At 29.1% G+C, this 66,048-nt stretch overlaps 3 protein-coding genes across 3 annotated transcripts; 2 read left to right on the top strand and 1 right to left on the bottom strand.

The window, feature by feature from the left end:
- Positions 1-2,288: 2,288 nt before the first annotated feature.
- LOC140919793 (uncharacterized) lies at positions 2,289-3,668 on the top strand. The gene is made up of 3 exons (XM_073366435.1): positions 2,289-2,376; positions 2,844-2,894; positions 2,983-3,668. Exons 1-3 carry the CDS (start codon positions 2,289-2,291, stop codon positions 3,666-3,668), a joined length of 825 nt encoding a protein of 274 aa, XP_073222536.1.
- Positions 3,669-5,596: 1,928 nt separating this feature from the next.
- Positions 5,597-31,400, top strand: LOC140919792 (uncharacterized). The gene is made up of 7 exons (XM_073366433.1): positions 5,597-5,890; positions 14,650-14,808; positions 14,889-15,098; positions 15,192-15,284; positions 15,374-15,490; positions 15,578-15,884; positions 31,345-31,400. Exons 1-7 carry the CDS (start codon positions 5,597-5,599, stop codon positions 31,398-31,400), a joined length of 1,236 nt encoding a protein of 411 aa, XP_073222534.1.
- A 13,526-nt stretch (positions 31,401-44,926) lies between these two features.
- LOC101510221 (cytochrome b561 and DOMON domain-containing protein At3g25290) lies at positions 44,927-47,562 on the bottom strand. The gene is made up of 3 exons (XM_004492155.4): positions 46,649-47,562; positions 45,944-46,198; positions 44,927-45,467 (listed from the first exon to the last, which is right to left on the bottom strand). Exons 1-3 carry the CDS (start codon positions 47,276-47,278, stop codon positions 45,156-45,158), a joined length of 1,197 nt encoding a protein of 398 aa, XP_004492212.1. The 5' UTR covers positions 47,279-47,562; the 3' UTR covers positions 44,927-45,155.
- Positions 47,563-66,048: the final 18,486 nt, after the last annotated feature.

Below are 66,048 nucleotides of genomic sequence, written 5' to 3'. Positions count from 1 at the left end.
TGTAAAAATGGAATTTGCTATCATACTTCATTTTTATTAGTAAAAGATATTAGAGAAAGTGTAATTATAGGAAACCCTTTTTTAGTATTAATATACCCATTCACAGTATCACATGAAGGTCTTACTACAAACGCATTAGGAAAGACAATAAAATTTGAATTTGTTCAAAAACCCAAAATTAAAGAATTAAAGTAAAATATAGTATTAATATTATTATTATTATTATTATTATTATTATTGTTGTTATTATTATTATTATTATTATTATTATTATTATTATTATTATTATTATTATTATTATTATTATTATTATTATTATTATTATTATACCCACACCCTAATTTTTACTACCCACACCCCATAATTTTTTATAAAAATAAAATACCCTTGTCTCTTTATAATATTCTTTAAACTACATTTATCCTTCACCACCATTCTTAACCTCATAAGTAATATATCACAAAATCATCCATAACTCACAAATCATAACTCATAATCATTCAAAACTCACATCACTCACTCGTAACTTACACCATATTAGTCTCCTCTTCGCATTGTGGTTAAAGTGACCCAACAAGATATGTTTATTGATATGTTTTTAAGTTCGTTTTTTTTTTCTTTCAAATTATGAGAATTTTACGTGAACTCAATTCACGTATGTTGTAACCTTACGTGAACTGAATTCACGTACGTCATTAAATTTAAGAAATCTCAAGCAATACGTGAATTTAGTTCACGTAAAGTTACATGATTTAAGATTGCGTAATCAATAGAGTTTAAGAATTCACAAGCGGTACGTTAACTGAATTCATGAACTACTACATGAATTCAATTCATGTACACTTACGTGAACTCAATTCAAGTAAATCAGTGGAAATTCAATTCACGTATAAATCATCTTAGTGAAACATGTGAGACTTACATGGATTGAGTCCACGTACGTTTACATGAATTGAGTTCACATAAGTGTACGTGAATAGAGTTCACGTAGGAGTTCATGAATTTAGTTCACGTAAACAGTCATGGTCTCAGATTAATTAGCATATTTTTGCATTTTTGATATGTTCTTTTTTAGTTGTAGATAAATGGATCGATGGGAAAACAACAGTGACAAAATGTATGAAGATTTGGAACTTGATTCTACGAAAATGCATGATGGTTTCGAACGTAATTTTGATGAAATGTATGATGGTTTGGAACCTGATGTTGATGCAATGAATGATGGTGTTGAACCTGAAATTAAAGACGCTATGAATGACGACGTTGAACATGTTATGGTTGATTTAACTGATGTGTTTACCATCGACATGATGTTTTGATATGCGAGATGATTTATTGAAATGAGCTAGAAATGTTGGAAGGGAAAATGAAATTGTCGTTGTCTTTTTTAGATTTGAAACTGCGACAACAAGATCAAGAACAAAGACAAAATTAATTCTTGGTTGTGAAAGAAGCGGTAAATATAATCCTTAGAAGAATCTTAAACCTATGAGGAGTAGTTGGTCTAGAAAATGTGAATGTCCATTTAAATTGAGAGGAACACTATCAAGTGTTGGTGATGGATGATATCTACATGTAATATGTGGTCTCCATAACCACAAATTGGCCAAAAAACTGACTGGTCATTTTTTCTTAGGGAGATTGTCTCATGAAGAGAAAAATGTACTTGGTGAAATGAGGAAGAACGTGGTAAAATCAAGAAACATATTGATAACACTAAATGATCATAAAGATGAAAGTTTGACGACAATAAAACAAGTTTTCAATGCACGTCAAGTATATCGTTCATCACTTAGAGGTAATAGAACATAAATGCAACGTCTTTTGACATTGATCGAACGCTACAAATACGTCTATCGATATAGAAAAGTAGAGGGTTCAGATGAGTTGAAGGACATATTATGGATCCATATAGACGATATCACTCTTGTAAATAATTTTCACATATCATTGATTATGGATAGCCCATACAAGACATGTAGGTATCAAATGTCATTACTTGAGATTATTGGTGTTACTTCTACTGAAATGACATTTTGCACATAATTTGCATATATATACAGTCTGAGCGTGTTGATAATTTTGTGTGGACACTACAAATGTTGAAATAACATATTACAAGTGGTGAAGTTCAAGTAATTGTTACTGATAGACACATTGCTTTGATGAACGCAGTTCAATATGTTTTTCCAAAAGCAGTCCATTTATTATGTCTATTTCATGTATGCAAAAATGTTAAAGTCAAGTGCAAGATGATTGTGTTTCCAAAAAAGAAGCAAGTGCAAATAATGGAGGCATGTGAGACCTTTGTTTACAGTTATGATGAGGCTCAGTACTACATGAAGTTGGCTATCTTTGAAGGAATTTGTAGTAGCTGTTCTATTTTTTGTGATTATGTACATGAGCAATGGTGAATTCCTCACAAGGAATGATTTTTTGAGGCTTGGACAAATAGAGTTATGCACTTTTGGAACACCACAACACAAATGGTTGAGTCGGCACATTGGAGTTTGAAAATTATATTACAAGACAGTATTGGTGATATATGCAATGTTTGAGAAACCATAAATAACATGATTGTATTACAACACAGTGAGATAATAAAATCATTTGAAAAAAGCATCATTCAAAAAGTGCATCGACATAATAACAGATTATATGCGTATTTGTATGGTGTTGTGTGCGAAAATACAATAGATCACATTGCGGTAGAGTATGATCGCAGGAAGTATGTAGGTATTGATAAGCCTGAATGTCGTTGCATGATTAGGACAACACATGGTTTACCTTGTGCATGTGAAATAACTAGGTATATAGTATGATCCCAAGTTTCATTTCTTTAGACACTATTTATGTTTGGTGGACTAAATTAACTTTTCATGATGATGGATCAGGTAAATCTTCAAAGTTATCTGTGAAATATGAAATATATGTGATAGTGAAAAATTGCATTTGATGTACTTGATAAAATTGCACTTAAAGGTAAATTACGAGAGATTGCGTATTCATCAACTATGTCAATGTGTTCACCTGTTGACAAGAATAAAACAAAGGGTGCACCAAAAAAAGGAAAAAGTAAGGTATCAAAAAAAGATAAATCAACCAAGCATGATCCATCTTGGTGGGAGTATGTGGATGCAAGTGTTCGATGCAGTGACACAAATGCATGTAGCACTATAACACCTAGTAAAGTACAACAACCTCAATCATCGATAAAAAATCTCACACCTCGACAATCAATCAGCAAGGTTCAACAACCAAGAGTTCTTCTTTTCAACGATTGGTTGCCGGTTGAAATTCATAAATTCATAAATGAAATTATTGACATTGGCAATGATGGTAATTGTGAACATCGTGCAATTGCAGGTTTACTTGGAATAGGTGAGAACTCTTGGACATTCGTTCATCAACAGTGTGTGGTAGATCTTCAAGAGTTCATGTCTCATTACGAGATAATATATGGTGGAGAAATTTTTGTTCAAAAACTTTTACATAGTATATATGTTGAACAAGTTGCATCTATGGATAATTGGATGACACTTTCAGAAATAGGATATGTGATTGCTTTGAAATTTAACTTGGCGTTTGTCGCATTATCACTTAACCAATCGCAAACATTTTTCCACTTAAAAGTCAACCACCAATATCTATGTCAGATCATCGTATGATTATTATTATATTTGTTAAGAACTGTCATTTCGTGCATGTATTAGTTGTGATATTTAAATTTAATTTTATCAACTTTTTTTTTAATTTTATATTTTAATAAATTATTGATTTTAACAGGTTTACTTAAAGTGAGATTCTCCTATACTACCAGCAAGTAATTTGTGGAAAAAAATTGCACTGAAGAAGTACGACAATGGGAGTTTATTTACAATTGTCACACGCAACATTGGTTGCAGATATTTCCACGCACTATAAATGAATATATTGTAAATTGAATAGTTGATATTTAAAATTGTTATGAATTCAAATATAATGGTTGTTATAAATTGTCAAAATCAGTATTACACAAATTCAAAATATTTTACATAACTGAAATATTCTCAAAATAGTACATATCCAAAATATTCGCAAAATAATGCCTAAGTCCCTCTATGTCTCCTACGTATGATACTACGTCTGTGCAATCTCTTCCACCACCCATTTGAGTTCGTTACATCACCATTAACTCATTGAAGAGTTCAATGCCATCAGGTAATACCAATTGACGATCAATAAGCTCTTCTGTAATTTGTATTGTTCGACGATGCATTAAAAAATACATTAAATAATTTAGTTAAAACAATAGATGACTAACTAACTTAGTTATGTCATAAATTTGAATAAATTTACTGTTAGTTCAACTGAACCATCGTCGACAGGTTTGACAATCGAATGACCTACATGGACTGATTTTCTACAAATGACGTATAAATGAAAAATCTTGTGAAACCACTCCATGTAATTGTTCGCGCAGTCTGCAAGTCCATGTACAACCGCGCCAACATTAACTACATGCACAACATATTGCATAAACATTATGTCCATTTCCTCTAGTGTGGTCGTTTGACGTACTATCTCTAAAGGTGAACCATGAATGGTTTGGACATGACCGTATTTACCCTATATCTTATCTAGAAGAGGAGCATACATCTTTGGACCCCAACGTATCCACCCTCTAAATAAAGAAACATCCTCAAACGGTCTCCTCATTCGGTTCTCTTCCTATGTTATCCAACATATCTGATAAACATCAATCTCGTCAAGAGCTTTCCTAAACGGAACAACCAAATTCTTATTCCTTTTTGGCTTCCATCAAAGTGCTTTAGGGTTGTCCTCCATATATCTAGGAGAGGGTCTAAATCAATCTACACATAATGTCGGGAAATGCTCATAGACTCAAATTCTTGAACATATAAAATAACATATCATTAATTTAGAATAATATAGATTATCAACACAATAAAATAACATAGAGTTTATCTGTAAGAGTGTCAGATACCTAGAAACTGTTATGGTATGATGCATACTCGCTTCTCGGAGATTTTCATATAGGTAAGAAGAGCAGCAACACCCATGTGTATCTCCACATGCGTTTAGGTCTTAGAAGCACTTTAGATAGACAAACGTTAACTGCGAAGGCACTCTTATCGTTGAATAGGGTGCAACCAACTGAAAATAATAGAAATGTCACCGCAGCCATCTGCCAATGTTGATCACGACAACGCTTATGGTATACTTCAAATAACCAAGTAAATCAAATTGTAGTTGTCCGCGTGACATTAAACTCAACATAAGCAGCAACCTCAGTAACTCTGAGAAGTTTAGCTAATAAATTTGCATTGTCATCCTTGTTAAATACATTAACACTAAAGAATGCATCGGTGATGAGTATATGCAACAAAGAGGAGACATCATCCAGAGTAAACGTCATCTCCCTAATTGGAAGATGGAAGCAGTTGGTGTCTCGACACCATCTCTCTACGAAAGCAGAAATGATCACTTTGTTGATCATTTTGTAACTGCATTTTAGCAATGAATATAATCATGAGCTTTTAACCAATTGTTCAACCTTTTCATGTTCAATCACAACTTCTTTTAAAAATTTAATATGATCGAGAAGATTACCACGTCACCCCAAAGTCGAGTGGCCACACAATCACCAAATGTCCTAAGGACAAACTTGTCAACCGAATCACCAGGATATCTATCAACCTATGGAGGTTCATCTATGTGCTCTTGTTGGGCCTCATGTTGTGGTTGCTTTCTTGTTGGGTCTCCTCTTCCTGTTGGGCATCATGTTGTGATTGTTGCTGCTGTAATCGTCGTTGTTCCAGTCGTGCTCGCCTCTCCTGTTGCACTTCTTGCTGCTCTTCAATACACTGAGCCTTTGCAGAAGCATTTGGTCTAACACGATGACCCTCATCATTAACAGTATCATTAATTATAAATCGATATGTTCTGTCAGTAAACATAGTGCACACGATATATGCATAACCATATCATAATCATAATCAAAACATAGAAATCTACGTAAAATGGTTTTTTATGCAAGCTTAGGTACCTACGTGACCTCAATTTGCGTACGGAAACTCAATAAGCCCAAATACCTACGTGAATTGAGTTCACGTTTGCAAACTCAGAAACCCCAGAAACCTACGTGAACTGAGTTTGCAGAAGCCTGCGTCAACTGAGCTCACGTGTGAACTTAGTTCGCGTAGGTTTTTGGGCTTCATGAGTTTGTGTGAGCAAACTGAGTTCACGTATGTTTTTGGGTTTGCCTAAAAAAATAGTTTCAACAAAACAAGACTACGTGAATTCAACAAGAACAAAACTACATATTATAAATAAATAAATAAATAAATAAATAAAGAAAGAAAAAGAACAACAACATCATCAAGATGGATGCATACCAAATGTAAATGAGAAGCAATAAGGATGCTTGAAGTTGTTAAAAATGGAGGAAGAAGGAGAAGGGAGTGTGAGATAAAATGATGAATATGAGTGTGTGGTAGAAGATGAAGATAGAAAGAAATGTTAGGGTTGAACATGAAGATATAATGAATGAGAGGTTAAGGTTAAAAATATTATAAACAGACAAGGACATTTTAGGTATTTCCTTTTTTTAAAAAAAATTTAGGGGTGCGGGTAGTAAAAATAGAGGTGTGAGTAACAAAATTATTATTATTATTATTATTATTATAAAAACACTCTTATTTATTTTTTTAATAAAAATAAATATCGTAATGATGAAGATAAACTTTATATCTTTTGAGAATTGAAAACTGAATAAAAAAAAACTTTTACTCTCTTGTAAGGATAAATTTGAAATAATATTATAACTTATTAATAAATGTAATACTACTAAGTAAATCTTACAAATTTTCTTAATTTATATGAATTAACCATTAGTCTTATGTAGAAACGAAGGTAATGGCTGAAAAAACAATTAAAAAAAATGAAGGTAGTATTTTTTGTCATCCATATTTTAAAAATATATTCTCTTCTCACCATTATTCCTAAATAGGTTAAACAGTACCTGCAGTTCCTTAACTTAATTTCAATTAACGTTTTAGTCGTTTATATTTTTTTTCCTCTTCTCGATTTGATCCTTTATTTTAATTTTAAGTGACAATTTGATCTTTTATGTTTTAAAATATCATCAATGTTATCTTTTTTTTTTTTTACAAAAATTCAAAAAATTCATCAAAATTTTCAAACAAAATTCATAAAATTAATTATCATCTTCAATATAATGCAAATTTTATCAAATGCATAACTCAAATATTCAAATAAACTCATATTTTCATCTCCAACAACATCACATTCATCCAATAAAGTATGAAAAAATGTGTTTATTTAATGATTTAAATTATGAATTTGATGAAATTTGCATTATTTTGAAGATGATAATTAATTTTATGGGTTTTGTTTGAAAATTTTGATGAATTTTTGCTAAAAAAAAGAAGATAAATGACTAAAACGTTAACTGAAATTAAAATAAATGACCATAAATGCTATTTAGCCTTCCTAAATATGCGGTGGATGGTGATGGGCTCCATAGTGGGGATGTTTTAGCTTCAAACACTTCGATAAATTTTTGAGTGACGTGGGTGATAGGTTTTGTTACTATTGAATATGTGTCTATTTCACTCGAGACAATTGTCATTTTACCAGAGATTATTGTCCTTTAGTGTAATGAGGTGATTTACATGTTGTGATCATTGAGTGATTCACACTGTATTTAGTTGATCACCACATGATCTTGATCAAATTGTATCTGATAAAGAGGGGTTGAATGGTCCCATACTGCTAGTGAGACATAGATAGTGTGGATAGTCTTATGAGAATCCACAACGGGAATGAGCCTTCAGCCGATCTAGAACAGTTTCCACCAAGTGTTTAGTCTCGTGAAGACGAGGTGATGACTTGTATTAGGTGGTGAATTATTAGAAGTTTTACTAAATTACTCTTTTGGTTAGATTTTGTTTTGGTCCCTTAATTAATTTATTTGTTCCGTTTTGATCCTTTAACTATTGTTATGTCAACCACTTTAGTCTTTTTCCGTTAATTTTCTTCAAAAAGCCACTAAATGTATCATATGTGTCACATTTCCCCTTCTTTTTCTTCTTCTCTTCCTCCCCCTCCCTCATCCTCACTGTTGACCCTCTCTTCACTTTTGTCTCTCTTTACAGTGAAACCAAATACATTCAATTTGCAGTATGTATATTTTTGTTAGAATCTAAAGCTTGCATACCTTGATTTATTTGATAATGGTGTTCAATGTTGATTATGTTTCACTCTATATGTTTACTCTTTATTTACTTTATCACTAACATTTTGATGTTGTATCATTCATGGTTTAGTTTGTTTGTTGTTTTTGGTTTCAAGCATCTAGCCTTAAGACTTGCAATTTGTCTCTTTGGTAAGAAGAAATAGAAGATAAAAGAAGAGAAAAAGAAAAAATGTGTCTTGAAATCCTAATTTTGCCTTTTATATAAATGACTCAGATAACCGAACCAATAAACAAAAGTGATATGTAGTTCACACTTAACTTTTTTTTTTAAAAATAAATCTAACGGAAAATATCAAACCAAAAGAATAATTTAGCTTAAAACACTACGCCAAAAATGACATTTAACAGCGCCCATTTTACAGCGCTTGCTAAACACAAGCGCTGTTGTAATTATATTTTAAAAATAACGGAACCTTTTACAGCGCTTTTGATGACAAGCGCTATAAAACAAGCGCTGTAATAGGTCATATAACGTTTGCGCATAACGTTATAAGGCTTTTACAACGCTTGTCAAAAAAGCACTGTAAAATGAAGCGCTTTCGCGTATCAGTTACAACGCTTTTTTCACAAGCTGCTGTAAAATACATGTGCTTCCAAATATTTGAACTACCTATTACAGCGCTTTTTTCACAAGCGCTGTAAAATACATGCGCTTTCATTGAATTTAACTACCTATTACAGCGCTTTTTTCACAAGCGTTGTAAACTGCATCTTTCAAATAATTATATACGTTGGAAACCCTCATATCCTCTACATCTTTCAAATAATTATATACGTTGGAAACCCTCATATCCTCTACATCTTTCAAATAATTATATACGTTGGAAACCCTCATATCCTCTACATCTTTCAAATAATTATATACGTTGGAAACCCTCATATCCTCTACATCTTTCAAATAATTATATACGTTGGGAACCCTAATATCCTCTACGTACTGTGCGGCCATCTTATATATATTAAATCTCTTTTACACATGATCTGTTATGTTTTGAAATTGTCAAAAATTGTCAAAAACTCATACCACATGATCTGTTCTGTTTTGAAATTGTTAGTTGATATTGGTTTCTTTTTGAAACTTGTTGATATGTTTTGAAAGCTTATTATTTTTGTTACTGCATTTATATAGGTGGTATAATATGGATAGGAAATGGATTTCAGCCAATCGATTGTCAAAAGAGTATGAAATTGGAGTGAAGGAGTTTGTTGAGTTTGCAGTGAAGAATGCAAAAGATCCAAATAGAGTAGTTTGTCCTTGTTTAAAATGTTGTTTTGGAAAATGTGTTAGAGAAGATGAATTAGAAGGACATCTAGTATGTAATGGAATTGATCAAAGCTACACATGTTGGATAAGACATGGTGAGAAAAAAAAAGGAAACATTAATTTTGAGAATAGTTCGACATATGCTTCAACTGACTTCGATACAGATACATATGAGCCGGACCGAGTTGATGAGATTGCAAAAGCAGTTGAAGAAGATCTTCGAGATTGTCCTAAAATGTTTGAAAGTTTGTTGAGTGATGCAGAGAAAGAATTATATAATGGTTGTACTAAATTCACAAGACTGTCAGCGATATTAAAGTTGTACAACTTAAAAGCGAGTAATGGATGGTCTGATAAAAGCTTTACAGAATTATTAACACTCATAAAAGATATGTTGCCAGATGATAATGAACTTCCCAGTCGAACCTACGAGGCTAAACGGATTTTGTGTTCTATTGGAATGAGTTACGAAAGGATTCATGCGTGTCCTAACGATTGCATTTTATTTCGAAACGAATATGAACTACTTAAGGCGTGTCCGAAATGCAATGTCTCTCGATATAAGAAGAAAGAATCTACTCCAGCAAAAGTCGTGTGGTATTTTCCTATAATACCAAGATTTAGGCGCATGTATCGCAGTGAAGAAGATTCAAAACACTTGACATGGCATGCAGATGAAAGAATTAGAGATGGAATGTTTCGACACCCTGCAGATTCCCCACAATGGGCAAAAATTGATCACGAGTATCCTGAATTCGGGATAGAGTCAAGAAATCTAAGACTTGCACTTTCTACTGATGGAATGAATCCACATGGTCTTCAAAGCATCTCACATAGCACGTGGCCTGTGATTTTGGTAATATATAACCTACCTCCATGGTTATGTATGAAGCGTAAGTTTATGATGTTGTCTCTGTTAATTTCTGGACCCAAACAACCGGGGAATGATATCGACGTATACTTGACTCCTCTAATCGAAAATTTAAAAAGTATGTGGGAGACAGGTGTGGAAGTTTATGATGGGTATAGGAAAAAGTGTTTCAATTTGAGGGCTATGTTGTTCGGCACAATTAATGATTTTCCAGCATATGGTAATTTATCAGGATATAGCATTAAAGGTCAGTGTGCATGTCCTATATGTGAAGAGAGTACAAATTGGATGCGGTTGAAACATTGTAAGAAGAATGTGTTTCTTGGACATCGTAGATTTTTACCTTATAGTCATCAGTATCGTGGGTGGAGAAATGCATTCAATGGAAAATCAGAGGAAGGTAAAGCTCCTTTAGCACCGACTGGATATCAAATACTTGAAAAAGTACAAGGTTTGACCAATAAATTTGGCAAACCTTTTGCGGGAGAGCTGGTGAAAACTGGGTGGAAGAAAAAGTCAATTTTCTTTGAATTGCCATATTGGAAGTCATTGTATGTAAGACATTTCCTCGATGTGATGCATATTGAGAAAAATGTATTTGAAAGTGTTATTGGTACGTTACTCAATGTTCCAGGAAAGTCTAAAGATGGCGTCAATGCAAGATTGGACTTGGTCGATATGGGAATAAGAAATGAACTGGCTCCAGTAAAGAAAGGAAATCGCACATATCTACCTCCAGCCGCTCATACTCTATCTAGAAAGGAAAAAATTGTTTTATGTAAATTTCTACACGAAGTTAAAGTTCCAGAAGGATACTCTTCGAACATTAAAAATTTGGTTTGTATGAAAGACCTCAAGTTAAAAGGTTTGAAGACCCATGATTGTCATATTATAATGGAGCATTTGCTACCAATAGGTATACGTTCCATTTTACCTGAAAAAGTTCGACTAGCCTTAACTAGATTATGTTTCTTCTTCAGGGAAATTTGTAGTAAAGTGATCGACCCTCAGAAATTACCGACATTGCAGAGGGAAATTGTTGTTACTTTGTGTGAGCTTGAAATGTATTTCCCACCATCGTTTTTTGATATAATGGTTCACCTTACTGTTCATCTGGTTAAGGAGACACAACTTTGTGGGCCAGCTTATATGAGATGGATGTATCCGATAGAACGATATATGAAAATATTAAAAGGGTACGTAAAAAGTAGAAGTCGACCAGAAGGTTGTATTGCTGAACGATACATTGTTGAAGAGGCTGCTGAATTTTGTACTGAATATCTGTCCAATGTTGAATCCATAGGGCTTCCCATGTCTCGTCATTCGGGAAGACTATCAGGAGAAGGGATAACTGGAAGGAGACTACTGACTATATCAAGGACAGAATGGGAGCAGGCACAATTGTATGTTCTGCACAATGATGATGAGGTTCAACCGTATGTTACAATACACATTGATCAGTTATCTCGTTTGAACATGAATAGGAATCAAAATTGGATAACTCGAGAGCACAATCGAAGTTTTGTAACATGGTTAAAAAATCACATAATGTCAAAATTTGATATAGACCCCGGATCAATTTCAAATAGATTGAGGTGGCTAGCAAATGGTCCGAGCTTACATGTCTTTTCTTACACTGGTTATGTTATTAACGGCTACACATTTTATACCAAAGAACAAGATGATCAGACCACTATGCAAAATAGTGGAGTCACTCTCGTAGCTGAAGCGATGCATGTCTCAAGTGCAAAAGACAAAAACCCAATATATGCAAATCTATCATATTTTGGGGTTATCGAGCGCATATGGGAGTTAGACTACACAATGTTTCGTGTTCCCATATTTGGTTGCAAGTGGGTCGATAATAATAATGGCGTTCGGATTGATGAGTCAGGATTCTTGCTTGTCGATTTTAATAGGGTGGGATACAAAGACGAGCCTTTTATTTTAGCGTCGCAAGCTCAACAAGTGTTTTATGTCACTGATCCTTCTAATGATAAATGGTTTGTTGTCCTATCGACCAATAAAATAAGTGATGATAACAATAATGATGAAGATGTTGGTAATGATCTTTTATTTGCAACATCACAACAACCACATGAAATTGATTCAACTGATGATGGTTTATATCTTAGAGATGATCATGATGAGGGAATTTGGATTAATCCATCGTTTCGTATTGTAAATGGACAAACAAATGTGAATGTCACCAGGAAAAGAAGAAGGGCATCTTAATGTATATGTTTAATTGTTTTATATAAGCTATGCATGTAATCTGAACTGTGTTATTGTAAATATGCATGTAATCTGAATTGAGTGTTTTATACTAAGTTCTGATTAATTTATTTTCTGATTAATTTATTTTCTGCTTATATTTAGCTTGATTTGAGTGTTTTATACCAAGTTCATGTAACAATGAGTGTTTTATATTTAGCTTGATTTACATGAACTGAACTGAATATAAATTAGTAATTTACATGAACTGAACTGAACTGAATAGAGAGATTCTCTTTTGCTCAGTGCATATATATATAGATTCTTCAGAAGTTCTCATTTCTAATAATTCATCATCTCCTAAAGTATTGTGATAAAGACAATAATAACAATATTTTTAATCCAATAAACAATGATAAAAATGTTTTTATTGTCATCCCAACCCAAATAAACCAAACACAAAAATAAAATAAAGACATTTTACAGCGCTTATTTGACAAAGCGCTGTAAAAAAGCTTTAAAAATAATATTCGTCAGACACCTAATTTCTTCAAACACCTTGTACGCATCATGGGAATCCAAAAAACATCAGACACAAACCCATTTCTTCAAACACCTTGTACGCATCATGGGAATCCCCAAAAACACATTGTTAACAAAAACATCAGACACAAACCCATTTTTCGCAACATGTTGTACGCATCATGGGAATCCAAAAAACATCAGACACAAACCCATTTCTTCAAACACCTTGTACGCATCATGGGAATCCCCAAAAACACATTGTTAACAAAAACATCAGACACAAACCCATTTCTTCAAACACCTTGTACGCATCATGGGAATCCCCAAAAACACAAAAATAACATAACATAACAAAACACAAAAACATTCATATAACATAATAACACACGGAGGTCTTTTACAGCGCTTATTTGGGAAAAACGCTGTAAAAGAGCCTTTTAAAATTAACATAAAGAGACATTTTAGAGCGCTTATGTGTAAAAGCGCTGTAAAAGGCTTTAAAAAACATTCATATAACATAATAACACACGGAGGTCTTTTACAGCGCTTATTTGGGAAAAGCGCTGTAAAAGAGCCTTTTAAAATTAACATAAAGAGACATTTTAGAGCGCTTATGTGTAAAAGCGCTGTAAAAGGCATTCATATATATCATAATAACACACGGAGGTCTTTTACAGCGCTTTTTGGGAAAAGCGCTGTAAAAAGAGCCTTTTAAAAATTTAACTAAAGAAGCCTTTTAGAGCGCTTTGCAAAAGAAGCGCTGTAAAAGGCTTATAAAAAGCGCTGTAAAAGGGTTACGTATATATAACAGTTACCTCTTCAGTTTCCTCTTCATTACGTAAACTTCACTATCATCTCAACCTTCATCGTTCTTCTCTTCTTTTGCAAACCCTATCATCCCGTCCATTACGAACCTTATTTCCACGATCATCTCCTTCATTTCGAACCTTATTTCCATCCAAGATCATCTCTCCCATTTCACACAATATATTTTCATTGAAATACGTAACCCTCATTACGTATTTCTTCAAACCGTATTTCTGTGAACCATATTTCTGTGAACTTTCTGCAAACCCTCTTTTCTTTGCATTTCGTCTTTCTTCGAACCATCATTATTCAGGTATTGATGTTATTAAATTTTTGTAATCATTAGAATGCATGTTGAGCTTTTTTAAGATATACTGATACATGTTGAGTTTGTTTATAATAATGCATGATCCATGTTGAGCTTGTTGATGTTATACTAAAGTGCATGTTGAACTTGTTGTAGTTAAATGGATACAAACAAAGATTTAGAAGTTCAAAATGAAGAAGTTGGCACCTCTAAGACTTACGAAAAAGAAGTCAAACGTGGTGCAACTATCATGCAAAGGGTGATTAAAGCACGGAGCAGTGGCATTAAATTTGAGGTATACTATATATACTCTGTTTGCTGTGTGTTTTTTTATCTTTTTTTAGGGTTTAGGGCATGTACTTACTATATGAGTTTATTAGGTTGGCTGGAACGAGAGTGGTCAGCCAGTTGACCCCAACAGCTCCATGTTTGTAAGCTACATTGGGGCTGTTGTTCGTCAAAATGTCCCAATAACAATAGACAACTGGAGAGATAAGGCGTTGAAGGATGCCAAAGATATCATCTGGAATGACATTCAAGTAAATATTTTGATCTACTCTTTTGTCATTTATAATTTTTTTTCTGTAAAATACATTACTTATAATTGTTTTCATTGCAGACCACTTTTGTTCTTGATGAGGAACGAAAGTCATATGTTTTGAGAGTTGCTGGGAAAATCCATCGTGGATTTAGATCCCATCTCTCAAATTTCTATCTAAAAGATAGAGAAGGAAACACAAATGCTGAACCTCCAAAGATATATCAACATTATATATCAAAGGATGAATGGAGTGCATTTGTTTCCAAACGTTCTGACCCGGCGTTTGTCGTAAGTTATTAATTTATTAGCATTTGTGTTTTATTATTCATATTCGTAGCGTATTTTAAATTTTTACACAATTGCAATTTTTTTTTTATATAGAATATTAGTACGGCAAATCGCGAACGGGCAAGCAACCCAAAACACCCATACAAGAAATCACGTATGGGATATGCACGCCTTGAACAAAAAATTGTAAGTAATTAAACATCACTTGTAATTTGTATTATAAACTATAGTGTGTAACTAATTTGTATTATTTTGTTTATGATTTTAACGAATAGAGAAAAGACACCCAAGCCGATCAACCCTTGGGTCGTCATATCTTATGGAAGGAAGCGCGTGTTAACAAAGAAGGAGTGGTTGATAATGAAAATGTCAAGAAAGTTGTAGAACTTTGTGTAAGTATATTATCACTTTAATATTTTTTAATATTGTATTTTAAAAATGCTATTGAACTTATCTTTTTAATGTTACATGTATTTTAGGAAACTATTGAACAAAGTTCTGAAACTCAAGAGGGCAACAAGGATACGTGCAGGGACATTCTTGGGAAAGTGTTTAATGTCCCTGAGTATTCCGGTCGAGTGAGGGGGAAAGGATTTGGCGTAACTCCCAAAAGCTTTTTTCCTCAAGAGAAGCGCCAAAAACCTTCCAACGAGGAAGTATTAGAGAAGCTCAGAATCTTATCGGAGCAAGTGGCACTCTTGGTGAATACGAATAAAGACAAGCAACTTCCGGTTCAGCTCCAACCTGAAATACAAATGGAGAGTGAAACCGGGAGTTGCAACGTCGGTTTGAAGAGTATTCCCGAGGTAATTAATTACTTACTACTTACTTGCTTATGTAATTACTTATGTATTAAACAAACTTATATATTAACTGTACTTATGTTTTAACTATTGATGTAGGGTGTCACTACATGTGTCCTATACTTGTCCTCGCCGACTCAACGGAAGGTGGGAAAAGGAATATTGCACAATACTTCGGGAGAAGTATTGCACAATATTCCGATCCCCGCGGGCCATGTCAAAGTATCGCCTACGGTTGCTTTCGAACCAACTGCACCGTTGCCCATACCGGACAACGATGGAGATATGAAGTTCTTAAGCGACGCTATTGGCAGTTACGTGGCATGGCCCACACACCTTGTTGCCCTCGAAAAAAAGATTCCCAAGGACAAATCAGTTACATCTCCCGAAAAGGTTTGTCACATTTATTGCCTAAGGTTTTTTATTTTTTCAGATTCAATAAACTAACATTTTACCTCATTTTTGTAGGTCCAAATAAATAAACCACCCCTACAGCCAAAAAAAGGCAGCAGACCTCAAAAATTGGAGGTTAATAGGGCTGCCAAACTACAAAGGCTGGAGGGTAATAAAGCTGCAAAACTTGCAGCAACAAAAAATCTGGATCGGGGAAAATCGGTCGCTGCTGCTGCTGCTCCTAATAAAAGTCAGCCACGCCTTGGTAAATACGGGGCGTGTCTTGACATCCAAATAAAAAGGAACATGGGCAGCAGCAACGATTCGCCCATTGTACAAATGAATCAAGACATCTTTGGAGATGAGTATATTGAATACCTCGAAAAGGAGCAAATGTACGATCTTCTCGAACATAAGGAGCTGAGTGTTACTGTAATCAGCTTGTACATAAGGTAAAAAATACTTTTAATTGCATTTATTTGTAATTAATTAAATGTATTGGTAATTAATCTAGTTTAAAATTTTCATTGAAGGTTTTTGTACGAGAAGGTCGTGTGCACGAGGAAACTGTCAAATAAATACTCATTCTTGTCTCCGCATAAGATGTCGATGTTCAAACTCGATCCAGACAATGTAAAACACTACATTGTAGATATGTTTTTAAGAAATAAAGAAAGTGATAAATTGTTCTTGGCACCATATAATTCAGGGTACGTAATTTTATCTTTTTTAATTGATGAGAATTTAATTTATTAGTTGTCTATAAACAAAATTGCTTAACCAATTTTTTGTTGTTGTAGGGCACATTGGGTGCTATTTGCAATCAATGCGGTCTCTGAAGTGATATACTATTTGGATCCCGTGCACGGCGATTACACCAATCACCCCGGAATAAAGAATATGCTCGACACGTAAGTAATATTCATTTATTTCTTACATATATATATTTATATATATATATATATAAATATATATATGTAAGAAATAAATGAATATTACTTACGTGTCGAGCATATTCTTTATTCCGGGGTGATTGGTGTAATCGCCGTGCACGGGATCCAAATAGTATATCACTTCAGAGACCGCATTGATTGCAAATAGCACCCAATGTGCCCTACAACAACAAAAAATTGGTTAAGCAATTTTGTTTATAGACAACTAATAAATTAAATTCTCATCAATTAAAAAAGATAAAATTACGTACCCTGAATTATATGGTGCCAAGAACAATTTATCACTTTCTTTATTTCTTAAAAACATATCTACAATGTAGTGTTTTACATTGTCTGGATCGAGTTTGAACATCGACATCTTATGCGGAGACAAGAATGAGTATTTATTTGACAGTTTCCTCGTGCACACGACCTTCTCGTACAAAAACCTTCAATGAAAATTTTAAACTAGATTAATTACCAATACATTTAATTAATTACAAATAAATGCAATTAAAAGTATTTTTTACCTTATGTACAAGCTGATTACAGTAACACTCAGCTCCTTATGTTCGAGAAGATCGTACATTTGCTCCTTTTCGAGGTACTCAATATACTCATCTCCAAAGATGTCTTGATTCATTTGTACAATGGGCGAATCGTTGCTGCTGCCCATGTTCCTTTTTATTTGGATGTCAAGACACGCCCCGTATTTACCAAGGCGTGGCTGACTTTTATTAGGAGCAGCAGCAGCAGCGACCGATTTTCCCCGATCCAGATTTTTTGTTGCTGCAAGTTTTGCAGCTTTATTACCCTCCAGCCTTTGTAGTTTGGCAGCCCTATTAACCTCCAATTTTTGAGGTCTGCTGCCTTTTTTTGGCTGTAGGGGTGGTTATAATATGAAATTATGGGTGGGCATTTTACAGCGCTTTTTTGAGAAAGCGCTGTAAAATGCACACCCATATATGAAATTATGGGTGGGCATATTACAGCGCTTTTTTGAGAAAGCGCTGTAAAATGCAGACCATAATATGAAATTATGGGTGTGCATTTTACAGCGCTTGTGTTAAAAAGCGCTCTAAAAGCAGACCTATAACTCATATAATGGGGTGCATATTACAACGCTTTTTTGTGAAGAAGCGCTGTAAAATGTGCATAACAAGCGCGCGTTGTATTTACATGTTTTATAGCGCTTTTTTAAAAGCGCTGTTGTATCATTTACAGCGCTCGATTCCACAGCGCTTATTTTTTTGAAAAAGCACTGTAAATGGCTTAAAAAAAGCGCTGTAAAATGCGTTTTTTCGCGTAGTGAAAGTTTTCGCGTCTTATTTCTATCCTCATAAGAAACAATTGTCGGCGCCAAAGTAAGGATATCCTCGATTGTTGAAGCGAGATCAACCCAAGTGAGCAATTTCATTAGACTTAGATATGCATATTTGGAGAATCATCAAATCCTTGGGGTGAGTTTGAATGAGGACAAATATGAAATCAAACGAATAGTCATGGTTTGATGTTTGCGAGCTGGTACATCAAAGCTAAAGATGAAAAGTTGAGAAGACGCACGTTCATGATAATGAGGATGTGTCTTGATGGTTTATCATTTCAGTGAGTGACACATGGCTCATTAGTGCAACCACTTAAAGAGTCCTATGATGTTTGGTAATCATAGGTTGTATTATATGAGACACTAGGGTTTACTCCCACATTTTCTTGAGCCAAATTTCCTATAAATACAAGGTGACGTGAGTTTCCCATTCATAACTTCACACCATGTTTGTACCCATTTCCTGTTCGAGTTCTCAAAAAACAGTTCATGAAAACCTTTGTGAAACAAATAAATGCTCTAATAACTTTCAACCAAAGATGCAAGAAAGGAAAGAAATGAACAAATTGATTTTGACTAGTTTACTTTTGACCTGGTAGCTATGTATAGTTTCTTCAACTTTGAAGAATTTTTCACTAATCAAATGATTTATAGCCATCATAGTACACTTCTGTCAATTTTTACTATACTCTGAACTTATCAAATCTAACTTAGTACAGTCAAGTCTTCAAAGATATAACCATTAATGGAAAAAGAAACAATTTTACAATATATTTTCAAAATACAATGAAATTATTATCAAACGAGAGGATATCCAAATTTTATTCAAAATATAAGGAAGAAAAAAATTATTAAAAAAATTGTTTTTCAACTCAATTCACTGCTCTCATATTTTCTCTTGTTATTGATTGATTCCAAATATTGATAGATATTGAAAGTCTTGTGATATGTACACTTGATTTGCAATAGATCCATATATTGGTTATGGTTCGTTTTTTATGACAAACTAACATTTAAAATTTAAATATCAGTCCAAAAGAGTTAACAAAAAAAAAAAGGATTTAGTTACAATCATATTTAATTTAGTTGATAAGATTAATAACTTAATTGATTAGAAAAAGAAAGTTGCACGATAATCAATTAGCTAAATAATCTAATCAATTTGCATAAAAGACCTAATTGATTAGATGTTGTAAAACACTCACAAAACAATTTTTAACTATTTTTATTTATTAATGTCTAAGTATCTGAACATTTATCAAATAACACACAAAACATAAACAATGCTATTGAAAAACATCTTGTAAAAAAATAACTGCTAACACGAGATGTTATAGCTAAGACCGACTCAAAGTATACATATGTCTAAAGCGAATTTTAACAGGTCTTGTAAAGTTTATAATAGTATTTGAGTAAGATTACTAAATTTTTATTCATGTTTTACTCTTTAAAATATAAAATCATTGATTAAAGTCATATAATCGATTTTATACAATACTTCTTTTTCAATTGAAATTTAGTTAATTTATTTAGTATTTATTGAAACAACATTAATTTTAAATAATATTTTATTAGTTTTAATTTAAAAAACTTAAAATTAAACATTTTTATCAAGCAAAAAATTATTATTTACTTAATAACCTTACTTCGGGCTACAGGCAGGACATGAGAGGGTAGCATAGTCCCTTCTTCTTCATCAATGTCATAATATAAATATTTAATTGCAGTTTTGCCTCTTCTATTTTAACCAATTAATGAAATTGATTATCTTATTTTAAATGTCAATAGTTTTCATCCTTCACTCGGATTTTTGAACTAAAAAAATGATGATTTGATATATTTTAAATAACGTGAAATACAATTCCATGATATAGAACTATCTAGATGCATTAATTATTCACTTGTCATTGATTAAATTACAAATATAGAAATTTTTTGAAGTTAAAAGTTAAGCTTTTGCGGTGCTTTATTCTACTTTCATGAGTATTAATCATTATATATCACCGTATCATATGTCTCGTTATTTAAAGTATGTTACATTGCATTTTTTAGTTAAAAAGTTATAGAAAGGGACCAAAATTATCGACTTTTAAAATAGGAGGATTAATTTAGTGAATCAGTAAAGATAAAGAGACTAAAACTGCAATTAAGTCTAATATAAAATATATTTATGATAGACATGAAAAAGAAAAATAAACCTGTTCGTTTTTATCTTACTAGTACCATAAAAAAGAAAATTTAATTTTGTATCCTCTTAATTAGATTTCTATCTTTTTAATGTGTAAAAAAAATTTAATTTTACTCTTTTCATTTTTATTCATTTTATTGTAAAAAATTGTTCCAAAATCGTTTTCCTTCACCAAAAATAAAATTTCCTATTCGAGAAATTCAAAAAAAAAAAAAAAAAAAATATTTTTGAAAATTTGAGAATGAAGAGATATGCTAAATTATTCGAATTTATGTTAATATTTATTATTCATATAAGAATATTTTAATATTTTAAGCGACAAAATATTATAAATAAGAATACAAATTTAATTGAAGGATATAAAATCCATTATTTCTAGAGAAAATCAATCCAAAGGAACTTGGGCTTTATGTGCTTTTAATCTTTAGCAATAACCATACATAGAAAGTTGTCTTTTGTATCCCTCAATTAACCCTATACCCCCGTTTAAAAATTTTATGTTTGAAATATCCAAAATATCCTTAATAAAACTGTAAAAATAAAAAAGTTTCCTCATACCCCACAAGTTGTGTTTTCCGAAAAAGTGAGTGTTGTTGACTTATTTTTTTTACCGAAAATTTTAGGATAAATGAAATTTCCGGTAGTTATAAATCAATACCGGAATTTTGTACCACCCAGAAATTTGAAATATCCGGTATTGATTTTCAATACCGAAAATTTCAAATTTCCAAGTGGTACTCTCGGAAATTTCAAATATTCATTTGTAACTACCGAAAATTTCCGGAAATTGGAAATTTTCAGGATGTTCACCATAAATTTCATTACTCATTGAAATTTTTCGAGTATGCGACCATGCATTAGGTTTATAAATTTTTTTTCTTCTCATTTTTACAATTACAAAACTGTTTATTTAATAAAAATTAATTATTACAATATTTTAAAAAACAAAATATTATTAATAAATTAAATAATAAAATAAAATAGTATTAATAAAAATAATAATAATGTAATAATAATAATAATAATAAAGTAAAGTGAATTATATTTTTAAAATTTTATATTTTTTTAAATATTTTTATTATTTTTTTAATTACATTAACAATATTTTATTATTTTTATTATTATTTAATTTTTTTTATTTATTAGATTTGAATAAAAATAGGAGAGAATTGTTAAGAAAACAAGTTGTTATTTTATAAAATATTCGCAATAAAAATAGCAAGGAGTTGTTAAGAAAATATGTTATTATTTTATTGGCAAAATATTAGGGACACATTATTTGTTTTGGCACATTTAAACCATTTAATGTATTTTTTTTCTTCAATTTAATATATTTTATTTTATTAATAGTATTTTGATTTTTTTAAATAAATTAAAAATAATAAAAAAATCAAAATTTTAGTATTAAAATAAAATAACATACATTAAATTGGAGAAAAGAAGGTGGTTATATAGATGTGTCAAAATAAACGACTTGTTATATTATACTAACTTCCTCCTTTTTTTTTTCTCAATCTAATAAATAAAAATAATAATAATAAAATTTGAATTTAATGTATTTTTTTCAATTTGTGATATTTTTTTCTTTAATTTAATGTATTTTGTTTGTTCAATTTAATTTATTTTATTTTATTAATATCATTTACTCTATTATTATTGTTGTTATTATTATTATTATAAAAAAAAACCGTTGTGTTTTTTCATCCCTATTTCAAAATAAAAAAAAAATTAAATAAATAAATAAATAACATGTCAGATTTTTTATATTTTCGGTTAAGTAAATAACTATCGGATATTTAAAAAAATTGAAATTTCCGCAATGATAAATGTAACTACAGATATTTCAAAAATTTGAAATTTCCGATAAGGAAAATGTAACTATCGGAATTTTCTAATTTCCGGTAATAGAAATCTAACTACCGAAAAAATCATAGTACAAATTTCCGGTATTATAATACTTTACTGAAAATTTGGTGGTGAAATTTTTGATAACATAATTGTACTACCGAAAATTTGAAATACAAAATTTCCGGTAGTGGATATTTGTGTACCAAATTTTAATAGAAAAATTTTAAGTACCGGAAATTTAGTTGAGAGGGTGAGATTTTAAAGTAATTTTTTTTTTACATTCAGTCAATGATATTTGGAGGGACAATTTTAGGTTTTAACAATTTGGGATATAAAATTAATTTGGGGTACAAAAATTAACTTTCCCATTCATACTGTGTAGAATGAATTCCGTGGCAAATCAAGGAAATTGGTTTAAATACTAATGGTTTGTTTATTAAAAATAATGATTCGTGACTTTTATTCCATCATTGATTTTGCTATTATTTTATTTTATAAAATTTCATTTGAATTTTAGGATAATAATAATAATAATAGTAATAATAATAATAATAATAATAATAATAATAATAATGGATAAGTTATTCTTTATAATTTTTTATTTTAATTTTTAGAATATGTAGTTTAATTAATTATATTAAGTTTTAAAATATATTATAAAAAAATTAGTCCAACGTCAATTAAATTTATGGATCTGCCCTTGAGGTTGGCATTGGTTATACTCAACTAGTTAAATAATTTGTTAGCTAGTTGCAATCTATTTTTGCTGTTTTAAAATAGAAACAAAAATTAGATTAAAAAGTTGATATATTTAATTCAGAATTTAAATTTAATTATTTTATTTTTAAATTTTAAAAAAATCAATAAAATATTTAATAATTATATTTGATTTAAAAAATATTTAATATGATTAGCAAATAAAATAATTATAATTAAACGATGTGTAAACTTTTTTTTGTAAATACACCTTTTTTTATACTTTATGTTTTGGACTAATTTTTATTTTATTTTGAAATGAAGTATCGTATATCCAACTCTAATCTTCACATCCATTTGCACTGGTGGGATCTGTTGGCGCGTTCAAAACTTCATTGTATGATGATATTCTTAATTAGAGCTATTTATAAATACGAGTAAATTTGTGAATCCCATCATTTAAATGATTAAAATGGTTTAAGTTCGGGTCTACCACTAACCAATCCATTATAATTTAATTATGTTTGATTTCGATAATAAATTTAATATTTTGAATCCGCGAATCCAATCCATTTACGTGATATATATTTTTTTTTTATTAATGTATAATTAAAATTTTGTTTTTAAATTATATTTGAGAATTTATCACTAATTTAATTATTTTATTGTGTTTGTTGATATATTTTAAATATTAAATGATATATTATAATATAATTTTATTCTTTTTTTACATAATAAAATATTTAAATTTAAGTACATATTTTAAAATAAATGCAAAAATATTTTTTTTTCTATCAGCAAATCCAACTCAATTCAATTTGGTATAATTCGAATTTGATCGAAAAATCATGAAAGGAAAGCTCAATCCAACCTACAAAAAGTTAATCAATTAAAATTTAGACAAAAATAGCTCAATCAAACTCATGTATTTTTCTGCCCTTAATTCAAGAATTTGTAATTTGCATGCAAATAAGGACCACATTATATACAATGAAAAGTGGTTCATGGGGATTGAAGCAAAAACTTGCTGTCAGATTTCCCTTGACCGAAAGGGACAACACATTCACTATTCATCACCACATAAATAGCATATAAATAATATAGTCAAAACAAAATAATAACGAAATCGAACGAGAGTGATCTAAGCGTGACGAAGTAATGATGTCAGCGCCACTATCTTCATTTTAATAAAATAAAACAAAACAATAAAAAACATATATTTAATTCATATAGTTATATGTGTAATTATTTTTTCACTTAATCACTTATTAAATTAATAAATATGTCTGATTTAAATTATATTTATAAATAATTATGATATACTGATATTATAAATTTTTATATTGTCAATACATAATAAATAAAATTAAAAAAATAGAAATTATTGTGTAAATTTTTTTATTTAAATTTAATTAAAAATAATAGAAGTTATTTTGAAATTATTTTTTAATCGAATAATTTTTTGTTTACATTTAATAGTAGATATTTATTATAATAAATTTCAACATAATAATTTAAAAAAAAAAACTATCTCTCGAGAATATTTTTTATGAATACCTTCTCAAAATAGTTTTTTATTTTAATTATTTTTAAAAATTTTATTATCCAAAAAATTTATAACTAATAGAAAATATACTTAAAATAACTTTTTATGATAAATTATTTAAACCAATATACTATTTATAGCTTTATTTATATTTTTTGGAAAAACATTATATCAAAAAGAAAAAATAATATAAAAATCATTTTGAAAAAAATCGTAACAAACGGCTTCTATAAGAGTTGAATTTTGAAAGTCGAGGCTTCCAGAATTTAACCACATTAATTAAATTATTATTTTTGGGTCAAAAAGAATTATTTGATATAGATTTCTTTCCTAAATAGTTTGTGTATATGTATAAAGTTTGTGGTATTTAGAGAAGAAAAATAAGGTGCTGCGGACTCTATTCAAGTTAAATATTATAATACATATAACCATATGCATTATAATTTGTTATCTTTAAAAAAAAAATCCGTAATACATATATCATATTAAGGGAATTTCTAAAATATATTTAGAATTATCTAATAACTATATTAATGTAGTAAAATTAAATAACTTAATGTATCACTTGGTCAAATAGTTGTAATGTTTGGGTTTAATGCATCTCTTATGAGTTTATTTACAAATTTCATATTTACCTGAGTCAAACTTTTGTCAAAAATATTTATGAGTCATTTCTTCATTTCTCTAGCGCATGAAAGTAAATGAAAGAACTTTATTCTTTCTGATTCACCGTTTAAATCATTTGCATCCAATATGTATAGATTGGTGGGGCAAATCGAACCTAAAACTTAGTGTGATACACACGTTTTAAAATTTATTTGTGCAATCTTCATCATCAGCAATTTCATCATCTTCTTATTCAAGATTTGCAACATATCTCCAACAAAAGATCCAATAATCTTTAGGTTCGATTTTTGTTTTAATTTATTTTTGAACAATAACTGCTTCTTTAAAAAAGATGAACAATCACATATTTATGGTTACGGCGAAAGGTACATAATTAATTTATATTAATATATGATATGTTTGATATTCATATTTAAGCTAAAGATAGTATATTTGTTTAGATTGCATGCCTTGTTGCTGACTTGATAGCATATATAATTGATGATAATTTATTGTGGTTTATATATGCATGAATTTTTTTTGTTGGTATTTTGAAAATCAGTTTATGTCTTGATTTTTATTAGGGGCATTGTATGGATTTGACTCTTGCTAATATTTTGATTTCAAATCTTATTTTTTGAAATTGTTGACTAAAAGAAACACAAGAATTGGAATAATAATATGTTGTAGAAATTATATTGAACCTTTTAATTTTGAAAACAAAATTGGCGTAGATGTTAGTTATCATGATCGTAGATCATAAAGTTTTTATGGTTCTAAATTTCTATGATTTTATGAAATACTCATAATTGTAAGGCTACAACGAGTTCATATTTTGATACTAACAAGTATATGATTTTATTAGCATTCATCTGTTTGACTTATGATGCATGCTTATGTAGTAGTTTATCATAAAAGTAGTGTAACTAACTTTCGTAAATATCAAATGGAATTTTAATTGGTTCATCCAAAAAGTTTTATTTTTATTTAGAATGGATGATCTCATAGTATATGTGCATGATAGTATGAAAGTAATTATTTCTTACTTGCCTTGCTATTCAAAATGATTTGAATTTATTTTGAATTATGTAAGTTGACAAATGTTCATGGAAGAAACTAATAGAAAATCTTAATGATTTTATTTATTGTTTATTTTCTATTGTGATACTTATTTGGATTTACCATAGAACATATTTAAATATGAAACTTGAATTAACAAATAGAATTTATGATGCATGTATTAGTTATAATATAACTATGAAGAAATGGTTTCTTTAATAGAAATGAAATGAATTCTTATTTGTTAAGGACTAGATGACATACATGTTTGGACACACCTTATGATATTTGGTTATGAGAAATTTTTATCATCAGGTTTTGTTAGCTTGTTTTGTTAGCTTGTGGCAATATATATTTAATGCATTCAATGTATTATATAATTGAAAACGAAATTAGAATTTTAAATTGATATGCTTATTAAATATAGTAAAAGATAGAATGACACAAAAGTTTGTGTATGTGATAATTTAGATGCTTATTAATTGTATGTGATACAATGTAAAGAGATTAAATGAAAAAAGTGTTATGGTTTGGTGATAGTTGATCAACACTATTAAGAATATATAAATGATGTTATGATTTGTTTATATGTGGATGATATGTTAATCTTTGACACTAATTTAGATGAGGTAGAAAACACTAAAGCTTTCTTATAAAAAATTTTGATATGAAAGATTTAGGTGAAGCATATGTGATTTTAAGAATTAAAATCATAAGAGATGGTATAAATATTGGTTTATCACAATCTCACTATATTGTAAATATATTTCTACCCCATTTGAGCAAAATGTTAATTTACAACCACATAAAGAATGTCATATTGCACAACTAGATTATTTGAAAGGTAGTCAGATGCTTGATGTAAGTCATGACTTGTATCAGACCTGATATATCATATGTTGTTGGAAGATTAATTTGGTATATAAACAATCTAAGTAGAAAACACTAACATGCTATTAATAAAATATTAAAATATTTGAAATGAACAATTAAACTATAGTTTAATCTATAATGGATATCCTATAATTTTGGAAGGATCTACAAATGTTAGTTGAGTAGCTTATGTTGAGGATCATGTTTCAACAAGCGGATGGATCTTCAACCTTGGTGGATGTGCAGTTTATTGGGGTTCAAAGAAATAAACTTGCATTACCGACACCACCATGACTGCATAATTTATTTCTCTAGCTTTAAATAGTAAAAAGGCTAGATGACTAAGAGATTTGTTGTATGAGATACCAATTTGACCAAAGCCAAGGGCGCTAGTATCCATACATTGTAATAGTCAATCTACACTATAAAAAAACATATCCAAATATATAATAAAATATTGAGACATATTGGTTTAAGACACAACTATGTAAAGGATTTAATAGAGTGATATGCATAATACTTGTATGAACTAAAAATAATCTTGCAAATCCTTTGACAAAAGGTTTGATGAAGGACATGGTGTTGAATACATCATTAGAGATGTGATATATACACGCTCAGATCTAAATAATTATCAATGGTGGAAACGATCAAATCACAATTGAGTAGCATCAAGTATTGATTTCAATGATGATAGTACACTATTAGAGTCATTGAAATACTTGACAATAGATACATCCCAAAGGGTAAAAGTACTTGGACTATAAAATAAAAGAGATAGGACGAGGTCTCCTTTTAATGGACATATATAGTATATATTTGCTGGAATGTATAATTATATGTGCATTTTTTTTTATAGTCTACCTATATGAGAATGAAGTGGGTCGTTTCATAGAGTTCAAGGGCTTGACTCTTAAATTATCATGAAAAGGATATGAGACACAATGCCTTATCAAATGTGTCATCTTCATCATTCGATCAATAGTACCAAGATTTCATGTGTGAGTTATGCACACTTGTCCTAATGAATGGTTGATTCAAAGCTTGCCTACCAATCTATTCAGGGATGAGTGAAAACATAACTTACTAAGTAATGGTTCAAATTGTAAGAAACCTTTATCTGAAACCATGAGATTTTCGGAATAAGGGATTTGGATATATTTTGAAAATGGTGGGGATTGTGAGGGAAAATTCCAAAATGTATTTGGAATTGTCTAATAGCTATATTAATGTAGCAAAATTAAATAACTTAATTTATCACTTGGTCAAGTGGTTGCCATGCTTGAGTTTAATGTATCTGTTATGAGTTTCACTATAAATAGAGACACTTTAGAGACAACAAGGAGAAGACAAATTTCATGTTTACATGAGTCAAATTTTTGTCAAAAATATCTCTAAGTCATTTTTTCTTTTCTCTAGTGCACAAAAGTAAATGAAAGAACTTTATTTTGAAGGAAATTTCCGTTTAACACGTTTGCATCCAATATTTATAGATTGGGGGAGTGAATCAAACCTAAATCTTAGTGTGATACACATGCTTTAGAATTTATTTGAGCAATCTTCATCATCATCAATTTCATCATCTTCTTGTTTGAAATTTACAACATACCTCCAACAAAAGATCCAACACCATATGCATTATAATGTTAAAACTAATCACCCCATGCAACAACAACATAACGACTCATACAAAAATTGGGTTTTGGATGATTTGATGGCGTTGAAATCAGAAATGTTAGGGATAACGAGCTTTCTTCTGCATTTGAAACAAGCAAGAGATCTCAGGAAGCTTTGGAGGATTGAATTCGAGCTCGAAAAAGACCCTATCAAGCAAGACATGTAGTTCACCTGACAATATAAGTTACACGTCGAAACTGATTGTATCATGGTAGAGAACAAATTAAATGGAAGAGTTAATAATTGCACTGAATTCGGTGACATACTTAAAATTTGTCAAGAAATCAACCAACAAAATAACAACTTTGTGATTAGATGTATTAGTAGACAAACTAATGAGTGACTCATAACACCTAAGTTGATAGCATAAAATAAAAAAGATGCATACATATGTGACAAAATATACCAATATGATAAAATTAAAATATTCAGAATACTCATGTCTCTTAAGCTTTAACATTGACGACGCGAAATTTATAGATTAAATATGTATTACATCAATGTTGACTTGTCAATTTCAACAAAAAGAAGACCACAACAAGACAAAAAACTAAATAACATTGAACTAAGACAATAAACTAAACATTGTTGCCTTCAGACGAAAAAATCATGAACAAAACATAAAAGAAAATTAAAATGTACGTAGAAATGAAAAAATAGATTTATATGAGTGATTTTGTGCCTAAAAGTAGCTCTAAACCACCTCAATTAAGGACAATTAAGGAGGAAGAAGAACAAGAGTGGAAGTGGGGCAACATGTTTTTCAAGTGTTAAATATCATATTAATTATAACATTTTAAGTTGAATTTGATTTAATTGATGAATTATTAAACATTTATTTATTTTTAAAATTTGCAGAATTAATTTGTTCAATAAATTTTTTTAATTTTGACGATTAAAACGGTGAAATCAATGACTACAAAGAGAATTACTCTAGAGAAAATTAGCATTGATTTATTAGAAGTTTAGCATTGATTTAATATTTTAAAATATTAAAAACTAATCGTTGTGACGACACAATTATTATATATCTTTTCCATATATAACTATTTTGTAATAGATATACTTTATTGTCGTTATTATTCATTTCATTGTCGAAAAAGGGAAAACACCAAAAGTTTTGACAGCATGCTTACCCTTTGAGATTTGTATAGCATGGAAACGACATAGCATGCATGATGTATGTTGTTGTCTAATCTTATATATATTAAGAGAACATAGCAACCATTCGATACACCAAGGAACTGTTAAATTAACAATAAAACAAGACAATGACAGGCCATTTGAATTAGCACGCTAGAAATTCTGTATTTCCAAGCTTATTTTAATACTTGTTTTTTTTATAGGGTGAATTTCAGGTGAAATTTATATATATTTTATCACTTTATATGAGATATATTTAAATGAATAAATTTTACATTGATTTTATTTAATAAATGAGTGAATATTCAAGTATGTGTAAGGTACAGTATTTCTAGCACTTCTGGTTAACATATATAGTTCAGAAAAAAAGTATTAGATATTTATTTGGTTATCATTGGTTAAACAACATCTCATATGTTTTTTAATGATTTATATGGAAAACAGTAAAAACAATATATTTTTTATGTACCATGTACAAATGTTTATAACACAAAGTACAATTTTGTAATTAAAATAATTTTCTCAAATTAAATTGATATTAGAATATTCTATTTTTTTATGAGTTAAATTATTCGATTTAATATATAATTTATCCATTTTACATCATTTATTTTACATCATGTATTTTTTCCATTATTACATCAATTGTTATACCCACATAACTAGGTGTTACATTTTTTTGGTATAAGAACCAGTTCGAACCTTGATCGGACTGTGGTGTGGGTTTACTTTACTTTATTTTTATTATTAATTTTAAAAAAAAATCAAATCTTGGACTTATAGGATTGCTAGTTATAGTCATGCATTTTGTATGCTATTATATTTGGTCTGGCCAACCCAGTGCTTGATTGGGGATGTGCATATTTATGACGGGTAACAAGCGAAGTACGAATGACACACTTGTTGAGGCTCTCTGCTAGATAGCGACAACCATGGAGAATAGACAAAGACTCTTCTTCATTTGAGAGGACCCAATGTTGAATCGATAACAGTCGTAGACTCTCAATATGTAGGCTTTCTGAATCTCAAAAGAACAATCCACCATCTTTTCTAGGTCAGTTACGATCCAATCGAAGCACAAGCGTGGTTGTTGAAGTTAGAGAAGATATTTGGAATGTGCTGACACTCACAAAGTGGACCTCATTGTTTATATGTCAGAGTCTGATGTTGAGCATTGGTGGATTTGTATTAGAGGAGGTCTGTTGACAAAATGAGTTTCTTTTACTAGGGATAGGTTTAAGAAGTTATTTCTAGAGAAGTATATTCCCACAATGTTAGTATTTAGAAGGAAAAAAAGTTTATTCATATTCGTCATGGAGATATTTCAGTTGTAGAGTATGTCGTCAAATTTTGAAGCTATATCAAGGTATCTTGTTATCTTAGGGACAATCTTCAAGACGAGTGGAAGGCGATGAAATTTGAGTAAGGACTTAAGCTTGAGCTGCAAAGCTTTAATTGGAATTTTAAGGATTTGTGACTACCCCGCCATGGTAAACAAGTCTAGGGTGGTTGAGAAAAAGATGCAAGCACCGAAAGCTGAGAAACCGAAGGAGACATTTCTCTCTAGTGGAAAGAAGTTCTACAGTAAAGGCAATAAATTTCATAAGAATTTACACCCTTTACCCATAATTTCAAAGGACAAGTAAAGACAAGCTCCAACTAGTAAGAGTATGAGGTTGTGTGTAGACTATAGAACATTGAACCAAGTTACCATCAAGAAAAAAAAAATCCCTTGCTTAGGATAGATGACCTCTTAGATCAGTTGAGAGGAGCTTCGGTATTTTCTAAGATAGACTTGAGATCTGGGTACCATCAAATTAGGGTCAAAAGTTAAGATATTCCTAAGACAACCTTTAGGACAAGATACAAACACTATGAATATGTAGTGATGCCTTTTGGAGTTACCAATGCCCTTGCTATTTTTATGGATTATATGAATCGAATTTTTAGACCTTTCTTAGATAAGTTTGTGGTGGTGTTCATCGATGATATTCTAATCCACTCTAAGGGATTGGGTGAGCATGAGGAACACATGATGATAATATTGCATGTTTTGAGAGATAACACGTTGTATGCAAAATAAGAGAAATGTGAGTTCTGGCTTGATGATGTGAGGTTTTTGGACATACCATCTCTAGTAAAGGAGTAGCACTTGACTCTAGTAAGGTAGATTTTTATTAAGTTGACCCAAACTAAATCAGTGACTGAAGTAAGAAATTTCCTAGGATTGACGGGTTACTATAGGAAATTTATAGAGAGGTTTTCTAGTCTAATTTTACCTCTCACCAAGTTGACTAGATAAGGGAAAACGTTTGTGTGGGACTAAGAGTGCGAGGATAATTTCCACGAGCTTAAGAGAATATGAATTTCAATACTTGTTTTAGCTATACCAGATCTATCCATTAATTTTGTGGTTTATTGTGACACTTCTAAAAATGATTTAGGATGTGTTTTAATGCAAGAAGGAAAAGTGGTAGCTTATGCATCTAGACAACTTATGACACACAAGGCAAATTATCCAACCCATGATCTTGAACTAGCAGTTGTAGTATTTGCTCTTAAGATTTTGAGGCATTACTTGCATGGAGCAAAATTTGAGGTTTTTAGTGATCATAAAGGCCTTAAGTATTTGTTTGGTCATATATGAGAAGGTGGATGGAGTTTCTTAAAGACTACGATTTTGAGTTGAAATATCAACCTCAGAAAGATAATGTAGTGGCTGATGCTCGAAATAGAAAATCTGTACATGTAGTTTGTATGATGGTACAAAAGACAAGCCTAATTAAAGAGTTTAGGGATATGAATTTGGATGTGTCCCTTAATGCTTTAAGTTTGAGTATGAATAGGCTAGAAATCAGTAATAACTTGAGAGAGATAATACAAATTGAATACCTATTAGCTAAAGTATTGCATTCTCTTGTGGACAAGGAGAACTATGCCTAATCTGGTGACGATTTAGTGTTGTTTAAGGATAAGATATTGGTCCTAAGGAGAGGAGTCTTAAGGATAAGATTTTAGAGGAATCTCATAACATTAAGATCACGATACACCTAGGAATAACTAAAATGTATTAGGATTTAAGAAAAATGTACAAGTTTTGTGTATGTGTCTAGTATGTCATATGGTTAATATTGAGTACCAAAAGCCTTCAGGATTGTTACAACCTTTAGAAATTTATGAGTGGAAATTGGAGAGGATATCTATGGATTTTGATGTCATTTGGATGATAGTTTATCAAATGACCAAATCAGCTCATTTCCTACCAATTAAAGCAACATATAGTTTAGATACACTAGTTGAGCTCTACATTAAGGAGGTAGTAAAGTTACACGGTAAACCCTCCTCTATAGTATCAGACAGAGATCCACGATTTACCTCTAAATTTTCGAAAGCTTTTCAGAGAGCTTTTGCTACTAGACTGAGATTTAGCACATCTTATCATCTACAGACAGATGATCAATCAAAGAGAACTATTCAAACTATTTAGGATATGTTAAGAGCTTGTGTTCTAGATGAAGGTGGGAGTTGGACACTCTACTAGAATATTTTTATAACAACAATTATCACTCTAGTATAGGTATGGCACTGTATGAGGCTCTTTACAGAAGAAAGCGTAGGTCTCATAAGTGTATCAATGTGAAGTTAGGGATAAGTCTTTGTTATGACCTTATTTAGTGCAAGAGACTACTAGTAGAATTCAACTAATTAGGAAAATGATGCATACAACGCAAAGTAGGGAAAAAAGTTATGTTGACAAGAGAAGAAAATCATTGGAATTTCAAGAAGAGACACATGTATTCCTTAAGAGTCACTTGTAAGACTGAGGTGAGAAGGTTAATGACAGTTAAAAAAGTAAATAAATAAACTCTCGTTCATAGGTCATTTCCATATTCTAAAAAGAGTCGAATCAATTGCTTATCAATTAGGTCTTCCTTCACGTTTATCTAACATTCATGAAATCTTTCATGTTTCTCAACCTCCAAGCATATGTGTCAAATAATTCACACGTGATAGCTTCTGAGTTAGTCTAAGATCTATACACAACATATGGCTATTTCAGATTCAGGTGAAGAATTCATATGACAGTGTCCAAATCTCGCTGATCAAGTACATAAGCTTCTTTATATTTGCACCAATTGAGTCACTTTGGTTTTATTCAGTTTTATTCAAATGACTAAAATTAATTAGAATTTCAAACTTTGAAATATTATAATTTATAGATTATTATGATTATATTATTATTATTATTATTATTATTATTATTATTATTATTATTATTATTATTATTATTATTATTATTATTATTATTATTATTATTATTATTATTATTATTATTAATACCTAATTGATAACAATAACCAATTTGCTTAAAATAAGGTAATATTAGTAAGTTGTTTTGTTTGCTAAAGACTTACGTGAAATAGATAATAACAAACAAGCTATTATAACAACGTTTTGTTATCTAATTATCAATTATTAAGGAGTCAAACAAAACCAAACAAACAATCATAAATGAATTCAACGTGTATTTGTTTTATTTATAACAACCAATAGTTTAGTGGAGGCAAATATAGGATACCTAGTCAAATCATCTCATAAATATTTAAATATAAATAGATACAAAGATGAAAATATTAACTAAAAACTCAATAGAACTATGCTAACATAAAAATGAGCAAAAATACGGTTGCGGTTGCAATAGCGGTTAATAACGATTAAAACCTTTTCATCAAAGAACCTTCAAGAGGTGAGTAATCACATCATTTAAATTTTTAAGGTACATTTATTTTGGAAATTTGAGATTGAAAAAGAGTTAGATATTTTGAATGTTATTTTCTTATAAAATTATATCATTATCGAAAACCTAACTCTATTAAAATCGAGATTTTATGAATTGTAATAGTTGATTATAAATTGATTTATTTACTATTGTTTGTTGAATTACCGTTTTTATGATTGTTTGAATATATATTCTTTAAAAAGATTGTTTTATTATATTTTCTTAAATAATTGTTGTTATTATATATTCAAATAAAATATTATATTATAAATATAATTTTACGAATATAGTTGTTAAAAACATGAATTATTTGGATTCTGTGTGTTTAAGATATATATATATTCTTTAAAAGATTTTTTTATTATATCTTCTTGAATGATTGTTGTTATTTTATATTTAAATAAAATATTATATTATAAAGATGATTTTACAAATATGATTGTTATAAATATGAATGATGTTGATTGTGAGTGTTAGAGATGAACTTACGCTCCATATAGATGAATTTTAAACTTCATAAAGAGATGAGGTTTAAACTCTACATAGATGAATATTGTACCCACATATAGATGAGTATTAAACTTCACATAGAGATGAGGTTTAAACTCCACATGGATGAGTCTTGTACCCCACATAGATGAGTATTAAACTTCACAAATAGATGAAGTCTAAACTCCACATGGATGAGTCTTGTACCCCACATATAGATGATCATTAAACTTCATAAAGAGATTAAGTTTAAACTCCACACGGATTGGTGTTGTACCCCACATATAGATAAGTTTTAAACTTCACAAAGAGATGTGGTTTAAACTTCACACGGATGGATCTTGTTCCTCACCTATAGATGAGTTTTAAACTCCACAATGAGATGAAATTTAAACTCCACATAGATGGATCTTGTACCCCACATTGGATGAGCAGATGCTTCACATGATTAGATAATACTTACTTCGCGGAAGTAGTATATCTCCATCATTGAATTGATGATTATTTTCTACAGAAAAAATGTGTATATTGAATTTATTTGATTATTGTATATGTGGATTATCGTTTATTTAATTGATGAGTTTTTATTAATTATTGGAAGTAATTGGTTATTATAGAAAAATCTTAGTTATATTATGAATACATCTAAAGAATATTTTTGGAAGAAGGCGGATGCCATGATCGACTTTTCTGGTTACTGCTCCGACTGAGAGTAATACTTGTTTTAAAATTATGTGTATTATTCATTGGAATTTAGTATTTCATTAAAGTGTTATTTTCAGAGGCTGAGACCGCCGGAGACGTCGAGAGTTGAGAAATCCTACCTCCCTTGAGAAGAGTAATTTCCTTCGATTAGATTAGTAGATCAAGAATAAATAGACATATTGTCTACATCGTACTTTATTTTGGGATTAGATACTATTAGCCCAGTTTTGAATATTTTAATTATTAAAGATTTTCCAGTTGTAAGGATTTATTTTAAGATTTCATAACATTATTTCTTTCAGACAATTCATTATTTATTACAATACATTATTCTCTTATATAATTTGAATTTTTTTCCATTATTACTTCAATTGTTATACCCACGTAACTAGGCGTTATAATTCACAAACCTCCGTTTGATATGTGTGTCATTGATGATGGACGACAACTAATCATCGCGTGAGTTTGTGATATGAGAGTCATGATTGCTATTGAGTGACCTTGGGAAAAGGTCTACGTGAAATTCTAATGGTTTCTTACTTTAGATCCCTTTGGTTATGTTCTTATGCCCTGGTTTGAGAATATGTCATGATCAAATATGACTTAGGTCGGGTTGGACCTTACTCTGACTTAGTACGCAACAAAATAAAAAAGTTAGAAAATTGATATATGAATATTATGATAGTTTTAACCACCACAATTTTCAACTTTTTTACAAAATAAAAAATTTTCAAAATTGTGGTTATATAATAGATTTAATAGATAACAGGCAACTTTATGGCATTGCAATATAAAACCATATTAAATTGATAAGGAATTTACCATAATATTTGAATTCGAAAAATTTAACATAGTATTTCACACAAAACTTGTAACATAAAAAAATAAAATAAAAAAATTAAGCAAAGTAACAATAATTCATTTGGGACAATATAAATAAACATTTGTTCTGATAGCTTCTAAACCACTCTACCATGTTATTTTCCCAACACTTCAAGCATGTAAAATTGACATTTGATGTAATTCATTTCTACGACTCTTCAAGCACTCCAAGTGAGTATAACAATATACACAAATAAGTGCTTAGAAACAAATAATTACATCAATTTAAAATACAATCATTAAAGAAATATACTCATTAGAAGTATTATAAATGACAAATAATCACAACACATTTTCTCCGTATTTTGATTTTATCTATTTTCTATCCAAGTTGTACAATAATTAATGACAGTTTTGAAAAAAAAATGCTTTAATAGAACTGCCACAATTCTCCAGCTTTTTTATAGTGAGGACTAACTTATTAGAAATAGATTTAAAAGGCTAACTTGATACACACAAAAATCTTAGATAACCAAATTGTTAAAAACAAATAACTTAAAGAATCAAATGATGCATTTAGCCTATTATTATTAATCACTACTATTATTATGGTTTATTATATCATATCATATTAAATTAAATTAAATTCAATTAAATTAACAAACCACTGTTATCAGTGATATGTCAAATAGGTCATGGGTTCAACTACCTACTCTAACAAAATTAACAACTAAATACTAATATGACTATTTAAAAAAATGATATGTCAAATAAGCACATATTTTTTTCACAAAAATAACCTCTTCTAAAAATTAGTTTTTTGTGATAATAAAAATTGGTCAAAATACAACATGTAGTCATTTAAGTTACACAAAAATATCATATTATTTCTATGACTTTTTTTGTAACAAATTAGTCATTTATGTTTATAAATGTTGCCATGTTGAATTTTTTTTAGTCATAACCTTATTTCAATCCTTTTTAATTAGATATTTTCAAACTTTTACTGTAGTTATGTTATCAATCATATAAAGAACAACATTATCAATTTTCATGTGATTTCATGATCTAGATTAAGAGAATTCACATTTAATTTCAAGAACCCTTATATGTATCTCACTTGAATTCTCTCATGTTGAATTATTTTTCAAAAAGTTAATTGAGGGTTTATGTTTTTAAAACTATTACAATTAAAATCCCTTAAAAATTACATCATTTTATTGAAATAATTGGGAGAATTTTGGATTTTAATTTTGTTGATTTAAAATTAGGTTCATCGTTGCAAACATTTACAAATATAAATGACAAACTTAATATTAAAAAATAAAAATAAAAGACTAACTTGTTACAAAAAAGATAAAAGACTAATATGTAATTCTCGTATAATTTAAAGAATTGTGTGATGTATTTTTAATATGTAATTCTCGTGTAATTCTCGTATAATTTCCACAATTTATTTTTTAGTTTTAGATTCTCTCTAAGTCTAGGGTCAATTTTAAAGAATCTTTAATATCAAGTTCCCTTGGCAGTGGCAGATGTTGACTTGAAATATTGTGGTGACCGAAATTTTAAAATTTTAATAGATAAATAAAAAGTATAATATTGGACTGCATATAAAAATTTTAAGTTGTAAATTTATAAAAAAAATATATATATTGAAGATGGGTAGTAGATCAAATTTTGGTTTACATGTTTTAATAATTAAAAATTAGTTGGAATTTGGGTTGGAAAATTTATTTTATTTTATAATTACAGTAGTTGTTTTTTGTATTTTTTTTAAAAAAAGTTATTCCCTCCAATTTTTTATAATAGACATCTGGATTATAATTTGGTATACAAAAATTTATGTATTTGGTCTATGGTCTTCTTAAAGATTTTGGAGATCTTGTTCTTATCTTAAAAATTGAGCCTAAAAAAATATACAATTTTTATAATTAAAAAAATTGATAAAATAAATTATGCAATAGGATCTACACATATTAATCTATATGATCAATCTACATGATGCGTGTCATTTGATTATGTTAATTCGTGTATTTGATTAGGTTAATTCGTTTAACAAATGTACAAGTAGCATGTCACCTTCACATATTATACTCAAATATACACATCGACAATGATAATCCAACAACCACAATTCAACTCATAAAAATAATTCTACTATGAAAATACACCGATTATAGATCACAAAATTACAACAACATACACTACAATATTTATATTAATTAGTCGAAATTGATCACTGTTTAACATATATTAAACCATAATTATCTTATAGACTTACATAATTTGCTTTTCACAACTTTGTCACAATTAATAATTATTTATTTTTCAATTTTTTTAATATAAATATTTTTTTAATAAAATTTAACTACTTTTGTACATTTAATCAAATTCATGTGTAAAAGTTTCATCCAACTTATATGTCAAATCACAATTCTACATTTGACTTTGAGAACACCATTCTATACTTATCCCCAATAATACCACAAGTATAGAGAGATAAAGATGAATGTCTAATAGAACTAGAAAAGTAATTTTAGAATTTGGGTACAGAAAGTACAAATATAAAATTTTGTATCACCCTATGATTAAAGTCCAGCCCTAATTTGGTTTATAAATATATCAAATAGATCAATTTTTATAGATAAAATTATAACTCAAATGTCACTTATAAATAAATAAATAGCAGCAGTTTTTTTTTTTTTAGTTATTAAAAACTTTGAAATAACAAATAAAATGTCTCGTATAACTAAATTAACAGGAATAGTATTTAGATATCGTCAGTTTAAGATCTTATATAACTCTTAAGATTTTATGTTTAAAAGATGCTACACTAGGTGAAAGAGAATGGGCATTTATAAATAATTTAGATTATATACACAGTTAGTGTAAATATTTTTTACACGATTAATTTATTACAAATCGTTAAATCATTAGTTATATTAGACTTTTTTCATAACTATTTATAAAATCACTTATATAGTCGTTCATTGATTTATCTACTGTGTAAAATATTTTATGCTGATAGAGTATGAAAATTAAACTCACTTATAAAACTGCTATTTACTTTTTTTTTTTCCTTTTTCTTTTAAAAATAAATCACTACCATTTACTCTAGTGTTAACCAAGGTTTTTTTTTTTTTTTTTTTTTTTAAATTTCATTGACCATTCTTGAGGTCTCTTCAAATAACACTAATACCCCTTCTAAATTTCAAAATGCATTTATCTCCCATGTATTCTCATTAACAAAACTGCATCAGATAACACTAATACCCCTTTTAGTTTAATTTGCAAAGATACGATCTTACATATGATATATGCAATTTGAAATGTATGATTTTTTTTTCTTAATAACACAACCGAAATATGCGTTCTAGTGTCTTATTGGTGAATCACATATAAAGAAGTAATTGTGGCAGAAAAAATATGTTTGATAAATTTTTTTTAGTGAATGAAGTGGAGGTAAATGCATTTTAAAAATTAGAGGAGGTGTAAGTCTCATTTAAAGACAGAATTTCAATGTGATTTTTTTTAATAGAAATGTCAACCAATGTTAGACATTGATAACTAGGGAGGAGAATAGTTCAGACCGACCGATAAAAGCCTACGACCTACGTCAGAACATTCTAGGCTTTTCTTTTTAACAGAGAAGGTCAAAGCTTCTAAAAAAATCTATTTAATTAAAAATGTCAGACTACAGACAACATAATAAGTCTATTGGGCCTATTAGGTCAACCTATTTAAATAAATATAAATAACATTTATTTTATCATTATAAGTATTATATTAATTTTTTTTATCTTTTTGTTAGATATTCAATTTTTAGTAATGTAGCATATAAACTATCTTTAGTTTTTGACATATTTAAATATATTATTATAAAATATAATTGAAGTAAGAAGTATATAAAGTCATATTCTTCAAAATGTTATGCTGAATATCAAAATAGAACTTAATTTCATTGACATATTAACTTGTTAATCTACTTAAAAATATGTTTGATTACTTATTCAAATATTAATTTTAAGCAGATTAACATGTTGTATCAAATTTGTATCAATGTCAGATTCAAGCTTAAAAACTAAGTCTATATGATAGGCTACATGTCAGACTTAGAACTTAAATTTTTTATATGCTAGGCTAAATTCGGATCTAACAAAATAAAATAGTGAAATTCATCAAAATAAAATTAAGGGACTTCATAGGTGGAGACATCTGCCACTACGGCAAAATAAAATTAAGGGACCTTTAACCATTAATATTTTGTTGAAACAAATTGAAATTCATCATAGTGATGATTAGTTTTCTTAAACCTATCTATTTCGTAGTAATGAGGATGGCGTCCATGCATAGATAACATCACATGGGAATCTCATAAAAACAAAGCCATGATTAAAAGGAAAGCAACAAAAGCAAGAATATATAATAATGAAAGTGAAAGCATTAGTTGTGTGGATAATGGACTATCAACAATGTTGGTCGTGAGGGACCATAAGGTCCATTACTAACTCCACGGGTACTATAGGAATCTTTCAAATCAACATGGTTCTCAATTATAATATGGTTTGGTAAGTAACGTTAACTAAATGTATAACGTTAAGCAAAAGTACCACTTTTTGTTGTCAATTTACTAATAAAAAAGGACCCTCAATATGTGACCAAGCCAATAGAGTCTCTCCACCTTCATATAACTTCCGACAATTCAAGAACACTCTCAATAGCTAATTCACAATTTTAACTAGAACAATTTATTCAAATTCTTTTTTTTTTTTTACTAGAACAATGTGAAGCTTAGTGGCTCCACATATAGATTTTATAGTGTTATAGTAATAAAGTTAATGAAATTATTCCGGAGATTTAAGATTGATTAGATTAATTAGTATCATAGTGGAAGTCACTATCACATAAAGTATTAGCTTTACCAACTACTTTTAAAACCTAACGGTAAAAGACATTTGATCATTGTTGTAGTGAAGGACTCTCGCAATGGATTAAGTGAGTGAGCGGAGTGAGAAATAGAGAGGATCCATATTTGTGATAAAACTAGCAAATTAATTGGAGAAAATCATATCTTATGTTTTTTAATCTTTTATCATCTGGACTGCATTTACAATTAAGTTTTATTAAGATTTAATTGCAATTTTAATTCATTTATTTTTATTAATGTGCGGAATTAATTCATTTATTTTAAAACTCGGTAGTTCTGATATTTTATTCTGAATTTTTAGTTAAAAATTAATGATGTGACATATATTAAATGATGTAACTTATATACGAATAAATGACGTTAAATGATTAATATTCAAATCATTGAAATAAAACACTGTAAAAACATAAATTTGAAATTATAAAATTATTTATTTTTATAATTTAATTAAATACACGTAAATAATTAATATTTCTAGATAGTTCCATTCTATAATATTATTACCATGTCATTTTTATTATGTTAAATTGTCATTTTTTAGTTAAAAAATCTGAATGAAAGATCAACATTCTCATATTTTAAAACAGAAAAATCAATTCCATTAAATAGTGAAAATAAAAAAACAAAATTGCAATTAAACTTTTAACGAATTAACTTCAATTCAAAGGTATAATTAGTATTTGAATTTAATTAGCTCGGATGAATACCAGGGTGAACAAACTTGTATTAATAGGAAAAATTACATAGCTTGTGGTAATGAAAGATGAATTGAGACTGAATATTGGTCTATATTCTATACAAGAGTTCTAAACTCAATGAGGCAATAACTATGGTGCCGTTATCAGTTGATAACACTATATTTTCTATAATAATCGGCTAAGAGATTCCAATTTTGAGATATTGACAAAGACTCAATACACAATTTAGAAAGTCACAATTTTATTGCAATTCAATTTAGGCTTTCACAAAATTTAATATTTAAATTAATCTAACAATTTTATAAAGGATAAATTAATTCCTTTTAATATAGAGACTAATTTGTCCCTCATATAAAATTATTATAGATTAATTTGTATATTGATTTTTTTCGGTTACTAAATTTGATTGCATTGAAATTGTGACTTACAACATAATCAGGTGTTTAGTCTTTTTCCAGGTGATTGATGAGAGAAAATTGAGAGGATCTCTACTTTATATAGTATATTGCATTTATGGTAGACGTAGACAAGTTAATTGCATTTTGCCGCAATTTCTTACAATATCAAATATCATATTGCAAATTTAATTACGACAACAATTTAAATTTACTAAGCAAAGCACAAATAAGTGTCGCTTAGTTGAGCATGGATAAGATTTTCATGAAAGCAACTTGTAACTATATCCTACACCATTTGTGCAAATTAAGATCAACGAAATTCAGCGCAACTAAGTTCCTTTTGTTATTGTCTAACTAAAAAGTTTCCTTTTGTTGCTTCTAGCCTACCAAAGAATTAACTATATCCTACACCATTTGTGCAAATTAAGATCAACGAAATTCAGCGCAACTAAGTTCCTTTTGTTATTGTCTAACTAAAAAGTTTCCTTTTGTTGCTTCTAGCCTACCAAAGAATTAACTTATAAAACGTGTCTTTTGCACATAAGAAACTATAGTAATTAGGATTTTTTTTTTTTACATCTCAAGTGATTCTACAACGTATTTCTACAAACTTTAAACGATTGCAATTTAAAACTTTCGACTACTCCAAAAAAAAAAATCTTATATGAGAATCGAACTATAGTTCTCCCCACAAACTCAGTGCCGCCTTATCAACTTAGCCAAACTCATTCGTTTAAAAAAAAAAAAAAACAAACTTAGCCATCCTCCTTAATTGAAAATATGTATTTATTGCAATAATTGAACCGTGATAAAAGGATTAATTAAGAAACAAAAGTATACATAGAGAAAACATAATCAATCCTCTAGAAAAAGCATAAGCATCCTAAAACTTTTCACTAACCTAATTATAGAGAGTGAAATATATGTACCCCAATACAATATAACTTAAAATGCACACTGTGAAACCAAGCATTATACATGTAATAAATAAGAAAAAAAATGGGGAAACTAAATTTGATAACTTTGATTATATGCTGTGGGGTTGTTGCCTGTTTTGTCCATTGTTGTACCCATCATATGTTTTATTGGAATTTCTACTTTTTCTCCTTAAGACAACAATCCATGTGATCACTTCCAACAACAATGCAACTACAGCCAATGCAATAATTGATAGAATGTAAGCTGATTTCCATATCTTTTGAGGGTTCAAGATCTTTATATAGTATATTGCATTTATGGTAGACGTAGACAAGTTAATTGCATTTTGCCGCAATTTCTTACAATATCAAATATCATATTGCAAATTTAATTACGACAACAATTTAAATTTACTAAGCAAAGCACAAATAAGTGTCGCTTAGTTGAGCATGGATAAGATTTTCATGAAAGCAACTTGTAACTATATCCTACACCATTTGTGCAAATTAAGATCAACGAAATTCAGCGCAACTAAGTTCCTTTTGTTATTGTCTAACTAAAAAGTTTCCTTTTGTTGCTTCTAGCCTACCAAAGAATTAACTATATCCTACACCATTTGTGCAAATTAAGATCAACGAAATTCAGCGCAACTAAGTTCCTTTTGTTATTGTCTAACTAAAAAGTTTCCTTTTGTTGCTTCTAGCCTACCAAAGAATTAACTTATAAAACGTGTCTTTTGCACATAAGAAACTATAGTAATTAGGATTTTTTTTTTTTACATCTCAAGTGATTCTACAACGTATTTCTACAAACTTTAAACGATTGCAATTTAAAACTTTCGACTACTCCAAAAAAAAAAATCTTATATGAGAATCGAACTATAGTTCTCCCCACAAACTCAGTGCCGCCTTATCAACTTAGCCAAACTCATTCGTTTAAAAAAAAAAAAAAACAAACTTAGCCATCCTCCTTAATTGAAAATATGTATTTATTGCAATAATTGAACCGTGATAAAAGGATTAATTAAGAAACAAAAGTATACATAGAGAAAACATAATCAATCCTCTAGAAAAAGCATAAGCATCCTAAAACTTTTCACTAACCTAATTATAGAGAGTGAAATATATGTACCCCAATACAATATAACTTAAAATGCACACTGTGAAACCAAGCATTATACATGTAATAAATAAGAAAAAAAATGGGGAAACTAAATTTGATAACTTTGATTATATGCTGTGGGGTTGTTGCCTGTTTTGTCCATTGTTGTACCCATCATATGTTTTATTGGAATTTCTACTTTTTCTCCTTAAGACAACAATCCATGTGATCACTTCCAACAACAATGCAACTACAGCCAATGCAATAATTGATAGAATGTAAGCTGATTTCCATATCTTTTGAGGGTTCAAGATGTCAAAGCCTCTGAATATGTTGAGAATTCCCAAGATGATTATAGTGTATCCAAAGCTATGGTGATAGATATTCCAATAAAATCTGTATTTGTGATCCTTGTTTGGCCTCAGAAACAATGCAAAAATCTGCAAAATACACAGAAGATGGATGAGTTCCTCTAAAAGACATAAAAATATGTTACTACATTAGCATTGTTAAAATTCATGTATACACTTCTTTGGTGATTAATTAGACTTCCCTACCAAAAGAAGTTCAACATCTATAAATGTTAATTTTTCATTCCTTTGTCATTCTTTTTTATTAAGATCTTCGAAATTTATAAGTCAATTTGTCTGACTCATATGAGTCGAGCCAGGTGATCTTGTATAAAGGGGTAAAACTCGAAGTAAAAATTTTACTTAAGAAAAATTAAACTCCTAGCAATTTAGTTAAGTAGTTGCGATTAGATGGTTAATGAGTTTAAATTAAGATTGAATTGATTGAGAGGAGTCGAGCTTCAACTCTGGCTAAAACAATCCTTAACTAGACTATACATAATTCAATTGAAAATTATTTATTGAATTGTGATTAAGGAATATTAATAAGAAAATGTTGTTGTTACCTGGATAGTGGCAAGACAAAAGAGTGTAATTCCAATATTGCGATGAGCACTGAATTGAATTCCTTCTGATTCACTTCCAAGTTTCATGCCAGTTGCCCAACCAGCAACACCAAGAACATAAGCAGATAATTGGCAACCAACATGAAGATAGAACCAAGCTGGATCAGCAGATGGAAATATTCTCATGTATCTTGCTATGATTACTCCAAGGGGAAACAATATACCCCAACTCACTGTATTTAGTACTCCATGAATCTGTTATCATTCAACCAAACCATAAATTAACATCTACTCAAAAACAACCCAAAATTACTTCATCAATTCATGTACCCAATAAAGAATAAAGTTTCTAGAGTCAAACTAAACTTTATCAAAAGACATCTCACCTCAACTCATGTACTAGCTTAAAAAAGTTTCACCAAAACCCAAAAGTTCAGTAAAACGGTTATTTATTTATTTTTTTTGACAAAATAATCGCCGAACAAACTCATAACAATAATAATTAAAATTAAAACAAAACTAAAATCCAAAATTCTTAAACAACAATAAAACTAAAAAGAAAAAAAACCGTTTTCCAAAAATCACACAAGAACATAAATTTTATTTAAAAAAAAACATTTTCTTTTTTGATTAAAAAAAAAAGAAAAAACATTTTCTAACAAATACACAAGAACATAATTTTTAAAAAAGAAAAAAAAAACTCACATTTTTCTTCTTGGTGGTGAAGTCGACAGGGGCATTAGAATCATCATCAGAACCCTTATCTCCATTAAAGCTAAGTCTCCCTTTAGAATTCAAATTCTCCGGATTAAACTCATGCCTACCTATCATGCCGTTAGTTACCGAAGGCCCCACTTGCCAAACATGATTAACGCTGTCAACACTAACCGGAACCTTAACGGTAGCAAAAATCTTCATTAAACCACCGTCTTCCTCAACCTTAATATCCCAAACCTCAACCGACAAATTCCCAGGTATAATAATGCTGTAAGACTTAAGGTTCAACTTTTTCACCGCCATAACACCGTTATTTTTAAACGCCACCAAAACTTGGGCACCCGCCATCCCTGTTCCGGTTGGGTTTATTCCCCATGAAATCCAACCGGACGGATTAGGCGGGGCCGCAACAAAAGCGACAGATAGAGTGGAGTTTGATGGGTCGTGAGTATAGTGGAGGAAGGAATTGAGTACGGGGAGGTCTATGCAGTTTGGGTAGACCTTTGTTCCTGTTAGTTTCTGTGTCGAACATTGGAGAGATGAAACTGACGTTAGAAATAGAGAAAGAAGGAAAAAGAGAAAGGGAATGGAATTTGGAGTTGAAGGTGGAGAAGACATTTTCTTTTCTTTTCTTTTCTTTTGTTTTGCTTTTTGTTTTTGTTTTTTTGTGAAGAGAGAGGAAGAAGAAATAGAGAATTAACAATGTTGTTGATGTTATTGTTATGACAGTGTGTGTGTTTGTTTAACAGAGAAGATGGTGAGTTGGTGAAGTTAATGATTTAGAGGTTGGAATTGAAGCGAAAGCAAAGCGAAGATTATAACGATATATAGAGAAAAGTGGACAGATCATGTTATTAGCTTACACATCACAGCCAAGGATATAGGATCGTATTATAACCACCGCTATTGTTCGTCTCATCATAATATATATAATATTAATATTCTTTTTATTTTGTTACCAAGGATATAATGTAGGAGAGAATTTCGGATATTTTTTTATTTATATATCCTTTTATTAAAATTATCCATTATATTCTTAGTTCAAATTTATATATTATTTTTTTAATTATTAAGTTGTTGTAAATGGAGATGCGATCATATTAATAATTTTTCTCCAACAAAAAATTCTATGTTATGATAATCTATCGTCGCTTTTTATATTTTATAATAAATGATTAATTATTAGTTTAATTAAAATAATTCATTAAAGTTTATACATATATCTCAAAATAATTAATATATATATTATTTTAATAATTCTTTCTATTTTGTCCGTAAATTAACAACTTTAGAGTTGTTTGATGGATATCATAGAAATATAAGATATAGACAATAATAAACTTGATAAGATTAATTTATCTATTTGAAAATTTGTGATTTTTATATCCATCTCTTTTGATCAAAGTCTCTAAAAATTCTCTCTTAATCCCTCTCTATCCATTAGTCGATGAACAATGACTCATTATCTTATAAAAATTGTTAAACAAATTCTAACTATCTCTAGAAACATCTGCTCTAACATTAGATATAATATCACATTAGTCTGTTCATGTGAATTTATATTTACCTATGTATAAAAAGTATCAACATTATTATTATTATTATTATTATTATTATTATTATTATTATTATTATTATTATTATTATTATTATTATTTACACAAAATAGATGATAAAAAAAAAATAATAATTATTCACCATCAATGACATTATGATAGAAATGAGATGAAGAAGAGAGGACCCTGGAGAGGGGGAGAGGAATAAGACCAGTTGAAGGTGGAGAAGGAGTGAACAAGGCAAAACAAAATGAGAGTGTTGTTAAAATAATCCAGTATATTAACTTATTTTTTGTAATGTATTTTGTTTGATTTTATTAATATAATTTAGTTTTTTTATTATTTCTTATTGTCGCACATTGGGGATCAAAAAAATGATTCAGTGCTCGCATTCATGTCTTGCAATCTGAAAGGTAAAAGAAAACTAAGTGTATATAAATTTTAATTTTGGTATAATATGAAGAGTTTTGAATGAAAAAAAGGATATAAATGAAAAATATTTTCAAATATATATTTTTTTCATTCAAAACTGTTAATTATATAAAATTTATATATTAAAATGTCCTATTTCTTTTGACTTACGAGTAAAGAATTTGTATTCCAAAGGGTCAACGAACAGTATAACAAATGATGAATTGTAAATTTAATAAATAATTAAAAAAACAAAATTATAGTAATAAAATCAAATAAAATATATTAATTAAAAAAAATATACATCAAAATTAATGCATTTGAGTAGATGAGTAGATGTGTTAAAATAAAAAATATCTTATCTTATTTTAACAACCTTTCCTATTTTACCGCAAATAAATTAACAACTTTATTTTTTGTTAACACATTCCTCCTATTTTTTATCTAATAAATAAAAACAATAATAAAATCTAATTAATAATTTATTATAAAAAAAATTTAAATGACAACATATGATCGCATCCCATGCGACTTTGGAAAAACAAAATTGCAACATAAAAAAGTAGGACATATAAACAATAAAATTATATTTTTTTTATAAAATATATCTTTGTTAAAATACAAAAGTTGACAAATAACTATTTGATTCAAAAAAATTGTTGTTAATTTATTGGTCTGAAAAAAAAATATTGTGAAACACTTTAATTTGTGAATGTACCATAGAAATCTCTTTGATATTATTCGTCAAAAAAATCAAAGATTGATATTATACATTTTATTATGCAAAAAAAATAGGCTTAAATATATTTTCTGTCTTTTTTTTATTATCAAATACCTGTTGTCATCTTTTATTTTTTAATTTATTTTTATATTTTATCTTTTATAAATATTGAAATTTAATCATTTTTAGCGTAACATTTTCAAAGAGCTATGTGATTATTCTCATAAACTATCGAGGTTGAATTTTTCATTGTAAAGTTAATTGTGCAACTATGATAAATTATAAATTCCAATAAATGTCATTTATTTCAAGGATTTTATATATGTTTCAAATAATACAATGATAAATTTTTTCAAATGCAAGTCTATTATTAGATTAAATAAATGTTTTTGAAATTATATCTATTATAATTGATATATATTAACTGTTGTTAAAAAAATGTAATTACTAAATATTACTATAACTTTTGTTGAGGTTTTAAAAATGATTAAAAAGATGATTACTTATAAAAGATAAAATAAAATAAAATAAAAAACAATTAAAATTAATATTTAATAAAAAATAATAATAAAATATATATTTATTTTATTCTTTAATATGAGTTGTTTACCTTACAATAGTCTAATCTCATCTCAGCATCTACTAGTATTGTTTTTCTCTTAAAAGATTTTAATTTTGTTTAATTTAATACTCCTTGAAAAGGCAATGCAATTTTAGTTAAATAAATAATCCGTTGTAAAAACAATGGACTAATTTCACCTGTTTATTATACTCTATCAATTTTATAATATAATTAGTTAAGATAAATTAAAAAAATTATGTATATATTTCAAAATTAAAAATACATACATCAACTTTTTTTACTTCATTTTTATTTATATTATGAAATGAAAGAGTAATTGAAAATCGTAGAACAGTACTTAAATCGTTAAATTTTTAGAAAATTTGGAAGAAAAAAAAAATTAATTGTGTTTTGAAAAGAAAAAATTATAATCAAATTGAAATTTTCTAAAGAGACAGTCGATTAGAGATTTCGATCTTTGAAATTCATTAAATTTAAATAAATACTTATATTATTTATTGATATAAAAATGACTATAATTAAATTAAATATAATTACATCTTTGATCTGTCCATGTATATAAGACAATTTAAAAAATATTGTTTGTCTCTTTTTATAAGAATCTTTTCAAAGTGTATCTAACATTAAATATTTTATTACCAAAATATCTTAATTACTTCACCATCCTAAACATATTAGAAAGAGGTGGATTTTTGTAGCGTGACCAAAAAAACATTCATTTTAGCCAAAATATAACTAATTTGGTGGAATCTTCTTTTGTGTGAGTGTGGAATTATCACTACGTCAAAAATGACATTTTATAGCGCATTTTTTACAGCGCTTATTAAATACAAGCGCTGTTGTTTAAATATTTTAAAAAAGACGGAGGATACAAAAGTGTTTTTTTGACAAGCGTTGTTGTAGGGTCATATAGGGTCACACAACGCTTACACATTATGTTACATAGCTTTTAAAGCGCTTTTTTGACAAGCGTTGTAAAAGACTTGCGCTTTCACATAATTAAATGACATATTAGAGCGCATTTTATACAAGCGCAGTAAAAGACTTGCGCTTTCACATAATTAAAGGACCTATTAGAGCGCTTATTACACAAGCGCTGTAAAATCATTCATTTTAAATAAAAATCATGTACTTTAAATAAATAAAAACAAATTTACGAACCTTCATCTCCTCTACTCTGGGAACCCTCCTCTCCTCTACGTACTGTGCGGCCATCTACTGCTCCTCCTTTATAAAAAATTGGATACGTTGTCTAAGGTACTATATTTATTAATTTGTTGTTGTCACTAAAACTAATAAATTGTTACATAATAAATCATATAAAAATTTCTATTCTTTTTTGAAATTTGTTGATCTGTTCTGTTTTGAAATCAGACTTGGACTTTGGTTTCCATTTTCCAATATTAGATATGTGTACTATATATTGGTATAATGTTATCAATAGCTTATTATTTGTGTAACTGCATTTATATAGGCCATATAATATGGGCTGGAAATGGATGTCTGTCAATCGATTGTCAAAAGAGTATGAAAATGGAGTGAAGGAGTTTGTTGAGTTTGCAGTGAAGAAAGCAAAAGATCCAAATAGAGTTGTTTGTCCTTGTTTAAAATGTTGTTTTGGAAAACGCGTTAGAGCAGATGAATTGAAAGGACATTTAGTATGACATGGAATTGATCAAAGCTATACATGTTGGATAAGACATGGTGAGAAAATAAATGGAAACGTTAATTTTGAGAATGGTTCGACATATGCTTCAACTGATTTCGACACAGATACATATGAGTCGGATCGAGTTGAGGAGATTGCAAAAGCAGTTGAAGATCTTCGGGATTGTTCTAAAATGTTTGAGAGTTTGTTGAGTGATGCAGAGAAACTATTATATAATGGTTGTACTAAATTCACAAGACTATCAGCGATATTAAAGTTGTACAACTTAAAAACGAATAATGGATGGTCTGATAAAAGCTTCGCAAAATTATTAACACTCTTAAAAGATATGTTGCCAGATGATAATGAACTTCCCAGTCGAACCTACAAGGCTAAAAGAATTTTGTGCTCTATTGGCATGAGTTACGAAAGGATTCATGCGTGTCCTAACGATTGCATTTTATTTCGAAACGAATATAAATTACTAAAGGCGTGTACGAAATGCAATGTCTCTCGATATAATAAGAAATAATCTACTCGACAAAAGTCGTGTGGTATTTTCCTATAATACCAAGATTTAGGTGCATGTATCGCAGTGAAGAAAATTCAAAACACTTGACATGACATGCAGATGAAAGAATTAGAGATAGAAAGTTTCGACACCTTGCAGATTCTCCATAATGGGCAAAAATTGATCACGAGTATCCTGAATTCAAGATAGAGTCAAGAAATCTACGACTTGCACTTTCTACTGATGGAATGAATCCACATGGTCTTCAAAGTATCTCACACAACACGTGGCATGTGATTTTGTTGATTTATAACCTACCTCCATGGTTATGTATGAAGCGTAAGTTTATGATGTTGTCTCTGTTAATTTCTGGACCCAAACTACCGGGGAATGATATTGACGTATACTTGACTCCTTTAATTGAAGATTTAAAAAATATGTGGGAGACAGGTGTAGAAGTTTATGATGGGTATAAGAAAGAATGTTTCAATTTGAGGGCTATGTTGTTCGGCACAATTAATAATTTTCCAGCATATGGTAATTTATTAGGATATAGCACTAAAAGTCAGTGTGCATGTCCTATATGTGAAGAGAGTACAAATTGGATGCGGTTGAAACATTGTAAGAAGAATGTATTTCTTGGACATCGTAGATTTTTACCTTATAGTCATCAGTATCGTGGGTGGAGAAATGCCTTCAATGGAAAATCAGAGGAAGGTAGAGCTCCTGTAGCACCGACCGGATATCAAATACTTGAAAAAGTACAAGGTTTGACCAATAATTTGGCAAACCTTTTGCGGGAGAGCTGGTCAAAACTGGGTGGAAGAAAAAGTCAATTTTATTTTAATTGCCATATTTGAAGTAATTGTATACAAGACATTTCCTCGATGTGATGCATATTGGAAAAAAATGTATTTGATAGTGTTATTGGTACGTTACTCAGTGTTCCAGGAAAGTCTAAGGATGACATTAATGCAAGATTGAACTTGGTCGATATGGGAATAAGAAATGAATTGGGTCCCGTAAAGAAAGGAAATCGCACATATCTACCTCCAGCCACTCATATTCTATCTAGAAAGGAAAAAATTGTTTTGTGTAAGTTTCTACACGAAGTTAAAGTTCCAGAAGGATACTCTTCAAACATTACAAATTTAGTTTGTATGAAAGACCTCAAGTTAAAAGGTCTGAAGATCCATGATTATCATATTCTAATGGAGCATTTGCTACCAATAGTATACGTTTCTTTTTACCTGAAAAAGTTCGACGAGCCATAGGGAAATTACCGACATTGCAAAGGGAAATTGTTGTTACTTTATGTGAACTTGAAATGTATTTCCCACCCTCGTTTTTTTGATATAAGGGTTCGCCTTACTGTCCATCTTGTTAAGGAGACACAACTTTGTGGGCCAGCTTATATGAGATGGATGTATCCGATAAAACGATATATGAAAATATTAAAAGGGTACGTAAAAAGTAGAAGTCGACCAGAAGGTTGTATTGCTGAACGGTACATTGTCGAAGAAGCTGCTGAATTTTGTTATGAATATATGTCCAATGTTGAATCCATAGGACTTCCCATGTCTCGTCATTCGAGAAGAATATCATGAGAAGGGATAATTGGAAAGAGACTAATGACTATATCAAGGACAGAATGGGAGCAAGCACAATTGTATGTTCTGCACAATGATGATGAGGTTCAACCGTATGTTACAATACACATGGATCAGTTATCTAGTTTGAACATGAATAGGAATCAAAATTGGATAACTCGAGAGAACAATCGAAGTTTTATAACATGGTTAAAAAACACATAAAGTCAAAGTTAGATGTAGACCCCAGATCAATTTCACAGAGACTGAGGTGGCTAGCAAATGGTCCGAGTTTACATGTCTTTTCTTACAAAGGTTATGTAATTAACGACTACACATTTTATACCAAAGAACAAGATCATCAAACCACAATGCAAAATAGCGGTGTCACTCTCGTAGCTGAAGCGATGCATATCTCAAGTGCAAAAGACAGAAATCCAATATATGCAAATCTATCATATTTTTGGGTTATCGAGCGCATATGAAAGTTAGACTACACAATATTTCGTGTTCCCATATTTGGTTGCAAGTGGGTCGATAATAATAATGGCACTCAGATTGATGAGTCATGGTTCTTGCTTGTCGATTTTAATAGGGTGAGATACAAAGATGAGCCTTTTATTTTAGCGTCGCAAGCTCAACAAGTGTTTTATGTCACTGATCCTGCTGATGATAAATGGTATGTTGTCCTATCGACCAATAAAATAAGCGATGATAACAATAATGATGAAGATGTTGGTAATGATCTTTTCTTTGCAACATCACAACCACATGAAATTGATTCAATTGATGATGGTTTATATCTTAGAAATGATCATGATAAGGGAATTTGGATTAATCCATCGTTTCGTATCGTTAATGGACAAAAAAATGTGAATCCCACCAGGAAAAGAAGAAGGACATCTTAATGTGTTTAATTGTTTTATATAAGCCATGTAATCTGAACTAAGTTCATGTAATTTTATTGTTTGATCTATCAGAATTGAGCATTATAGTATTTAGCTTGAATTGTATTTGATTTTTTGCTTATACTTATTTTCTGCCTATATTGAACATGAAAAAGCTTTGTTTGAGTACTGAGAATGTTTCTTGAACTTTAACTGATCATCCCAATATGATCTGATCATGTAATTTAACATTGATATATATATATAAATATATATATATATATATTTAACTAATTATTTGGAGGAAAAAATAAATCCAAATATAGGTATTTTACTAATTATTTATCATTTTACAAAAACTGAACTTATATTGTAAAAAGCCTTTAAAAAAAATAAAGAGGTCACATAGCGGTTGCACATAATAAAACAAAGAAGCCTTTTAAAGCGCTTCATGGAAAAGCGCTGTAAAAGGGTCACATAGCACTTGCACATAATAAAACAAAGAAGCATTTTAAAATGCTTTCTAGAAAAGCGTTGTAAAAGGGTCACATAGCGCTTGCACATAATAAAACAAAGAATGCTTTTAAAGCGCTTTGTGGAAAAGCGCCGTAAAAGGGTCACATAGCGCTTGCACATAATAAAACAAAGAAGCCTTTTAAAGCGCTTTGTGGAAAAGTGTTGTAAAAGGGTGCTTGCACATAATAAACACAAAGAAGCCTTTTAAAGCTTTTTGTGGAAAAACGCTGTAAAAGGGTGCTTGCACATAATAAACTCAAAGAAGCCTTTTAAAGCGCTTTGTGGAAAAACGCTGTAGTAGGGTTTTATATATAACAATAAATCGCTTCAGTTTCCTCTTCATACGCTTGTAGTAGGGTTTCATATATAACAGTAAACTTCATACGCTTGTTTCCTTATCCTCTACATTCTCCTTCTCATTGCGAACCCTACGAACAATATTGTCTTGTTACTAACCCTCATTACGTTAACTTTATACGCTTGTTTCCTCTTCATTCTCCTTGTCATTGCAAACTATCTTTGTTTCTGCGAACCCTACTCTCCTACAAACCGTTCGTATTTCTAGGTTGTTCTTCTTTGTTCGTATTTCTGCGTTGTAACCCTACTATTTTTCTGTTTTTCAGGTATTGTATTTATTAGTTTTTTGTTTCACTAAAATGCATGTTGAACTTATACTGCTATCAATGCACAAATATTTATTGACTTATATGTTTTATTTTATAGTGTCCTCGTCAAACTAATGACATCGACTGTGGGTACTATATATTGCGATTCATGAAGGAGATTATCGATATGAATCAAACTATAATCCCAGAAACGGTACATTATTTTCATTATTTGATTTTCATATATAAACTATGTATATATTTGATTATAACTTATTTAAGTTCAATTTTTATATCGCACATTACTTTGACAATTCCAGTCCAACATACTCTTAAAGAGATCTAATTGAAATAAAGGAAGACTGATGTCAGTATGTGATTGAAATGAAAATTATTTGATTTGTTGGAAAATGGCATGCTGCAAGGGATATTTATATGAATATATGATAGTTCTATTATGTGTAGTTCTGATAGTTATATGTATATAAATAGGGCACATTTGAAAAGTTATGAATATGTAGTTATATGAATATGTATATAGTTATGTGTTGTTGTCAATATGTGAATATGTATATGAATATGTTGTGAACTGATTGTGTAAATATGTAAAGTTATAAAATAAAATTATAAAGTTATATAGTTATGTTGTTGTGTACTGATTGTGTGAACTGATACGGGATGAAAATAATTTTGGAAAAAAAATTAAAAGACAGCGCTGTAATAGGTGCATAATAATGCATCTATTGAATGCACCTTTTACAACGTTTTTTGGAAAAGCGTTGTAATAGGTGCATAATAATGCATCTATTGAATGCACCTTTTACGACGCTTTTTTTAAAAAGCGTTGTAAAACGAGTATAACAAGCGCGCAATATATCTACCTTCTATAGCGTTTTTTTTTTATTTTTAAAAACGTTGTTGTATCTTTTACAGCGCTGGATGCTACAACACTTATTTTTTAAAAAAAAGCACTAAAAATGGCTTTAAAAAAGTGTTATTAAATAGATTTTTTTCACGTAGTGTATGTGGAGTTAACTTGGACGGTTGAGATAATTAGTCTTAATAACTATTAGAATAATTTAGAAATTTAAAACAAATGCTAAATAACTTTAATTTAATACGATAAACTAAATTAATCAACATTTTTATTATTGTGAATTTGTCAAAAGGCCTTCTATACAGTGACGAATGTATTATGATTTAAAAATTATACCTTGACAATGTATAGTTTAATCATATTTTTTGTTATATATCGTCGTATTATTCTAGAAGTCGTTTTTCTTTCAACACCTTGAGTACAACTTTTTGTTGGACCTAATTCATCTTATTGTCATTGTCTCAATCCTCCAACAACTATAACAACAATATGGAAGTAGTTGTCCAACCATAGAACATAGACTTTCTAACAATCATGATTTTAAAATGTAATTTTACGGTTACTATCTGTCTGTGAAGGTTAGTTTTATTCATTTCAAGTATATTAAAAAATACTATAAATGAATAAATAAAATGGTCATTTTAACAAATTATCAGTTTCAATTATTATTGTGTTTCTACTATTATAAATACAAAATATAATTAATATTTTAAAATTAGTGTACATAGTAATAATTAAAAATACAATAACAACAAAAAGAAAAGTTAGATGAAAAATTGAGAATAATATTTATTTTGAAATAATATTTTTTTTGTTACTGTAATACTCATTGTGAGATGAAAACACTAAATTGCAAAAATTGATATTTTTAAAAAATATGGACAAATAAGATCAAAATACAAGTCGGGATGTAGATTACAGTTGAAAATAGCAATGTCAATTTGCGTTTGTGAATAAATATGATATCGAATATACTGCTTTATTTGAGGATCCGTGGTTGGATTTTTTTTTCTCCACGGAATTGGAGATGGAGAGAAAATCTCCCGAAAGATATTTGTGGATGAAACATGGATCATTTTCCAGTCGAGTGGAGTCTGTGTCCCCGATAATATTATATAATATGCCTTATGATCATCTTTTTATGAAAAAAGTTAATCAATAAGTCAAGTTAATAATTTAAAAAATTAATATAATTGAGTAATACAATAAAAGTTAATCAGCAAATAGTAATAGATAAATATATTTTTTTCGGAAAAATTAATTTAGATTAGTAATAAAGTCACAACGTTGAATAAAGTTTGACTATAGTTAGTTTCAATCTATTTTGCATATAACACAAGTTTTTGAAATTGAATAAAGTTTGAGTATAATTGGTTTCAATATATTTTGAACAATACACAAATTCTTGAAGTGAGAAATGAAGTGGTAGAAAGTGGTCACTTTATATTTAAAATTTTAAGTGTGAGTCTCTAAAAAAAATCAATGTAACAAAAATTAATTTTAATAAAGATAATGACTCTGAATTTGTGAGTGAAAATATAAAATTAATGAATAATAATATCTCGTATTAGAAATTTATAGACAATTTAAGGATCAACCCAAATCAAGTCCCTACTTTAGCTTGGTATATGTTGTATCAATCCTACATTGATGTCTCTATTTTTTTGAGTTCGCGTATGACCGAACCCAAACCTTACTAGTTGAAGGTTAATGGGTTGGTCTAGTTTTGTACACTATTATCTGAAGGACATATGAGGATAGAAAGGGATAGATGATCTCCTGACGATGAAGAATGGAAATGGGGACTGAGAACATATTGAGGAGACGAGATGGGGAGTAGATCCCCCACCCCTACTCGACTTATTTACATCGCTAATTCAAATCAGTCTTTATTTCATAATCGTGTGGGAACTCTCCTTATTTTAGAATCAACACCACAAAAGAACTATTACGACCAACCATTATCATAAAATTCAATAACGAGTCTTAAAAATTCACTTTAATATCCTCAAATAATTCCATCAAGAACTCGAATAAAAATTTGTTTTTGGATCGAGACTCTTGAGGCTTTCACAATCCCAAACAACCCTCCGTATCTTGTCTTTTGAAAAAGATATCGTTAGTTTAACATTTTCTTCTCCTCCACTCTTCTTAAAACTAGATTTTTTTTAAAGATGGTCTATTTGAAGTGTAACTTGAAGTGATTTAAATTGTAGGCTAAATTACATTCGTGATCCCTTAACTTAATTTCAGGTAACGTTTTAGTCATTTATCTTCTTTTTTTTTCCGACTTATTCCTTTATTTTAATTTTAAATGACAATTTGATATTTTATGTTTTAAAATTTCAACAACTTTATCCTTTTTTAAACAAAAATTCAAAAAAAAATTCAATCAAAACTCATAAAATTAATTATATTCTTCAATATAATACAAATTTCATCAAATTCGTAACGCAAATCTTCAAATAAACGCATATTTTCATACTTCATTTGATATTATTAGGAATAAAAGACTAAATCGGGAAGAAAAAAAAAGATAAGGAACTAAAACGTTATCTGAAATTAAGTTAAGGGACCATAATTTAGCCTAAATTGTATTATTGTCGTCTTCAAAGCCTTTTACTCTATGGATGAATATGTTTCAATTTAGCGTGTGTAATACCTCAATTTTGTCTGACCAAATAAAAATATTTAAAAAAAAAATATGTTTGTTTAAAATTGTAATAATTTAATTATATTATATTTAAAAATACAGAAAAAAAAAACAAAATAAAACACATAAAAGTGAAATGTTTAAAAAATGTTGCTTGTCCCGCTCTGCTTTTCCCTGTTTTCCTGCGCGCGTGTGAAGTGTGCCGCAGTCCATGTTTCCTGCTTTCTCACTTCCTTTCTCCATACTCTCTCTGTTCATTTATTTTAATTTTATTATTTTTCAATCTAATAATGGTGAATACTCAATAAAAAATACCGGCCCTTCCTTCCCTTAATTGTATTAGTTTGTTGGTTGTCAAATCAGTGTAAAATCAGAACTTAATTTATATGATGAACACAACCCTTCTCCCTTGATTGTACCTTGACGTGGTTGCCAAATGGGTGTAAAATCTAGAACTTAATTTATACGATTGAACACAACCTTCCTCTAGCCTATTTGGAAGAAAAAATCAAAACAGGACATATTGATCAGAAAAGAAATCACAAGATAAAAATTGGAGATTTTCATTTCTTGCTTTTTCTGTTTCTAACAAAAAATACAATAGAAGGAGAATATTACCACAAAGAATAACAAATAGAAAAAAGATCTATATCATATTCTTTCCCATCAACCCATAACCTTAACCATTGTAACAACAATCAATATCGGACGAGAGAACCTAGTACATCCGCACACCACCGCGCACTGGAAAATAGTATTTTCTCATTGGGTGAAATTTTGTTTCGTTACATGTGAATGAGCTTTGGTTGAAGCCATCTTGATGCTGGATCTTAGTGTTTTGTTGTGAGTAATTTCTGATATGTGAAATATGCTTCTTGCTGATTGTGCCTTTTTAAAATTTGTTTATTTTGCTAGTCTGATGCACTATCCGTTCTCTATAGCTTAATATGTATTCTCTGTCTTCACGCCAAGCCACCAGCTGTTTCACATTTGTATTCCATTTAATAATAATAATAATAATAATAATAATAATAATAATAATAATAATAATAATAATAATAATAATAATAATAATAATAATAATAATAATAATAATAATAATAGTGCTTTACTAACAGCTGTGTGTGATGAATGAACTTTTTCTTTCGTTCCTAATCGATTTTTATTTCATTTAATCATTATAATAGATTTTTCTTTTTTGGGCAGTTCTATTTAATGTTAAAATAAATTTTATTTCTTTACTTATTAAATTATAAAATAGTTTAAAAGAAGATTACATTTATAATTAGTTTTAAAATATTTTGTTTTTCTATTTAATAGATTAAGTTATGGTCTATATATTTTTCTTTTTGCTATTTTATTTTTGTGTTTATTACTAATTTTATTTCGAAGAATCATTTAAATTTATTTAATATTTAGTATCATTTAAAAAAAAATAACATAAAATTATACAAATATTTCATTAAAAATTAACTAGATGTGACATCTTTTTAATCTTTGAGTTATTAGAACATAAATTGTGACAATTTTGTGGTTCTAAATCTCATCTTCACAAATAAATTAATAAATTAAAAATCATAAACAAACTAATCATAAAAATTATTAAAAGTTAACTAAAAATGACATATTTTAATCCCTGAGTTGCATAATATAATTTATATATTTTGATAGCTTTAAAATTTATTTTTATAAATAAATAGATCTAAAATCAACTTTTTAAAATTTAATTAATTAGATGTGTTTTTTTTTGGAATTGTTAAGACACAAGTTAAACTATTTGTTGGGTTTGAAACTCAATTTAAAAATAAAAATAATAAAAAATATTCTTAAGAGGATTAAATTAGATGTGACATCTTTTTTTTTACTCATTGAATTTTCAGACACGAGTTGTACAATTCGATCGTCTTAAAACTCATATTTTAAAATAATTATTCAAATCAAACAAACTTTTATAAGTTCGTCAAAATTAACTTTTTTAATAACAAAATACAATTTATTTAAAAACAATCAACACATCCACATTTTCTACTAAGAACTACGTAGCTTTGATTTATCTATCGCACCGGGAGATACGTAGGAGCAAGATCACATTCTTGTCAAACACGTTAATAAAAATCTTTTTTTTAATCCTACTTTAATTTAAAAATCGCGTTAAAGAAAAATACAATCAATTGATATTCATATTTAATAATAAATAAAAATAAATATATTTAAGTTGATATAATTTTGCATAATTAATTATAGGTAACCGTATTTTAACGGATGTCGTAGGGTGCTAATACATTCCTACGCATAATCCACTCTCGAACTCAAAATTTGATTTCAAAGACCATTTTTATATATGTTTTATTTTATTTTTAAGAGTTTTCCAATATTTTCCCTGTTTTAAAATAAATTTTGGTGGCGACTCCATTGAATTCGACGAAAACTCGAAATTTTAGGCCGCGACAACGTGATTAAATGGTAGACCACGAGTGAAGCAATTTATAATTCATGCACATTGTGTAAATGTTCCTTGTAGAAGTTATTATGTATATTGTGTTGAAGTTTAACCTTGTCCTCAAGTTGAAAAAATGGAAATTTATTTTTTATTATTAGAACCAAGTTGGTTTTGGTACAATGTTTACTCTGGTGTTTTAGTTATAACAAAACAATATATATCAAGAGAACCAATTAATCCAGAAATACAATACATTGACAATGAAGATTATTAGTTATTTGAACTTAGTGGTGTAGACATTATTTTGGGTATGGAATGGTTTGCCTAATTGGAAATATATGTTAGGTGTAGGCCCAAAGGATCGAATATTAGACCCATGTTATGCACATAGGTGTCTTGTTGTGAAATAGAATAAGGATTGGAAATTGATATGCAGTTACTATCATTTGACTAAATACTTGAGCATTGCAAGCTTTTTTAGCTTCAATATCCTGCTTTGATAACCCTTTTGTTCCCTTTTCAGGTCTAATATCTTATATTCCTCTTTTGCATAACCAATTTTCTTTCTCAAATTCCTAAAGTGACTATTGTGCTATTATTTTAAACATTGTTTTGTCACCATTTGTTTATCTTTGAAGAGGAAAGCACCCCCACCCTTCACTTTCAAATCTCTCCAATTCTTTACCATAAACTTATGGTACCGATCTAGATCACTAAAACATTTGAACATCTTAAATGGCTTTAGATCTCAATTGAATGAGTGATTCTTGAGTATAAATGATAAATAATCCAATAACTCTCTATCAAGCCCACATTATGTTAGCCTATACTTATTAGAGATAAGGATCATGTCTAATCTATTTAGACTAAGTCGTCCATTTACCAAGTATATTTGTGGAGGTACACCAAATTATGAATATCTTCTTTCTTTGTACTACCCTAAAACCCTCACGTTATACAACTTTAAAAATATCTTATTTCTTTGTACTACCCTAAAACCCTCAATTGAATCAGTGTTGGAACATATATGATGTTATCGTGTGAATTTAAAAATTTGTTGAAGTCCCATATTGAAAATAAATATTTTTTTTTTAAATTCAAGTCGAAAGAAACATTTTTTTTTTATAAATTTAAGTCCTACATTGGAAATAATTTTTTTTGAAGTCATTGAAAAACTCTCATATTTTGAGTAGTTTTCAACACTATAAATACTAAAGTTCCACATTTGATAGAAAATATATGAGAGTTTACTTCTATCACTGTATAATGAGTTTTAAACTATTGTGAAAAGTACACCAATGTTAGATGCATTTTCCAACTTTCTCTTTTCTCCCTTTTATATTCTGCTTGACTGACTTCTGAGTCACTTCTCCCATTTCTTTATGTCCCTTCTATATTTTAAAGTCGTTTTGTATTGTTGTCCCTTCAATTTTTTGAGTGGTTATTATGTTGTAGTCCATTCGTTTTTAGAGTGGTTGTTATGTTGTGGTCCCTTTGCATTTTAGAGTTGTTGTTATGCCGTAGTTCCTTCGATTTTTAGAGCGGTTTTGTACTGTAGTCCTATCGGTTTTTAGAGCGGTTGTTATTCCATAGTTCCGTCGATTTTTGAGTGGTCCTAATACCACTATCCTTTTAGAGCGATTTTTGTGTCGTAGTCCTTTTGATTTATGAGTGGTCATAGTACCATATTGCTAGTGAGTTTAATCGTCATATTAAGAGTAACTTTCACTGCCATATTGAGGGTGTAATTCTAGAATATGAATTGTTTTATCCTGAGGACTTAGTGGTTGATAGTATTTCTTGCACAATTTGGGCAATGTCACGAATCGTCTTAAAGAGAGTGACTTAGTCCGCGACTCAATCTAGTAATATCTTCTGTAGCATAAATTGCGAATTTTAAATAGCTTTTCAAAACTCAAAAACAACAAATCTATTTAGATTGAGTCGTCCATTTATATCAAGTATATTTGTGGGTGTGTACCAAATTATAAATATCTTCTTTCTTTGTACTACCCTAAAACCCTCCCATTATACAACTTTAAAAAGTGTTTTTACTTCTTCCTCTTCTTTTCATCTAGTTTAAAATCAAATCAAAATCAATTAAGTTTTAAAGGTTTGTACAAACCCATAAAATTGAAGAAAAAAATGTTGGAATCTATATATTATCTCTACATCTTTCTTTTGTATACCGAGAAATTTACTCTAACTCATTACTATTTTTTGTGGATAAGAGAAGGGTGGTAAAGTGAATGGATATAGATTTGAATTGTAATAGATGAATCAAAATAATGTATTTACAATTCAATAAAAGTTCTTAAAATAAATTGAATCCAATCTATCCATTAAAAATAAAATTCATTTGATCCATCATAAAAAAATAAAAACACTTATTTTAAAATATTTATATAACTGTTTTTTATATTATTCTAAAAAATAAAACTGTTTTTAAAATATTAAAAATTACAGTTTTAAATTATTTAACAAAATTTATTTAAAAAACTGTTTTTATATTAATTAAAAAAACAGTTTATTATTATTATTTTAAATAGGTAATTAATTTACTAATTAATAATTAAATAATAGAGATGGTGGCGGGTGGCGCTCATCTGCCCTCACAAACGGTGGATGGCGGTGTTTCGACAACCGGCCATCGCCAAATGTCACCCTATTAAATTAATAATTAATAAATTGTTATTTTTGAAAAATAATGAACAAAATTTAAATTGTGTTTTTTAATTCAGCAAAAAAAATTTATTTTTTAAATAAGATTATGTTTTATAATAAAAATAAATTATTATTTAAATTCTATTTTAAAATATAACAAAGATATTAGTAATAAAAATAATATTTTTTTTAATTTTCTTTTAAACAGTTTTTAATATAATAAAATTTAAATCAGTTTTAAAAAACAATAAATAAACTATTTTTAGAATTAATTAGTTTTAAAATAAATAATAAACATTTTTTAAATAGTTTTATAAGAAAATATTTTTTGAAAGTAATATAATAATATTTTATAATTATTATATATTTTTCATCAAAAAATATAATATATTGGATTGTATTTGTAATACCCTTCTCACTACCCTAGAAATATTTATAAGATTTCAATTTAAATTATGATTCTAGAATTTTAGTAATTGTTAATGTTGTGTTTTTAGTGATATTAAATTAGGATCATGGATAAAATAGAATAATAATAGCATGAATCATTTCAAGTGACAAAGAGAAAACATGCCACATTTGTTTTCTCCTTCTCTTCCACTCGCGGATAGGGGTGGGAATACGTCAGTCAGACCAGGCTTTGAAATGCCTGAGTCTGACCTACTATGAATTTTTTATGCCTAAGCCTAGCCTACGGCCTATCATACTTTTTTCCCGGTCTGACCTGACCTTTTTAAAAGTCTAGTCTAACCTAGAAGTATATTTAAAAGTTTTATTCACATTAAAACATTTAAATTCTCTACTTATACCACATACCAATATCAATGTACATATCTATATATATTAAATAAAAAATAATTTTTCTAACAAAATAATTTTTAAAAATTTTGAAACAAACATCCTTTAAACCCTAAAAAATAATTTTTAGTTTCAAATAATAGAATTTTTTTCTTCTGAAACAAACGCACTTATTATTACCTCTCAAACAAATATGAAACGACTACTAAGTGATTGACTAATTAAACGATTACCAAATATGAAACGACTACCAAATATGGAACGACTACCGAATATGGAACGACTACCGAATATGGAATGATTACTGAGTGATTGTCTAATTGATAGAATTTAAAATAGGAAATAATATTATTAATATAATAATAAAAAATAACATCAATAAATAATAAAAAATATATATGTCGGTCTATCAGGCCTAATAGGCTTTTTTATAAGCCCGACTCTAACTTATTTAAATAAATAAGCTTTAAAAATAGTCTGAGCCTAACCTTTTTATTAAATAGGCTATGCCAGATCATAAGTAGGTCAGATCATAGGTCCTTGACTGACAACCTAACCTATTCTCATCCCTACTCGTGGGTACTAACCCATCTTCCCTTCAAAAAAATTTCACTTACAGTTACACACTCTCATAAAACATTTTGAAACACCAATACCCGATTATTGTTCATGGTCTTCTCCATTCGTCCATTTTTTGTTCTTTTCTTCTTCACAAATTTATTCAAAGACAACATCCATCTAAAGTCCTTTACTTTCAATCCGACCCTTGCATTTCCCTTTCTTCCTCTCCAAAACCCATCAATTTAAGAAGAAGATAAGGAGCATATTAGAAAATCTCCAAATTTGAAGCAGAGCATAAAGAGCAGGGAACAAAGAGCTAATAAGGAAAACATCTCTAAAAACCCAGCTCATAGTGAATGAGATTAATA

This window comes from Cicer arietinum, chromosome 3 (assembly GCF_000331145.2).
Source record: "Cicer arietinum cultivar CDC Frontier isolate Library 1 chromosome 3, Cicar.CDCFrontier_v2.0, whole genome shotgun sequence".
Taxonomy (NCBI): Eukaryota; Viridiplantae; Streptophyta; class Magnoliopsida; order Fabales; family Fabaceae; genus Cicer; species Cicer arietinum.
Note: the sequence above shows the minus strand (reverse complement) of the source record. Positions and strands in the feature narration are given on the sequence as shown.

What these genes read in the sequence shown, in the direction of transcription:
- LOC140919793 (XM_073366435.1), top strand. Translation starts at nt 2,289, where the DNA reads ATGGAGGCATGTGAGACCTTTGTTTACAGTTATGATGAGGCTCAGTAC. An exon ending in TGAAGGAATTTGTAGTAGCT is followed by an intron (nt 2,377 to 2,843) that starts GTTCTATTTTTT and finishes TCATTTCTTTAG; the next exon opens with ACACTATTTATGTTTGGTGG. An exon ending in TTTTCATGATGATGGATCAG is followed by an intron (nt 2,895 to 2,982) that starts GTAAATCTTCAA and finishes TTGCACTTAAAG; the next exon opens with GTAAATTACGAGAGATTGCG.
- LOC140919792 (XM_073366433.1), top strand. Translation starts at nt 5,597, where the DNA reads ATGATCGAGAAGATTACCACGTCACCCCAAAGTCGAGTGGCCACACAA. An exon ending in AGCCTTTGCAGAAGCATTTG is followed by an intron (nt 5,891 to 14,649) that starts GTCTAACACGAT and finishes TGAGTTTATTAG; the next exon opens with GTTGGCTGGAACGAGAGTGG. An exon ending in TCATCTGGAATGACATTCAA is followed by an intron (nt 14,809 to 14,888) that starts GTAAATATTTTG and finishes TTTTCATTGCAG; the next exon opens with ACCACTTTTGTTCTTGATGA.
- LOC101510221 (XM_004492155.4), bottom strand. Translation starts at nt 47,278, where the DNA reads ATGTCTTCTCCACCTTCAACTCCAAATTCCATTCCCTTTCTCTTTTTC. An exon ending in TCACCACCAAGAAGAAAAAT is followed by an intron (nt 46,199 to 46,648) that starts GTGAGTTTTTTT and finishes GAATGATAACAG; the next exon opens with ATTCATGGAGTACTAAATAC. An exon ending in TTTGTCTTGCCACTATCCAG is followed by an intron (nt 45,468 to 45,943) that starts GTAACAACAACA and finishes TGTATTTTGCAG; the next exon opens with ATTTTTGCATTGTTTCTGAG.